Genomic DNA, 60948 nt, shown 5'->3' with positions numbered 1-60948 from the left:
TAATATGTTACTGATAAGAGGCTCACATAGCACCCTGCTACTTTCCTGACCGCAAAGGAAACATTTCCCCTAGGTGTATGATAGTGAATAAATACCATAAATATCAGAAAGGATCCAAAGTGAATCTAAACTCCCTTTTTAAATGCTTTGAAGAAGAATGAGGGAGGCATGTAGTTCTCTGTGAAGAGACTTAAAGTCTGAGTATGTTCTCTTTGCCTAAATTCACTTAGACATAAAAAGAGAGGATTGAATAACAGCTATTCTTCATGATTCTAAAATTGCAACTTTCCAATGGCTCTGTTTAACAAGGGTTGAATAATAAAAATAATATTAAAATAATAATATTAAAAATAATATTTAAAAAAACTTTTGTTTTTACCAGTGTTGCAAGACATGCATGCTAGTTCATTTGGTTTCTAATAATGGCTGTGCAAATACACTTAGTGATCCATTTCCACAATGGCCGTGTTTCTTTAAGAGACCATGGTTGTTAAGTTAGGAGATCATTGAACCATGTAAGGGTCAATAAAAGAATAAACTGGCTGGCTAGTGATTGGAGTACAAGGAACTTGGGCCTTGTTCAGTGTCTGTGTGTCCATCTGCTGCTCGCAATCACAGGAAGCCGTGGGCCCCCACAGCTTGCTGTTCCTTGATATGGCTTCTGGAAGGATCATTAAGCTGGTGGTTTTTGAGCTTCTGGAGCTTGCTGCTTTCTCCATTCCCACCCTGGTGATGATGGAACAGTTTGCCACTGCTTATCAAAAGACAAAGCAGAGTTCGGATAAAACACACTACTGGCTGGTTGTCTCCTGCTCCATTGCCTATGTGGCTTCAGTAACTCTATTAATTTGGGTTCCCATAAAAGTTCTCTTATACAAGAAGCAGCATCTGTACAAAAAAATTACAGGATGGTGAGTAAAATAATTCTTTCTTTGCCTGTTTTTATTGAGACAAGGCCTCTCACTTTGTAGTTCAGGCTGGCCTTGAACTTATATTCGTCCTGCCTCAGTGTCCAGGCAGTAGGTATTACAGGTGTGTACTTCCGTGCTTCAAATAAAAGAATTCATTAGTAGGTTATTTCTGGATTGCTGTCAGGTATTGTCATGTTCTATATGCAAGGATGTAAGCCTAACACAAGTGTATAGAAGGTGAGATTAGTGGTTAAGTTACAATCATGGTTTCTGTAAACATGTCGACAGTATCTCATTTTCAGTGTTTTTCACGAACATTTTTTTCTGAGTAGTAACAAATTTTGTGTGTTAATTATGTTATTAGTGTACACCCATGATATCCTATGTTGTACACATTGTACCTAATTTATCTGTACACTAAACTGCATAAAATTATCAGAATTCGCTTATACAAATCCTGAGAAGAGTGCAATGTAGAATTCTACTTTCTTATAAAATGACAATGTCTATTTGTACATGTTTACATTGCATCTTTCAGATCTGAACATAATTTGACCAGTAACTAATCAACATGTTCCAGATAAAGTGGTTCCTTTAATTACATTAGAAAAATGATAGTTTACTATGTTGATAAATTCTTTTATCCTTGTAGAGAGCAAATATTTCCATGATAAATACAGAAATACTTTAAGTAAATTGGTTCAACTAGCAGTTTTGCTAAAGATTGTACTAACCTGTGCATGGATAGTGGTTGAGAACAAGGAACCTGATACTGGCATGGTCTTCTTTTCAGATCTGATTCTTACAGATTCTTCTTCTTCTTGTTATTTTTTTTTTTTTTTTGCCAACTCTGGGCTCAAACTCAGGGCTTTCAGTTCTTGGTCTTCCTTGCTCAAAGTTGGTATTCTGCCAATTGAGCCACACATCCACCTTGGCTTTTTGCTAGATAATAGGAAACAAAGTCTTCCCGACATTTCTGTCTACCTGGCTTCAGACAGTGACCCTCCAGCACTCAGCCTCCTCAGTCCTAGGATTTCAGGTGTGAGCTGCTGGTGCCAGATACGTTTGAAAAACAAGAGGCTGGGAATTTTTATCATAGGCAAGGACTGGAATGTAAAAATAATGCAGCACTATGGCTAGCGGTATGTTCTGGAAGCAGCTGAAAAGGAGAGCTGAGTGTGGGTGGGGTCATGAAGTATTTTTGAGGTACTGATACTAGAAGTGCCTTCTGGAACCTTGTCAGGGCACTTTTGGTACTCTAAAGGCAGAGATCTTAGGAAATTTTCCAGGAAACAAGCTAATTTGTGTTTGGCTCTGCCTTCATCAATTGGCTCTAGGGTCTTTCTAACCTTGTCCAGAGTCCAGGATCTGTTTCTCTCACACTTCCTTGGAACTCCTTTGGCTGTCCAAAACTCTTCACTCAACCAGCCATTCTGAGGAAATTGTGGGAGGAAGGTCCAAATGACAGCAAGAGTAAACCAGGGGGAAAAGGCCCACAACAGCTCACAAAAGAGCTCTTTGGTCCTGTGTGTGTGTGTGTGTGTGTGTGTTTTCACACTCCTAAAACCTTATATTCAGAATGTAATTCAGGCAGCAAACTTTAAATTACTGTTATTAAATTGCATCTTTATAGACCACTTATTATGTGTTGAGAGCTTTCTATATAGGTTTCTGTTCATTTTTTACCATCTGACTTAAGTAGTTCCACTTGAGGAGTAGATTCTTGAATGAACTTATCCTGGTTAGTTCCAGGAGGTCAAGCAACTTTCCAAACTCATCCTCTTGGACCAAACTTTGGACCTTGGTCCATACAGCTCCACAATTGAAACCCAACCACTACCTTGAAGGACAAGGTCCCAGTTGCTTGTGGGCAATTGGAATTAAGAGGAAAACAGTCTTTTCTATCCTCTGCCAGGTGCCTGTGGTGTTGTAGTCACTTCTGGGGTCTGTTCAAATTTTATTTTGTATACCTGGCCCAAGTCTTCCCTGTGCTACAAAGTCCTGGTTTGTCACCATATTATGTATTCTTTTGGGAAATCCTCTTCTTATCTCTAGTTTCTGTTTGTGGGTGTGTCTGACCACAAGTGTTTTAAATAGTTTTAGATAGAGGACGATTGATCTATAATTTTAGTGAACTATGGGACTATTTCCTCATGGACTTATTCATGAACTGACAAAGTTATCTTCCAGCAGCATTAAAGAGAAGCAGCAGCTCCCAAACCTCTTCTGGAAGTTTTACAGGTTATATGCTATAAAATTTAAACATTACTATAGCAGGGTGAAATGCAGGTGTCAGCATTCTCATGTTATAAACGAATAAACAGAAACTTAAATGATTAACTTTGGCAAGTGATAAAGGTAGTGAGTGGGATTTGTAGTAGAGTAGGGATTTGTAGTAGAGTGAGGATTTGAGCTGGGATTTGTAATCCCAGAAATGGCTAAGTCCATGCAATTTTTTCATTCTCATATATTTTTTCCCCTTTATTCTTTATTACTTTAAATAACACGAAAAATTCAACTCTTGCCATTAGTGTTAGGTAAATTAAATTGGCAGCTGAGGAAAGAGATCAGCACATGGTATTCAGGCAAGGGAAAGGTTTATTTGCAGGCTGCCTCTAGTCAAGTTGGAAGGCCAGGAAGCAGGAATAGAAAAAAAGGGTCGAATCACAGCCAGGCCTGTCTTACCAAGGTCAGGGGTGGAAGAAGGTGTGGCCACATGGGATGCAGATGTGACCTGGGGAGGAGGGGGAGGTTACTGCCTCCAAGGGTGTTGGTTACCTAGGTGACACAGGTACTGGGCGGAGACTTAACCAAGAGGAGGGAGGAGTCTGCCTTCCCAGGGTGGACCTTACAATTAGGAGACCATATTTGTCAATGATGTGTATTTTGGTATTATTTATGGCTCTCAAAGATGTCTATTTGGTTATTATACAATATACAAGTATCATTTATACAATGTAATATACAAGTATCATTTATTCATTTCTAAATAAATAAAAGTAATTGCTATTGTACAGAGTAAGGCTTGAAAAGAATTATTTTTGAAGACTAATGAGATAAACATTTGTTCTATGTAAAATTCCAGTGAGTCTCCACATTCATAGACTTAATGTCAGTTGAGACTATTTCTGGGGGAGGGGGAGGGAGAGAAAGAAAGAGAAGAGAGAGAGAGACAGACAGACAGAGAGAGAGAGAGAGAGAGAGAGAGGAGCTAGATCTAAGAAAAGCATACTAACTTGGGAGCCTGTGGCTCACATTTGTAATGCTAGGTACTCAGGAGATGGAGATCAGGCAGATCACAGTTTGAAGCCTGCCTAGGTAGAAGAGTCTACAGCTCCAACATAACCAGCAAAAAGCTGGACTGGAGTCATGGTTCAAGTGCTTGAGTGCCACTAGAGCAAGGTGAGCAAAGGGTTGGCCCTTGTACTGCAAAAAGAAAAGAAAAGGAAAAGGAAAGAAAGAAAAAAATAGCAGACCTGGTTTCAAACTGCCAACTTTAAAACTATGAAAACTCGATTAACCTAAATTTTTGAGTTTTATTTTACTCCTGAGCAAAATAGAAATAAGATTCTTTCCTGGAGTAAAGTTTTAAGATTTTGGATATGAAGATTTTAGCACAATGCTGAGCAGATAGTAAGTACTCAACACATATTATTAATGTTATTGCCTTGGGATGAACATATTACTTTCAGTGAAAATAGGAGCTTGTCTAATTCTCTGAATGTTCCTGAGAGGTGTCAGAAACGGAATGGAAAAACTGGAGAAAAGCCTAGGCTATGAGTTATAGTCCTTGAATTTGGAGAAATTTTTAGTGTCTTTTTAATCCTTTGAGAATAATGAGAACCAATATAGGGCTATATTAATGCCTTTAAAAAGCAATTAGCATTTATACAATGCTTTCATATCTCATTTTCTCACTTGGCCTCTCTGAGGGTGTTATAAAATTGCAATGGACATAATTCTCGCTTGATAAAGTAGAAAATGATTTCACAAATCTTAGTCAACACTACAACATGAACTTGAATTGGTCATTGTTGAATACTTCCTTGTTATTTTAGCATTATGGTTCCTTTTCAGGGCTGTCTCATAATGGACTAGGAATAAAGAATAAAAAAATAGCTGGGCACTGGTGGCTCATGCCTATAATCCTAGCTAACCAAGGAGGCTGAGATCTGAGAAATGTAGTTCAAAGCCAGCCCAGGCAGGAAAGTTGGTAAGACTCTTATCTCTAATTAACTACCAGAAAACTGGAAGTGGTACTGTTGCTCAAGTGGTAGAGCGCCCAGGCTCGGAGTTCAAACTCCACAACAGCCAAATAGAAAAAAGAAAAAAAAAGAAAAGAGAATTAAGGAATAAAGTAAGAAATGCTGTATTGGGGCTTGAACTCAAGGCCTGGGCCCTGCCCCTTAACGTTTTTGCTCAAAGCTGGCACTCTACCACTTGAACTACACTTCTACTGCCAGTTTTTTGGTAATTAATTGGAGACAAGTCTCATAGACTGTCGTGCTTGGGCTGGTTTAGAACCTCGACCCTCAGATCTCAGCTTACTGAATAGCTAGGATTATCGGTGTGATCACCTTGCAAGAAAGGTAATTTCACACCTACCCCATTGTGCATTCCAACAAATAAGAGTCTCCTGAAGGATCAGTGAAAGTGTAACACCACTCAACTCTGGAGTCTAGTGTGAAACTGGAGTAGATCTGTACTGAGAAGGCCTCTGGGGCAGGGTGGGATTCATGGGGGAGTAATCCCAGACTGTCTTGGGCCCAGATCCTTTCAAACACTTCTTTGGATCTTTCACAGTACCATTTCTTGAGGCATGTCAAGAATCCCAGGACATACTATGTTTGAAAGGCCCCAATCTGTGATGTGCCATTCATTATAAGGCCTGAACATATTTGATGAGATCTATTAGGTAATAGGTGAAGTGATAGTAAAATAGGTGCAAATGTTGTTATTTGCAAAAGCAAATGTTTATTGAAAATGGCCTGTGTACCAAGTATAATTCTAAACACATTGTAGGATTTGAGCTAGTTCCCTGTTACATAAAAGAATAAGTGTAATTCTCATTTTTAAAGTGAGGAAATTGAGGTATTGGAGTAAACATGATCCAGGCAAGAATAGTTGAACCAAGATTGCCTCAGTGTTCTGTCTGCAGAGACTGGTCTTGGGAACATCTCAGTCTCCCACATTAGCATACATAGGTGTCTTCCAGCAGCAGGCACAAGCATCCTCCAACAGCACATAGCACGTGTCTGACCTGCAGGAACCAGAGCCCACTCTCCTCTCAGCACTTTTGAGGCCACTGGGAAGATTCTGTTAACTGCACACTGGTACAGTATGAGCAGATAGTAAGTACTCAATGGGTCTGTCACCTCCCTCTGTACTAAAGGACCAATGATTTTTTTTTTTATCATACTTGGCTATAGGATTTCTGTCCTTTTCTGTGCCTCTCACCCATACCCTATGCAAAGCAGCAAGTGGTCTGTTTTGCTTTTCTCTCCCTGCTACTGTATGTCGAATGTCACTCTCTTGCCCAACTCTCTGCTCTCTCTGTTTCCTCGCACCCTTATTAGGCACTCATTTTCAGAGCCACCTCTTGTAAAATTCTGGCACTGTCCTGCAAGTTTTTATCCTCATACCTCCTGTCAGTCCATTTGTCCTGATTGGTTTTGTTCAAGGGAACACAAAGAACCCATTGTAAATTAGTGTGAGCACTCTGGAAACCTTCACCAGTTGGCATCTGTGCATCTCTTCTCCCTGTCATTCCTGCTCAGTCCTGTGGATTTGACAGTAAGTACAGTCAGATGTGCTTAACAGTGGGACACACTCTTGAGAATTGTGCTTCTGTATCAGAGAGGCAGTAAAATGTGTGTGTGGAACTGCGACTGGTATATAAACACAATCTATTTGGATTGTAAACTTGTATATTTATTTGTAGTGCTAGCGCTTGAACCTCCCTCATGCTAGACAAGAGATCTATTACTAACCTATATCCCAAGTCCTTGAGACACAGGGTCTTACCCTGTAACCAAGGTTGGTCTTGAACTCATGATCCTCCTGGCTTACCATTTTGAGTTGGAATTGCATGCCCAGCTAAACTTGTTTTCTAGCAAACAATTATTTTTGAATTTATTTATTTTGAAGATAATTTTATTTATCTGAGTATATTTTTATTCTTAATTGACACATAGTAATTATACATATTTATGGGATACGGTATATTTTTACTACTTGTGGTGCATAATGATCAGATTGGGGCAATTGTCATTTTCTTTCACTTTTGACATTTGTCATGAGTTTGTTTTGGGACATTCCAAATCCTCTCTGCTAGCTGTTTTGAAATATTCAGCTAATTGGTGTTGACTATAGTTATCCTGCTATGCTATAGAACATTAGAAGATATTCCTTTTATCTAACTACAGTCTTGTAGTTATCAGTCCTCTCTGTCTCCTCTTACCCAACATCCCTCCCAGAAATGTTTTTTGTAAGTAAAGTAAGTAACAAGTAACTGTAAAAAATGTAGAATAATAAATACTATTAGCAACACTAGTAAACGATCATATGAGACATTATTTGCTGCGCATAACTGTGTGTAGTATACTTGAACATGACTGGCAACACAGCATATTTGCAATAATATCCTCCAAACATGTCTAATGCTCTGTACTGTGGTGACGTAATGGCCATGACATCACCGGGCCATAAAACTCCTTTATATGACAGTGGGAACCCTTGTCTTAATCTGTCATCTGTCCTTGTCTGAAATGGCTGGATTCTTCCTTTAGAAAGTTTCCTGCAGGGGCTGGGAAGGTGGCTCAGTGGTAGAACGCTTGCCTTGCATGCTCGAGGCCCTGGGTTTGATTCCTCAGCACCACATAAGCAAAAAGAAAAAAGCCGGAAGTGGCACTGTGGCTCAAGTGGTAGAACGCTAGCCTTGAGCTGAAGAGCTGAGGGACAGCGCCCAGGCCCAGAGTTCAGGCCCCACCACCGGACCCCAAAAAAAAAAAAAGAAAGTTTCCTGCATATTAGTTCTACCCTTAAAAAACCCTTTTCCATGTATATGTAGAACCAGAAGTTAACATTATTCTACAAAATACCAGAGCTGGAAGAAAGTTCCTTTTCTATATTCTCTCACACAATATAGGTGAACCAATCTTCCTTTGATTTTACAGGATACTCAGTATTTTCTATGGCTCCAGTTATAAGAACAGCCTTTCTTCCTTTGTGGAAATAAACTCTGCCTAATCCTCTTTGTAGACATGAAACAGTGAATGTGACTGTCATTGTGCTCATTGCTCCCTGATACCCTCTTTTTATTGACCCTTGCTTATCCATTTCAGAGGATAAACTGTCATTTATTTGGTGATGGCTCCCTAAAGTATGTCAAAGGGGTGACTTGTCTGAGATAACTGAATCAGCATTGAATTCTATCATTCTTTCCCACAACTTCTGAACCTTCTCCTCTTGGAATCTCCTTGAAAGGCTGGTTGGCATTTTAATGTCTAGATCTGATCTCAGTATTACCCTGATGATATAGCTACTTGCTCCAGCTATGGATATAATATTACTGACTTTGTCTTTTACTGTGTTACCTGTTTCATAGCTGAGAGGACCACTCTTAGTTTTCCTCTTAGAAAAACTTGCTCTCAAAACAAGGATCCTTCAACCTGCTCTTAAGCAACTCCCACAAACCTATAAATGCCTGTCTTTGTATTTCACACATCTGACACAGTTTATGTGAACTGGTAAGTGAATGAATAGTTGAAGTATGTTTTACACTGGAATTTAGTAATTTATGCTTATCCCTAGTAAATATCATTACATTAGCTTTAGCCATATTTAAAGTCAATTGAAATCTTTACAAATATGCTAGTGTCATTTTTGAAAGATGACTGTTGCCCTTGATTCTGTATCTTCTGCAAAGAAGTTGGCACAGCAGTGCCAACTCCTCTGTAATCACCACCCAATGTCCTAGCTGGAATGGTTGTATTTTCCAGTTCATGACAACTCTTTAGTCCACTCTAAGGGTTTAAGCAACTGTAAATTTACCTTTCTAATTCCTATTTCTCATTAATTCAATTTCTTTTAAGTAATCATTTTCTGAGTAGCCAATGATTTCCTGACAGACTTTTTCACAAGCTGAACTGGAGTATGCCACTCCCTATATTGGACTTGGCCTGGAATTCAAGGCTATCTACCCTTGCCCTCCTGTCCAAACTACCTCCCTCTACACATTCCTTATGCTACCGAGTGATACTCTCAGGCCATGGTAGGGTGATAGACAGGCATCTTAGGTATAGCCTTCTTCCTCAGGGATTTGCTAGTCTGCTCTGGAAACCTCATGGTTATACATGAAAAATTCAGAGAGTAATAAAAGGCCCTATATAAAAAAATTACCAACTTCCTCCACCCCACAGTCCTTCATTAGCTCAGAGTATAGACAACAAAATTTAATGCTGTGTACTGGTTGGTGTTTGCACTCTGAGACTCATACAAGTGCTCTAGCATTTTACCCACCCCCCCCTAGAACTTTTTGCCTTTAGTTTTTTTTCAGATAGGGTCTTGAACTTTTTGCTAGGGCTGGTATCAGATTGTAATCCTTTCTAGCTCTTCTCTCACTAGCTGGGATTACAAGGGTGTACCATCAAACACAACTTAGAGAGATTTTTTTCTTTTATCATTCTTTTCTTCCCTTTTCTCTACTGCACCCCATCAGCCTATATAGAGCTTTGCACTCAGTAGGTTTCCAATCCATGGACTGCGTGGACTCAGGTTTCCTAGAAGAACATTTTTTTTTATATCATCATTGCTCAGAGATTCTAAGGTTTGAGCTATATACATACCATATGTTCCCATAATATTTGGCACATAGTTTGAACTCATCAAATTATAGTTCAGTGAGGGAATATTCTTATATATCGGGAAGTTAAGACAAAACTGGAAAGACAGGAAGTTCCTGCACCTTTGACTTCATGAATTGCCAAAGAGAGTCTCTCTACAAGCTTCTGAGTAGCAAGTCATTTCCAAGTAATTATCTGCATTTCCCGCCACAATGCTTCCTCTGTGACTAATCTCAGGGCCAGATATTTTGCTACATAAATAGGCAGCGTTAGCTCACAGTGGCTGAGCTCAGTCTTTTCTTCATGGGCACCATTTCTGGGAATGTCCTTGTCAAAACCTATTTATTACAAATGCCCACCAAGGCCTTAATATTCCCAGAGTTTCATCCATCAATTACACCATGTTCCCTCAGTTCTTTTTTAGTCCATCCAAACTATAGATCTTCTAGTATGACTTTTACTACGAATAGACTTCCAAAGACACATCAATGAGATTTCTGGCAAAAACTCAATTAGTGTGATTGGTCTTATAGGATCGTGGTAACAAAGTGCCACAAACTTGCTGACTTACAGAATATCGTCATCTCAAGCTCTGGAGGTCAAGGTAAAAATGCTAACAAAGTTGGCTCCATCTGAAATATATAAGGAAGAATCCTTACTTTCCCCTTGCTTCTGGCTGTTTGACATTCTTTAGCTTATAGATACATCATCCTGGGCTCTGCCTTGATCTTTTTATTTTTTTATTTCAAGACATAAATTTTATTACAAGATTTTATAAAAGGCATAAATTGCCATTTTTAAGTTCTATGATATTGAAAAAAATCTGTCACCAATCATTTTAGCTATCACATTAAAATATTTAAAATTTGTCGTCTACTTACAGATTTAAAATACATCTCAATGTGTCCCCCCTGTAAATAAAATATTACTCTCAACTACTGGGACATTCTGAGCAGCCTTTCAAATTTTAATTGGGAAAAGCATAGTGAAGTGGTGTGACACGGTATTTAGAGTCATTGGCTCCAGGCTACTGTCTTTTACATTGGAGAGACAGTAATGAATGGTAAGTAATTGTTCTGAGGCTGGTTAGCCAGGCCACTGCCTGGGAAGCTGGGAGGGAAGGCAGCTCAGGAGAGTGCCAACAGTCCAGCCATACAGCTCCATTACCCTTATTCTCCCTCCTAGAATGATGCAGCTCTGGGTAAATTAGAACCTCTACAGGTTTCACTTTCCTCTGATGACTATTGTGTTTTCTTTGGAAATAAGACTTTTACTGGTGCGTATTTTACAGTTGTTTGTAAGGATGAAATATTCCTAAACACAGGAGGCACAAAATAAGTCTCCAGTCACTTCCTGGTCTCAGAAGCAGAGAGGATGTATTGAGATTCAGGTTTTAAAGGATGAAACCCTTGTTTAAGTCACTAGACTATTCAGGTTGGGGAGCACTGACTTGGGAGTGGTATAGCCACTTGTAGCCAGGAGTGCACACTGACAGTACCACTCAGCCCATTTTGTGTTGCATAATCATAGAGGCAAGGGCTGAAAGAATAGCAGTCTCATGCTATTTTTTCCTATAGCAGAGAGACAATAAAAGAAAATCAGCTTGTCTTGCAAGTTGCGCTAGAAATTGGCAGAAGAGGAGAATTTCCAGAAGTTAGATCCATAGTTTCATCTAAAAAGTATGAGCTGGGGGGCTGGGAAGTTGGCTCAGTGGTGGAGTGCTTGCCTCGCATGCATGAGGCCCTGGGTTCAATTCCTCAGCACCACATAAGCAGAAAAAAGCCGGAAATGGCACTGTGGCTCAAGTGGTAGAGTGCTAGCCTTGAGCTGAAGAGCTGAAGGACAGCGCCCAGGCCCCGAGTTCAGACCCCAAGACTGGACCCTTCCCCTCCAAACAAAGTATGAGCTGGTATGGATCAAGAGCTCTCCAGGCAGGTTGGGCCTTAAGTACTTCTAGTAGCCACAAGCAGTTTTCTCTCAGGTTCATTTGTTCGGCATGAGTGGCTGTTTTTTGTTTTGTTTTTTTTTGTTTGGTTTTTAGATTCCAAACAATTTAATGTTCTAAATATTTTAACACAACTATCAAGGTACTGGACAGAAACAATGGAAAAGATTTTTTGTTATTTAAGTAAGGAGAATTGCTTCCTGAGTATGCTATAAAGCTGAAGACCATAAAGGAAAATACTGACAGAAAGATTTTCATTCCTATAAGATTTTTTTTAAAAATTGTGATTAAGTGATTACATAATTTCCCAGATTTCACAGTATTGTGGAATAATGGTACTCATTTAAAGTCACAAGCTCATTCTAACTTTCCTGGAGCAAATTGTCTATCATGGTCTATAACATATAATGGTGTATACATATATATCATACATGTGATCAGCAGCATGGAGATATTTAGTAGTGGTTCGACCAGATGAGTGGAAGTTCTTTGTTTCTTAAGTCCTGTTAATTTTGTTGTATTACCTAACATTTTGGATTTAACATCCACTTATCAGGGAGACCATGTACCATTTGTCTCTTTGCTCTTGGCTTATCTCGCTCAACATGATTTCTTTTAGCTCCATCCATTTCCCTGCAAGTGCCATTATTTTGTCATTTCTAATGGTTGCATAATATTCCATTGTGTATAGATACCACAATTTTTGGATCCATTCATCTGTCGTGGGGCATCTGGGTTGTTTCCATATCCTAGCTATTGTGAACAGTGCTGCAATAAACATGGAGGTGCATGTGTCCTTGTATATTGGTTCCTGTTGTTCAGGGTAGATGCCTAGAAGTGGTATGACTAGGTTGTAAGGGAGGTCAATCTTTAGCTTTCTAAGGACCCTCCAGACTGCATTCCAAAGTGGTTGTATAAATGTACATTCCCACCAGCAGTGTAATAGGGTTCCTCTTTCTCCACATCCCCTCCAGCATTTGTCATTGGCTGATTTGTGGATGTGGGACATTCTGACTGGGGTAAGGTGGTATCTCAGGGTTGTCTTTATTTGCATTTCCTTCACAGCCAGGGATGGTGAACATTTCCTCATGTGTTTCTTTGCCATTTTTATTTCTTCATCTGAGAAGTCCCTCTTTAGTTCCCTTGCCCATTTAGTAATTGGTTTGTTAGGTTTGAGAGGGATTAGTTTCTTGAGTTCCCTGTATATACTGGATGTTAACCCCTTGTCTGATATATTGCTGGTAAATATTTTTTCCCAATTAGTTGGTTGTCTTTCTAGCTTGGTTGCGATAGATTTAGCTGTGCAGAAGCTTTTTATTTTAAGGTAGTCCCATTTGTCGAGTCTCTCTCCAATTTGTTCTGACCCTGGGACTCTGTTCAGGAAGTTCCTTCCTGTGCCTATTAGTTCAGGTGTTTCTCCTACTCTGTCCTGCAGTAGTTTCAGAGATTCAGGTTTAATGTTAAGGTCTTTAATCCATTTTGAGTTGATGTTGGTGCATGGTGATAGGCTGGGGTCCACTTTTAGTTTTCTGCATGTGGCCACCCAGTTTTCCCAGCACCAGTGGTTGAAGAGGCTGTGTTTCTTCCATTGTATATATTAGGCTCCTTTGTCGAATATCAGCTGTCTGTAGGCCTGTGGATTTATTTCTGGATCTTCTATTCTATTCCATTGGTCTTCAGGTCTGTTTTTGTTCTGCCTTGATCTTTAAATGACATTTTCCCTGTATTTCTTCACATTGGGCATCTTGTTTCCAAATGGTCTCTTCTTTGGAGAATATCAGTCACACTGAATTAAGATCCACCATAATATACCATCTTAACTTGATTACCTCTATTAAAACATTGTTTCTGAATAATTCATACTTGGAGGTACTGGGCATTGGGGCTTAAATATGACTATGGGAGACAAAATCCAACCCATAGCATCCTACCCTTGTCATGTTCTTTCCATGTGGAAAAGATATTCATACGTCCCAACATCATAATCATTCTAAAATTCTAAGTTCAAAATCCCACCTAAATATCCAAAGTGCCAAAACTCATCATCTAAATCATCCTTATTAGTTCTAAGTGAGATTGGGAGAATGTTTCATCTGGTAGCAAAATTATTTATAAGTCTGCCTCCAAAATACAATGTTGGGATCTGATATTTTACCAGTCCTTAAGTGAGAGAGTGAAAGGAATAAAGGATTCATGGGTCTCTGTTATGTTTGAAACCTAGGAGGGAAGATTCCCTTAGGTGTGTGGCTAGATACTCTGTTCTCTGGGCTCACCTTCCAATCCTTCCAGGGTGGTGGCCCTATCCTCTGAATTGAAAGAGGGGGGCACCAGCTTGAGATTGTAACACCAGGCTGTCCAGCTTCTGTACCAAGCAATCTTTCTTTCTTCCCTTCCTTTCCCTCCTTCCTCATCCCTCTTCTTCCTTTCCCTTCTCTACTCTTCCCCAGCCCTTCCTCCCTCCCTTTCCTTTTCCCATTCATTCTCCTTTGCCTACACTTTCCTTATCCCCTCCCCACTCTTCCTCTCTCTTCCTCCTCATTTATCTTTTTCTTAAAACACTTCTGCAGCCAACTAGTGCTGTGTACTGGCTCACTTCCTAGAGTCCTGGAAGCCCAACAGCCCTACCTTTAGTCCACCCATCTTTGTCCTCCACAGTCCAAGCTAACAGTGCATCTGTTCAGGTGGTTGAACACCACAATCTTGGTTTTCTCTCCATAGACATTTTTGTCTCTTTTTATTTTTATTTTTTGATGTAAGTATGGTGAGGCTGAGAATTTTTCAAATGTTCAAGGTTTCTTGTTGCTTAACAATTCTTTCTTCATTTTATCTCTCTTCTCTCACATGTTAGTATGCACAGCAAGGAGAAAACAAACGACCTTTAATACTTTGCTATATCCTCAGGTCAGTGTCTGAGTTCATTGCTTACAACACAATGGAACACATTTCAGCTAATCTTCCCTCCATATTTCCAATAGTTCATCCCTCATTTCCATCTTAAACACTGGAAGTATCTTGTATTTTTCATATTTCTAGTACCATTCTGTTTAGGACAGTATATTGCTTTTCAACAGTGATTGGAGCTTTCTTTACAGCTCTCCTCTTTTCCATGATTGGAGCTTTCTTTACAGCTCTCCTCTTTTCCATTTGGATCCCTTCCTCATCACAATTGCCTATTTCCACCAATAATCTCTTCAAAGCAATCTATACTTTTTCTAGTATATATCTCAAAACTCTTCTAATCACATCTATTATTCAATTCCAAAGCCACACCTTCATTTCCAGGCATCTGCAGCGGTGTCCCTTTTCTATTAGCAACATATGCATTAACTTCCTATACATACTGCAACAAATCGTCAAGTGAGAGACACAGGCAATATACCTTTCTTGTTTCACCTGCTGTGGGCTAAAAGTCTGAGAGCAACCTGATGTCTGAAGGTGATGAGATAGCATCAGTTCCTCACCTGTGACCTCTCCTTTTTGGCTCTCTGGAATTCCTTGGCTTAATCAGATATCACCTTGATTTCTGCCTTTATCATGACATGGCATTCTTGCTGTCCTTTCCTAGAGCAAGCAGGTCACTACATTTACATGCTTTTTTCTAAGGATACCCATCATATTGGATCAGGATCCACCTTAATGATCTTATTTAAATTATGTGTTCTCTGTAAAGATTCTGTCGCTAAGCCAGGTTACATTTGAAGGTACGAGGGTTCCTCTCAGTAATACATTCTAAGCAAGTCCTAGAAGTTGTCAAGAGCTTCAAACATAGGTTAGTTTTTTTTATGTTGTTAAATAAAACACAGTCTTAGGCTGGTGTTTATTAACTGTTTAGTTGATTAGCATTTATTGGGTTGCTAGGATGTGCCGGGCGTAATTTGTTTTAGCATCATCTGAATAAGAAACAATTTGCACATGTACGTTCCATACCCTTAAGTTCAAAGCTAACACTTTCCCCTAATAGGAATTTAGTAAACAGAACACAGCAGTATTAAGTAGGACCTGAAACTTTATTACATAAACTATTGACAAATAATAAAAATTGGTGGTCACCAATCTTTTATATGTGTCATATGACAGAAACTTCAGAATAAGTTTTATGAACTTCATTACTTTGATATTATAAGTGATTACAATTTCCTCCTTTGGAGTCTTAAATCCTCCCAATGGGGGACAATGGGTTCATGGGCGCACCTATTACTGCATAAAAAATTCACAAGAATTTACCTAAGTGTATATAATTCCATTTTTAAAAGTACTTTAAAAAGAATTTGGCTAGCTCACTCCTAAAACCTAACCACTTACGAGGCTGAGATCTGAGGATCACAGTTCAAAGACAGGAAAGTCCATGAGACTCTTATCTCCAATTAACCAGAAAAAAGAAAAGCCGAAAGTGGAGCTATGGGTCAAGGGATAGAGTGCTATTCTATTCTTGCTGTTCAAGTAAAAAAGTGCAAAAAAAAAAAAAAAAACCTTAGGAACAGTGCCTGGGCCCTGAGTTCTAGCCCCAGGACTGCCACACAAAAGAAAAAGAAGACAAAGAATTTGCACAATTTCAATATTGTTTGGTTAAGCCTGCACATTTTATTTTGCTCATTGAAGTTTTATCCTGCAAAGGGTCTAAAGATCCACTGGATTCCTAGTAGGTTCACATTAAAAAAAAAAGATACAAGAATAGCATTTTGGCTGCTGGAGATAAAGTGAAATGGAAATGCACTCTCTGCTTTTAGGGAATTTACAGTGAGGATGAAGAAGGAGGAAGGGGACAGGTAATACAAAAAGAAACCATGAGCAGAATTTTAGCAATAGTAAGAGCTCAATGCGGGAGAAGCAGATGCCAAAGAGGAGCCAGACGTAGGGCAGACCTGGTCAAGGATCCTTGCAGAGAGACCAGGCACTGGGAGATGGAGGTAGGGAAGCCTGGTTATTATCCCTGAGTAACCAGATGGCTGGTACAGCTGGAGTTAAATAAGGAGAACATTCCTGTTGTGTTCAATGAGAAAAGTTAGAGAAACAAGAGAAACCATTTCCCGAAGAACATGTAAGCAAGAGTAATAACTTTCAATTTTATGAAGTATATTGGCACATCCATTGGAGAGTTTCAAAAATTTATATTAAAATATAGATCCTTAACCACTTATGTATAGTTCTGGGGTATTAAGTACATTCTCATTATGTACTGCCATCACTACCATCTGTCCACAAAACAACTTCTGTAATGAAAACCCTGTGCTGATCATATGCCCTCTCCTGATATTTTCCAGTTCCCCAGCATCAAAGATGTCTATGCAGAGGAGTCCATGACACATGTATCACATTAAAAAAAACACTGGACTTCATTTATTAAAATGTGGAGAAAATGAAGCCAGGGAAAAACAGAGACACTACAGGAAACCAGTTAGCAAACACTGTTGATGAGAGCATTTGGAAGGTATAGTGTGAGGTTGACAATGGGATCAGGCAGTTTATCAGACACAGATGGCATAGCACAGGTATGAGGGAGGGAATGTTAAGTCTGAATCACCTCTTTGACATCCAGTAGAGATATCAAACAGTTGTGTGCAGAGTTCAGAGTTCAGGGAAAAGGCCAGTGTGGATATTTGACAGTTATGACAGATTTAAAGTCATAGGAATGGATGAGACCATCAAAGGAGTTAATGAAGATGAACTCTGGGAGCACTCAATCACCAGGAACCTTCCTCTTTCAGAAGTTAAGCTGAGAGGAAGAAGTTGCTGTGCATGCTTTAGCCAGTGCTACTTAGGGACCTTGTGGTGTAGGAATGTAGATCTGGGCTAGGAAAAAGAAGCAAAGTTACAGAGTATAAATACTATTGTAACGTGTTAGCCAGGTCATACTGGGTCTGGTTAAGAGAGAGTAGCAGTCTCCCCTGCTTTGAAAGCAGTCAGTACACATTATTAAACTTAATATAATACTCATTTAAGGAAAGTAGTAAATACTTCGTTTTAGAAAGACTTTGAGTTTCTTGTGTTCCCACATGTTAACCAAACTTCATTTTTTTAGCCATAAGATACAATTATATTTACATTATATCTCAATCACTAGTTGATGGATTGATCATTTAAACTTTAAGAAATGGTCTAAAATCAAGCTCAACAATTACATAGTTTTTGACTAGGCATGGTGCCACATGTCTGTAATCCCAGCACTCTGAGATTGAGGCAGGAAGAGCATGATTTCAGGCTAGCCTGGGTTGTTTAGTGAGATGCTACCTGAAAAAAAACTGAAAAAAAATAGAAAAACATTTAAAAATGATGTATCTGTTATACTTTTAGGTTCAAGTAAAAGTTTTCCAAATTTTTTAAGTGATCTTAACATTTTTTGCTTTAGGTGATTTGAGTGTTCAAGAGTTTTATTGTCTTTTAGTATGTTTTGTGAAATATATAGGATACTCTACAGCTTAAGAAAATTGTGCCTCTTCCTCATCCTCCTTCTCCTCCTCTCCTTCCTCCTCCTCTCTCCTCCTTTTCCTCCTCCTCTTCCTCTTCCTCCTCCTCCTTCTCCTCTTCTTCCTCCTTCACTTCTTCCTCTTCTATCTTATTGTTTCTCACCAGCATCCTATGCCTTCAGTAGTACTCTAGATAATGAGTGATGGAAATATTGAATGTGACTTGTCTTAGATTTCAGTGCTTTTAGCAGTTTTATAAGTTTCTAATTATTTGGATTATCTGGAAATCTTTGATTCCTTCATTGAAGAAAATAAATTGGAGAAAAAAGTAATTTTTGCACGTGCTTCTCCGAAATACTCAAATTTGGGAAATAGGAAAGGGGAAGCATCTAGAGATGAATAGAATAAGAATTTGCAGCATTAGCAAATGACACCGGAACTGTGAATGTGTGGTGCATTCTTGCTGTGGCTTATTTTTTTTTCTCCTCTGCTAGGAGACCCATTCTGATGATGTGTGTAATCCTCACCACACTCCCGAGCTTCAGCTTCTCTATAGCTGTGACGGAGGTATGGAGCTCTCCTTTCTTCTGCAAGATTTGGAGGTCTTAGAAGCGTGCTTGTTGGAATTTGTGGGAGGAACACACCCCCAATGCCCATGTTCAACTTTACTTCATCCCTTCTTCTTCCAAACTGTGAGAGAGGTGGTTGAAAGTATGAAGACCATGGTTATGTCTGTGATTGTACAGCATTCAGTTACACAAAGAATTACTTTCTTTTGGCTTTGTGTGTAAGAGGCAGGGACGCAATTTGGAAATAATTTTTTTTTAAAGTAAGGAATTTGAAAACTGATCTATGCTGCTTATTTTTTCTTAGTAATTTGATGCTTTCCATGATTTTTTTTCTTGTTTCTAAATGGAATATAACAATGCTCAAAGGAACAACCTCTTCCACACTAAGATTTTTGACAAGTGCTGTAGACATGGTGTTTACTTGGAAATAACCTAATGAAATATGGTTTCAATGGGACTCCACTCTAATACATTGAACTTTTAGGCTGTGGGAACTTGATTATCTGTGACAGTCAAAAAAGAATGCTATTTTTTTTTTTTACACATAGTCTTGGTATGTAGTTCCAGTTGGCCTAGAACTTGCTATGTAGCAAGCCTGACCTCAAACTCATAGCCTTCTCTCTTCTGCCTCCTAAGTGGTAGGCTCTGATTTTTTGGTAAAATGTTGGGAAATAGGAAGGCAAGTATCTTGGGAGGTTTCCAAACACTTCAGAAAGTCTGTTTGCCATCTCTCAATGTTTAGCATTTTGAAATGAGACCATATCTAAAGTTTTAACTTTTTGTTGTTGTTATTTTCTATGATTAGTCACCCATTACAGATTTTTCTTCCTTCTTTTCCTTAAATTGCCATTGAAATGAGACATACAAACAAAAGAATATAAAAGTATAAATATATAATATCAATGGAATATCACCAAGCAAGTTCCTGGACAAACATGACTGAGGTCAAGAAATACACCTTCGCTAGCTCCACGCACGCTTCTTATAGTAACTCCTACTCTCTTCCCCAAAGATAGTTTCTACTACTTCTCAATAGTTTGCCTGTTCTTGAATTTTGTGAAAGGGCAGATAAACTTTTAGATTTTATTTATCTGCGAAATGGTTTATAGCTGGCTTACTTAAAAAGCTAGCATGAGGATCATTCATGCTTTAATATGTAGTTGCAACCCATCCATTTTCATGGCTGTAGAGTATTTGAGTTTTTGAAGATATTACAATTCTTTTATGCATTTCTAAATTGCTGGGGATCAAATTCAGAGCTTCCTTCATGAAAAGCACGTGCTCTATCTTTAAGCTGGTATCACATGCTCTACCCTACTTGATGTCACAATTTATCTGTTCTTTCTTTTTTTTGGGTAGTCATAGGTTTCAAACTCAGGGCCTGACACTTGATAAGTAGGCACCCTGATACTTGGAAGCCATATACCCAGTCCCTTTTTTCTAGTGCCAGAACTAAAGCTTGAACTCAAACTCTTGCACTCTCATTTGTTTTTTTTTTTTTTCACTCATAGCTGGTGCTTTACTGCTTGAGCCTTGTCCCCAGTTCTGACCGTTTTTAGGTTTTATTTATTTATTTTAATGTATTTATTGCTATTGTAAAGTTGATATACAAAGGGGTTATGCCTATATAACTCAGATAAAGAAGACACTTCCTTTTGAATGATGAATTTTGACTTTTTGCTGGTTAATTGGGGATGAGAATCTCTCAGGTTTGTCTAACTAGGCTGTTTCTGAATTGTGATCCTCAGAGCTCAACTTCCTGAGTAACTAGGATTATAGCCATGAGACACCAGCACTTTGCTAATTCCATTCTTGATGTCCATTTTTGGCTGTTACAAATAACATTACTGGAAGCAGGATTGAACTGTCTTGTGTGCACATGTAAACATATTTCAGTTGGTTAAATACCTACACATAAAATCTGGAGACTATGCTATTTTCTGTTCTCCTTTAAATTCGTTCTCTATCCGGAACTGATTCTATTTGTCTGGTTATATTTGTCTGAGGTTTTACCTTTGCTGTGAGTTGGGTGTGCTTATCTGTAATTTGTATCTAGGCTTTCTGCTCTGTCTCGTTACCCAGTTTCACCTCCTTGTGCTAACCAGATGCTTCCCTATCTTGGTAATCATTGGGTTGTAACCAAATAGTCTTACTTCCTTCTAGCAGTTCTTGTCCTTTGTATTTCCATATAAATTTTAGAATCTGCCATAGAAGTATTGATTAAGGATGCATTGAATGATATCATATTTACAGAATCTTATTTTCTAATTATGTCATTGGTATTTTACAATAATTCATCTACTGGGGGGATTCTCTCCATAAACGATCATGTAGTCTACACATAATATTTCAATGTTCTTTCTTTCTCCCTTACAATGTTGCATAGACAAAAATTGGTGTCTTTGTCTTGTTCAGACTTCAGATGGATGCCTTCCAATATTTCACCATTAATGTGATGAACGCTGTATGGAAGTTCATCTACTTAGGTGAATCCTTATTACATCCTTACAAAAGACTCAGTATTGTGAAGTTGAGAACCAAAAAGCTACAAACCAAACTTTGATGTCTTTAATAAATGCACCTATAATTACATTAGAATTCTATGCAGATCATTAAGAGAAATTTTGAATGAACAAAGTATAATAATTTAATGAGTTTAAATGGTTCTCTACAAACAGGTTCAAAAGAATGTCAATGGCTCCACTGTGGACCTGCTGCCGGATTCCTTACCTGACCTGCCAGTTTCTCTGGTTATCTTATCCTTGATCCTTGTTGACATTATTGAAAAACTGAGGCTCTACCCTCTTAGAGGGAGCCAAAAGTGTAAGTATTCTTTTAAATATATTTTTAAAAGTTGCACATACCTTTCTACCTCTCTGTTGCCTGTTACCTGATGACAGATTTCCTGATACCTTTTCTTAGGGTGAACATTGCTGATGGATCAAACATGAAGCTGTGCAGATATAACTGTTTCAAGTGTACTCTCATAACTATTCTTAATTACCTTTTGGTAGTACTGATAAATTAAGAAAGCTAACAAATACTGCCAGTAAATTCATTGCTTACCAAGTTATTTATCAGGTTGTTATTTTGGAAACCTACAAAGCTGTTTGGGGCGCTGCTATTGAAGCTGCTATTGAAGGGGAGAGAAGGTCTTTTGAGTGGAAGGAGGTTGAATTGGTTTCTCTAGAGGCCCACCCCCTCAACCAGATCAACACGATTCTTGTTTAGTTAGCAGTTCTTTTATGTAAGATTTCATCTGGAGCAAAGAAGGTTCTATTTTGAAAACCATCAATCTAGGACTTCATTTAGAGCTATAGACTGTACCTGGTTCTAGGACACTGTTAATGTTATCATCTCAGGCCCGGCTCCCTGGGAATGTGATGGCGCCCCCTAGAGCAAGAGCCAGCCTCTGTCTGGTCCCTGGTGCTCTGGGCTAATTCAGTTTTTAATTGTGCTGATGGGGTTCCAAGAAGTTCAAGGCACAACACGGATGAAAAACACAACCTTTTCAAAATTCTGTCTTTTAAAACATTATTTTTTGGCAGTGCTTAGGTTTAAACTCAGGATCTCACACTTAAGTGCTCTGTCGCTTGAGCCAAGCCCCAGCTCTTTTTTTTGCTTTAATTTTCAGATAGGCTCTCATGATTTTTGCCTTGGATAGTCTCAGAAAATGGGATCCTCTTACTTTGTCTTCCAGTGGACTGGGATTACACATATGTATCAACTTTTTTTTAGTTGGTCATGGAGCTTGAACTCAGGGTCTGGGTGCTGTCCCCGAGCTTTTGTACTCAAGGCAACTGCACTTTGAGGCACAGTTCCACTTTCAGTTTTGGGATGGGTAATTGGAGATAAGAGCCTCACACTTTCCTGCCCAGCCTGGATTTGAAGCAGGATCCTCAAATCTCAGCTTCCTGAGTTACTAAGAGTACAGTTGTGAGCCACCAGCACTATTTATTTTGTGTGATAGGGACCAGGACCAACACACAAAAAAATCCTTTTTGTCTGGACTAGGTTCGAACTGCAGTGTTGCCAATCTGCACCTCCCAGATTAGCTAGGATTACAAGAATGCACTACCATGCATATCCCTCAATTCTACGTTTGAATTATTTTATTTCTGATGTTTTATTTTTCTAAAACAACACCGATACATTTTTTAAAAACCTTATAAAATTACAGATAAAAAAGAAAGGGAGATCAACTGTAATCTTTCAAATGAGAGAATTTACAAGTGACACCATCTTGTATATTATTTAGTCAATAAAACTGATTTTTAAGCCAGGCACCAGTGGCTCACATTTGTAATCTTAGTTACTCAGGAAATAGATCTGAGAGGTTCGTGGTTCAAAGCCAGTCAGGATAGGAAAGTCTGTGAGAATCTTATCTCCAATTAACCACCCAAAAAGCCAGCCTTGAGGGGGAAAAAAGGCTCAAGAACAGGGTGTTGGCCCTTCCAGGACCAACACACATACACACACACACACACACATACACACAAATAAATGAAAGCAAACTGGTTTTCAGGCTTTTTCTTAACCATATAGGATGGGAATCATTCTTGTTATCATACCATTTATGTTATTTTTATTGGTTGACTAGTATTTCATTATATCAATGAATCACATGATTTATTTGATTGAAATTTTGTTGTTGACCAACTTCATTTGTTCTGCTGTTAGAAAAGCCAAGGATGTGGTTGGAATAGGGGAGGCTCTGGGAGGGGAGAGAAGCCCTGAGTGGAGCATGCATGTTTTATGTGTGGGTGGACGTTATTTAAAGAGACCCTGTGTTGTTTTGGGGAAGCTAGAAACAACTCTGTGAAGCGATGGGTCAGACCATAGCTGGGGATGGAGAGAGTTAAGTGGTGCTGGATGAGAGCCGAATGATACCAGGATGGTGACTGCACGGTGTCCTCAGAAGACCCAGGGCATCTGCTGGTGCCAGACTTCTTAGCAACTGTGCTGCCAGAAGAAAGTAACTATTATGGGCTAGCTGCTCATGCAGAGAGATATAGAAGAGGGTCACCAGGGGATGGTAGAGATACTGCAAGATGGTAAGAGTAGGTTGACCGCCGGAGAGTTATGTGCAGTCAGAGCCCACTCTCGGGGATGAGGTCAACAGGCTATTTGAGTGGAACACCTCAGCGCTCCACACAGGAGGTGGTTTCTTCTGTCGCTTCAGTGAGTGTGCCAGGTGTAGGGCTGGCAGGGTGAGGCTTTCAACTAAATCTGCTCACCAGGGCCCTGGGCCAGTTCCTTCTGTGCAGTCTCTTTAATACCCAGACATGTGGGCCAAGCGCAGAGGGATCTCAGCAGTGTAGACCATTAGTTCCTCAGGCAGCATTGCTGACTTAGGGTCTGCAGAAGATGTTACGGTTTCTGATAGGTATATTCACATGGCTTTCTCCAAAGAATGTTCCCATTTCTCCTCCCAACACGAATGTAAGATAGGACCCACTTTTCTTCCACCTTGTGATTTATTCCATTTTATCTTTATCAATTTCATAGTCAAAGACAGTATCTTACTACTTTCCCAATATGCTTTTTTTTAAAAAGTAGTAGTTGCTTTAAATTTTTTCATAAATTTACCGGTGCTTTGTGCTTTTTGATTTTTTAAGTTTTGGAGTCAGGTCTCACTATGTCACATAGGCTGGCTTCAGGCTTGGGAACTGGATCATAGGCAGGTACCACCATGCCCGGCTTCCAGTATGTATTTCTTACAAAAATCAAATATTGTTTTTGATCCATTTTTCTATTGGTATATTTCTTCCCCTGCCTTAAAAAAAAACTAGGGCTTCATTAGCTTTATATACATTAACGACTCTGGGTTTTGCTATGTCATAGATAGAGTATATGCTGTGGAGTTTATCAATTGCCTTCCAATTTTACTGTGGATTTGATATGGAGAATTTCTAATTTTGACATCATCCTGTGCACTTGTCCCTTACCCATTCTCTTTTTTATTACTGTAAGTGAAAATTATTATTTATTCTCTCAAGAAAGTTTAATGAAGAAAAGTTTAATTCCCTATAGCACACAAATTGTTTAACTTATGAATATCCAATAAATTAAATATGATAGTCACCACACTAATTTACTTGAGCTGGCCAAATTTGTTGACTTTTGTCTCCATAGGATTTCTGTTCACTTTTTCTTGGAGTTATAATATATAGAAATCACTTACTAGATGGGGCTGGGAAGGTGGCTCAGTGGTAGAGCGCTTGCCTTGCATGCCTGAGGTCCTGCTATGGATTCCTCAGCACCACCTAAGCAAAAAGAAAAAAGCCGGAAGTGGCGCTGTGGCTCAAGTGGTAGAGTGCTAGCCTTGAGCTGAAGAGCTGAGAGATAGCGCCTAGGCCCAGAGTTCAGGCCCCACGACCAGACCCCCCCCCCCCCCCGCCAAAAAAAACCTGAAAAAAATCACTTACTAGAGTACTTTAAATCTATAAGTGTACCATCACCCAAATGAACTGAAGTAGCATTTCTGGGATGGGACTTAGATATGTGTAGATTATTTTAAAAAAGAAGATCTTGGTAAATGATTGTAATTTTATATCTGAAATGAAGAGCAATGGCTCCCACTCATTTTTTTGTTTGTTTGTTTGTTTTTGATCATGGGGCTTGAACTCTGGGCGTGGGCGCTGTCCCTCAGTTTTTCAGCTCAAGGCCAGCGCTCTACCACTTGAGCCACAGCACCACTTGCTCCCACTCCTGACTATACCTTTGTATCAACTAAGTTGTTTTTATAGTTTTTAAACATCTAGGTGGAACCCCCAGATCATCAAATCATGTTTGAAGAATGGGACTCAGGCACTGGTAACTTCAGGAGTGGGGAGAAAAGAAACGAGCAGTTGATACCCAATAATGCTCTGGTTTCATTGATAAATAGGAAGCACATATTTTGCTGGTTAGAGTGGAGAAGTTGGAAGAGAAGCGTGAAGAGGGTGGGGGAGGAATTGTGAGGACTGGGTATGACATGGGCTAGAGGCAGAGTGGTAGGCTTATGAGCAATGTTGAGGGTACAGCAAAGAGTAGAGCCAGGGATTGAGTGAATCCAAAAATCCTTGGTATTCTCCAGTGATCTGGAGACATCAGAGCATGGATGGCAGGAAAAGCAAAACTGTAGATGGATGCAAATTTAGAACCATGCAGCAGTTGAAAGGAGAACAGAGGGGGAGGGACTCTTTTTTTTTTCTCCAGAATAAAATGGATGGCATTTTGAGTTCCTCTTTGTTTCTTTTTAAGAAATAGCTTATTGTACAATACGAGCCCAGGGTGAATTGGGTTTCCATAATGTGTTGTTTTGCAATGTGCTCCAGGACAAATATGAGGAACACTGTGTTCACCACCAGGCCCAGAAGGGAGATTATTTCCTTCCTTTCCCTCCCTTTGCTATGTAGAAGAAGGAAGTTTTGGGACTTAAACTTAGGGGACTTGAACCCCCTTGATCCACAGCTTCACTTCTGGCTTTTTGGTGCAGCTTTTTGGTGATTAATTGCAGAGAAGAGTCTTGTGGACTTTATTGCTCAGGCTGGTTTCAAACTGCTATCCTCACCTATCAGCCTCCTGAATAGTTCATAGTTTTTAATAAAATACCAGTTGTCAGATGAGATGGGCTGTGTGCATTGGCCCAAGAACTACCCAGAGGTAGTTCTATGCCAGTGGACAAAGAGCAGAAGATGCTACCAAATATAAAAGTCTTCAGTTATGGCTCCACTTGATCTGGACAGCGATTTTCACCCCGTGTTATCAGATTATTCCTTTTCTCCTAAGCAGGCAAGAAAAAAAAATGTGAATAGCTGAGCATGTGAAATGAGACAGGAGAATTATGGGATTACTTTTGAAATGCATATTTTAGAGAGACTGAATAAGGGAAATACAAACAATGGGACCTGCATTTGTTTAGCACACCAAGCCTCACTTTGTACAGGATCATTCAGCACACAAAGCTTTCCTCCACCCCAGTTTGAATGACAGGAGGAGATCACTAGCCTCTCAAGAGCAAAGTTATTCTTGTTTTAGATGGACAGGAGTTGGTTGCCAGCATAATGTGCAAATACTCTTGGTCATTTTGTTTCTGTTGATCTGTGGGAACATTGTTCTGCTCAAGCTTTGCTTGCACTGCTCTTTTAGGACACCAGTCCCCCTATTTCCGGGCATATGCATGGGCTCTTGGTGAGGTGGGGTAAGAGTTGCTTCCTATGAACTCACCATTTCTTGGAATCACACATCAGCCCTTTTCTCTCCTTGCCGGGTGACCCCAGTGGTGTTTGAGAGGCTTCCACAATCTTTGATCCATGGCCACTGGGGCTGGTGCCATCTCTCTGCCTGGGTCTGCTGGCTATGCAGGTGCCAGGCCAGGCTGGCACACTCTGATGGGCTTACTGCCATGTCACATCTCCTCTTACTCTTGAGCTATGCAGGCCCCTAAGCTGCGCTGCCAGGTTTTCCAGGGCTTGTTCATAGGATCGGTGCTATGGCCCAGGACTGGGGCCATGTGCAATCTGAGTGTTTGTCCCTATGCAGGACACCAAAGTCCTTCTGCCTGTTGAATCTCAGGGGTGATGTTTGGCCAAGCTTGAATGCTTTGGTACCCTTGCCAGAGTGTCCTGAAAGACCCCAGGAAAGAAATTCCTCCTGTCTTTTTTCCTCCCTCCCCAGTAAATTTTCATGGTGAGTCTGTTCTGTACCAATAGCAGGTACCCTACTAGATGTCGGGGTAGTAATCATGAGTAAAGCCCAGCATAGGCCCCCTTTCATGGAGCTCTAAGGTTCAGGGGGAAAGATGTTCCTACCCTAGTGATTATGTGAGAGCAAAGCCAAGCGAGGGGGCTGAGGCAGTGGATTCGGTTCCCTCCCATTTGTGCCAACTCAACACCAAGTTAGGGCTCAGACTGTGATTCTGAGATGTAGCCTGTGTCTGAGCACTTAAGCCCATAAGCATTTATCTAAATAGAAGTATGTCTACAGAACATATTTTGATTAAGAATTTCTGTAATTTGTAAATACTTAGCATTTGAGAACATTTGAGAGTGTAGGCTGGGGATGATGGCTCATGCTGATAATCCAGGTTATTTGAGGGATAGTTTGGTAGTGTGAGGCCAGCAAAAAAATTATCAAGACCTCACCCCAACCAATAGATGGGCATGATAGTGTACACTTGCTATCTCAGCTATGCAAGACACAGGAATAGGAAGATTGTGGTCGCAGCCAGGCCAGGCATAAATATAAGACCTTATCCCTCAAAAATAACTGAAACAAAAAGGGCTGGAGGCAAAGTTCAAGTGGTAGAGCTACCACCTAGCAAACAGAAGTCCCACAGTTCTACAGTATGTAGCAATGATAATATTTTTTCATATTTTTCTGTTTACATTTTACTGGAATACATTCTGTTTGTCTGTCTGTCTGAAGTACTGGGGTTTGAACAATAAGGTCCCAAGCTTCCTAGCAGGTGCAGGTGCTTAACACTTGAGCCACATCCCCAACCTTTTCTGCTCTGTATGATCTTGTGGCTCTGTCCATGCTAGCTTTAGACTGTGATCCTTCTTCCTATTGCCTCCTGAGTACCTGTTGTGTGTGTGTGTGTGTGTGTGTGTGTGTGTGTGTGTGTGTGTGAAATGGATAGCAGTGGGGCTGGGAAGGTGGCTCAGTGGTAGAGCGCTTGCCTTGCATGCATGAGTCCCTGGGTTCGATTCCTCAGCACCACATAAGCAAAAAGAAAAAAGCCGGAAGTGGCGCTGTGGCTCAAGTGGTAGAGTGCTAGCCTTGAGCTGAAGAGCTGAGGGACAGTGCCCAGGCCCAGAGTTCAAGCCCCACGACCAGACCCCCCCCCAAAAAAAAGAAAGAAATGGATAGCAGTAAGGGAACTTGAAGAATTTAGCATTCATTATTTTGTATTTGATATGCTTCTGGTTGAACCTGCCTAGGAAGAGACATCATAACTAACAGAAATGTGTAATATCATGATTTCCACTTCTACATATAGTAAATTAAATCATACTCTCTAGTTAACACATATATCCACTGTGGAGAAACAGCAAAACATTCCCAATAGAAAGCTGAAATTAGGTTAGAACATTTTGTCAGTCTTTGAAAGTAGAATAGTTTAAAATTCATGAGCAAGTTCTAGTGCTTCTTGCATTAGATGAGTCTCTAAATTAATGGTTGTGGGAAACCCTTCTTTAACCCTCTCCCCCTCCCGCTGTATGTTCAGACAAATAAGTTCTCCTTAAATCTTTAGATTGCATACAATCCAGAAATGACACATTTACTTGTTTTCAGATTCATGCAATGCATGGCATGAAACTGAAACTGAGTTCTAGAGTTTTTATATTTTTTGATGTCAGTAGAGTATCTTTGGTATAACAAACTCCCAAGAATGTATGCCTATGTGTACTTTTCCATGTCTATGTGTACTTATCTTGGATGCATCAACATCATCATCATCGTTGTTGTCATTGTCATCATCATTTGATGAAACAGTCTTGAGACTCAGTACTACTATGGAGAGGTCAGTGTTTAACCACTGCTTCTCGGGGCAATAATATGAATGGGGGAAAGTGATTTGTAGTGTTGCCAGTTTCATTGGTGAAAATTCTCCCACTGTGACCAATCCCAAGCCATCAAGGTAATGCAACTTAATGCGAGGATCTCTTTATTAACTGGAGGTAAGTTGTCTCCACATCTACAAATATTACTTCTGTGGGCTGGCACTATTCTTGTGGTGCGGACAGGGAAATAGGAAAAACCAACTCATGATCTTGTTAAGACACTAGTGTGACACTGTTTCTCAAACTTTTGGACATTTTCCCCTCCCCCAATATGTGCTGTGCTTGTGCAACAATGTAACCTTAGCCAATACCTAGCCATTTGTAATCACTCACTACTATCTATACTCAGTCATTTTAAAGCAGGCAATTATATTGCTACTTTGTATTTGTTTAACATATATATGACTCTTCGGGGTCAAGATAAATGTGTTAGGTGCTTTCTAGATACTCATTCCTTCTGCACAGCACCCATGTACAGCAAGCAGCCATTCTCTTTCATGGCATTTATGGCTCTATTACTTGTCTTCCTTACCTCTGTAAGTATGTAGTATCAAAACAACACCATCAGAACATTCCCCTGCATATTGTATTCTAATTTATTGCCCCATTCCTTCTTATTCTCTACTAAAAGAATCATGATCAACAGTGTTTTGTATCTTTCATTTGCTGTCTTAAATATTATTCTAAAAGGATCATTAATTTGCTTCTCTCAGATTCTTCCCTTCCCCCTCCACTGCCCCCTCCCGCCCCCCCCAGTGTCATGTGTCATGAATTAATCATCATCTTAGTTTTCTTTAGAACATTTTATGTTCAGGAAAAATAGAATTTGGTCACTGCTATTCAAGAGTAGTCAGGCATCTGACTTTCTGAGAAATTTAGGAGTTGTCTTTAGTTCTTTAGAATGAAGTGAGCATCAGCTGCCCCCTCTGACCTTACTATGTCCTCATTGTCTTCTCTTTTCCTCTTTCTCTTCCTCAGACCTCTGAAAAGGCTTTCCATCATACATAAATGAAATCTAAAATGTTTATCTGGTCCCCAAAGGCTCTAGTTAATCTATCTCCAACAGATACATTGTTGAAGGCTTTGGGAGTCAAGTTCTGTTTTTTCTACTTACTAGCACTGTGACCTTGGCAACAGTTCTTAATCTTCTGTTCCTCAGTTTACTGATTATCAGAATGGGAACATATGTTACAGGCACCCTAGTATTTCTAGAAATTTTATATATGTGAAAGTTTTAGAACAGGAACTGATACATAGAAACAACATAGTAAATGTCAATTCCTTTCTCCTCACCTCCTTAACTGCTCCTCAGAGTCTCTCGACTCTAAGCTAGCTAGGAGTGCAAGTCCCTTTCCATTGGTCACTTAATTAATTCCTACGTGTGCTTAATTACCACACCTCAGATGTGACTCCTAAGACTCCCTGGGTTAATTTGGATTTCCTGAGACAGTGAAATAAGTTACTGAACTTACTGACCACCCAGCACACCACTCTGCACCTCTGAATCCAACCAAGTGTGGAGCAAAGATATTTGAAAAAAAAGCAAGAAACAACATTGCATCTGAACTGAATACATACAGACTTTTCTTGTTATTCTGACAATCCAGCATAATATGCTATGCATAACATTTCCAATGCACTAAGCATTTTGAGTAACCTGGAGATGATATGCAGGACAAAAGAAGATGGGTATACTTTACATGCAAATACTACATCGCTTCTTATAAGGGACTTGAGTATCCCTGGATTTGGGTTCCCTTGGGCATTGCAGATACTAATCCCAAGAGAGCTGATGGTGCTTTGCCTTTGAAGTCCTACCACCATTTATTATTCTAGCCACACTAGTGTGAATATAGGAGACCAAGAGTCACCAAGGTGGGGCCTGTTTTCATTCTATTTGCTACATTCTATTTGGCTGAAGTCTAGCTTAGGTAAGTGATGTGTAGTACTACACTTGTCTGCTTCTAACAGACAGTGGTATGTGTGTGTATGGGGGGGGGTAACTTACTTTATTCTTGGTATGTTTTTACATGCCTTTTCTTGTAGCTCCCCTTTCTTTCTTCATTTTATTTAGATAATGTACTTTCTTGGTAAGAGGAGCGCATGTTGCCTATAAAGTGCTTCGGTACTGACTTGTTGTGTTATATTTTCTCCAGGAAAGCTATAAAAAACTTCGGGGGAACTAATTATAGGTGGAAATAAATGAACAGAACTATAGAAAATGGGTAGAAGTTACCTACTTAGCCATTTGTTATCAAAGTAAGGTTTTATTTCCCTCCCTCTCCTCTCTTTCTTCCTTTTCTTTTATCCTTTCTTTCCTCTCTTTCCTTCCTTTATTTTTTTCTTGTACTTGGGACTGAACTGAAGGCCTCCCCTGTTCTACCACTTGACCCATATTTCTAGCTCCTTTCACTATAATTATATATAATATGAATAACATATATAATGTATTATATCATATTTTAGTATCAAATCACATTATATTATATAATATACAATTATATTATGTAATATATAATCTTACAATATTTATAATTATATAATATGTTGTATATTATATTCCACATATATTTAAGTATATATATATTATATTTTTTTTCAGAGGCTGGGGACTGCATTTCATTCAATGTCATGTCATCAGCACCTGGCATGATATCTGCACACAGGTCTTGATAAACATTGATTGACATAGTTAATAGAATATAAAAGTCTGTCACTGATAAATACAAATGTTAATTTTCTCCAAACAAGTGTTCTTCTATTTCTCTAACTGAGAAGGGAGTTTGTCATCTCCTGGCATTCTCGTATATTCCAGGAGGAACTGTGCTTCCTGCTGTCAGGTGAGAATTGGTGTCAGGGGAATTGAGTAATAGAGGTAACCCCTCCCCAGGGGATACTGGAATGGAATATTGGGGCTATGGAAGAGGTGTTGTAAAGCCACAATCAGTACTACCATTTTTGCAGAACAAGCTTTCAAACTGTGAAGCAACAGGATTAACAGCAGACTATTAATCTTCTTGCTCACTAGTGAATCACTTATAGAATATTGGTGCTATGGAAGAGGTGTTGTAAAGCCACAATCAGTACTACCATTTTTGCAGAACAAGCTTTCAAACTGTGAAGCAACAGGATTAACAGCAGACTATTAATCTTTTTGCTCACTAGTGAATCACTTATAGACAAGAGCCACAAATGGTAACAATCTGCAATCCTTAAAGAAGCACCAAGGAAACACCTGCATGTTAATTCTCAGTCTTGAATTTAGGTACAACATGTCATATTTCATTTCATATTCAGTTTTTAAACACAATTTGAATTCATTATTCTTAGGTAGAGTCTTTCTGACTTTGCCCAGGCCATCCTTGGACTTTGATTCTCCTACTTCTATATCCTGAGAATCTGGGATTACAAAGTGAGACACTCAAGCCTAGTCCCAATGTTTTCTTAATTACTTAATTTGCACAGTTAACAAGAAAGACATTTCATCCAGTAGCACAGATCTTGGAATGACACAGAATGCTGCTATTTTTTTTTTGTATCAGAGCATGACCAATCCTGCTAAACTGGGGAGACATACAAAATTCCCAGCCAAATCAACCAAAGGCACATGGATTGAGAACTCATATCTCATCAAAATAATCTCTGGCCATAAAATAAATGCAAATTAAAACAACATTGAGATTCCACTTAACCCTAGTTAGAATGGCCATTGTCAAGAAAAAGATGCTCGTGGGGATGTGGGCCAAAACGGAAGGCTAGCTATTACAGTGTTGGTGGAAATGTAAACTGGTTCAACCTCTTTGGAAAGCAGTATGGAGGTTCCTCAAAAGTCTAAACATAGAGCTTTCCTATGACCCAGCAATTCCACTCCTGGGCCTTTATTCAATAGGCCACAAAAAAAGGCTACACTAACGTTATACCAGCACAACCATGTTCACTGCAGCATCGTTTACTATAGTCAAGATATAGAATCAACTCAAATGCCCCTCAATGGATGAATGGATCAAGAAAATATGGTATATATGCATCATGGAGTTCTATGCTTCCATCAGAAAGAATGACATTGCCCATTCATAAGAAAATGGAAAGGCTTGGAAAAAATTATATTAAGCAAAGTCAGACCCAAAGAAACATAGGTTGCATTATCTCTCTCATTTGTGGTAACTAGACTGTACCTATAAATCTACAAGTAAACACACTGGATGGTAAAAGACAAAAAAATACACTTGGATATGATAAATTGTGGAAAAAATAACTGTATTGTCAAAGCTCATAGAACTAATAAATGTTAGAATGTGTGACTTTAACTAAGCATCACTATCCCACAATACTGTGAAATTTGGGAAATTATGTAATCACTTAATCACTGTCTCTAGACAGTCACACAGTGAGACTAAAGGAGGATATTCTTAGGAGAGGATCATAAAGGCTCAATAACTATATTCATATGATCATATAGAATGATATTTATTGAAATGAACTCCAAAAAATGAGAACAAGAGGTTTTTTTCTTTATTGTTGTTTCTGTTTTGTTTATCTCTAGTCTTGTTTGTTAGTTTGTCTGTCTTTGGGAGGGTAAGAAAGGGCACAGAAATGGTGGGACAAAGGGTAGACAAATGCAGCAGTGATACTAGACATTATGCTGAAAATGAACTATACAACTTGTGGATGGGGCTGGGAGGTAAAAAGTGGAAGAAAGTGAAGGAAAAGGTGACATTGTCCAAAAAGAAATGTGCTCATTACCTAACGTATGTAACTGTCATCTCCCTGTACATCACCTTGGAATAACAATTTTAAAACATCAAACTTGAGATAATAATTCATTGCTCAGATAATATAACTCTCACTGACTGTGTAGAAAATGTCAATGAATCACTTCTTAGATGGCCACTTCCTGGCCTTGAAACTGTGCTGATTTTGCAGTCATCTTTCAGGAACTGCCTGATACGCTGTGTTCTCATAGTTGGCAAAGGGAGTTTGATTTTCATTCACATAGCTTTTTCTACTAAGAGAGGGAAAGTTCTGTAGACCATAGCATACTTTTTATTTTTTTTATTGTGAACATACTGTACAGAGGGGTTACAATTACATGGGCAAGATAATGAGTACATTTCTTATCAAGCATTGTAGCCTCCTCCCTTGTTTCCCCTTCCCATCCCTTCCCATCCTCCCCCCACCCCTCCAATCTTCCCCCACCCCCACACCAAAGTTGTAAAGTTAGTTTTTCGACATAACGACTTGTACATCTCATTGTTGCAATGGGTCCTCCTGTAATGATTTGTTTTTTTCCCTTCCCCTCCACATATACCAACATCATATATAGTGAAAGCAGGGGTTATACCATGGGGGAGGGACATGCAAAGCAACAAAGACATAATCTTATAAATATGTTAAAAACAATCGCATGAAAGATCTCTCTCTCTCTCTCTCTCTCTCTCTCTCTCTCTCTCTCTCTCTTGTCATCATGGGGCTTGAGCTCTAGACCTGGGAGCTGTCCCTGAGCAATTCAGCTCAAGCATAGCATACTTTTAAAAGAGATTTCTTCCTCCTCCTTTTAATAACTGTCAGTATATATTTTTCTGTCTTCTTTGACTATTGCATTAGAATAAGACCCACACAAATTACCATGACTTCTAAAGTAAAGATGTTTCTAAGGGTTAGGAGCCATAGTATTTTCTTATGAATGATTCAAACCAGAAGTAATGTCTCATTAAGTCAGAACTTAATTCTTTTTTCGTTTATAAAGGTACTCAGTTCAAGTTTATTTATTTATTTACTTATTTTGACTGAACTCAGGGCACAGCACCTCCTAAGTAGGTTCTCTTACAGTTTCATGCCTGCAGCCCTGCCATTTGTTGGTTATTTTCATATGCAATCTTGTTTCCTGTTGAGGGAGTGTCTGGGAAATGTCCACCAATGTTATACTTCTGGATAGCCAAGATAACAGAAATGCCACCATATCTAGCTTTTTGTTGAGAAAAGGGGGTCTCATGAAGTATTTTTCTGTCTGCACTGTCCTGAAATCTCTGATACAATATTACTGCTCTTCAAGTACCTAGGATTACAGGTGTGAACTACTAGGACCTGGCTAAGCTTAATTTTTTAAAAATAGCTAATGATAGGTAAAACAACATAGGCTTATTGTATAACCGAGCATTTGATCGATTAGTCATTAAGCAAAATATATTTTAAATATTTTCACTTTCAGCTCAATATAGTTCAACACATTTTTATTGACTCTGCCATTTTGACCTTTAGAACTATTCTGTCCGATGACTCTCTAAGTTCTGTCTTATCAGGTAATATGGAGGCTCAGCATGTTTGCTGAGTAAACTTAGTCAAGGTCAATGAATTCTTAGCAACAGAAATGGTGTACGAGGGCAAATGTTTGAAAAAGAAAGCTGTTACTTTCATGTATAAAAATAATGCCCCTGTAGCTCAATGTGGCACTTTCCTGACCTGTGCAAGGCCCCAATGTCCATCTCTAGCAAGAAACCCACCAGCCCCACTAACAAAAAGTGATATTAATACTATGCATTTGTGAGTCCCTTCATAATCCCCAATCTCAGCATACTCAAAGACACACACACACACACACACACACACACACACACACACACACACGTTGTATAAACACAACAATGCCTTACATCAAATGCCCCCCATGGTCGGATGATTTGTGTGTTGCCAATGTAGTCTGATGGCTGGGTACAGGTGCTTTATACTAATCGGTCCTACTGATCAGCTTTACAAATCTTGAATTCAGCCTGTTGCTCCTCCCTGTGAAACCTCGAAAGGTCAAATAGGCTCCCTGCCCTTCAACACCAAACTCTCCACCCAGAGAAGTGGTGTGTGGTGATCCCCATGACAAAAATGATGATGTTGGACTAGTGAACTGTTAGACTCATTTAATTTTATGATACTCCTATGCTTTATAATTAGCTCATGATATCTTCTTGCCTTTAGGTAATAGCAGCTATAAAATCAAGGGTTTGTCAGCTGGAGTCAACCAGATCTAGGTGTGAGTTCCCCCTCTATCCATTCCTAACTCTGTATTCAATCCAAGCATCATTAATTCCATGGGCCTCAGGTTGCTTGATATGTCTGGAGGATAAACAAAATAATGCCTGAAGTAGTGCTTAGCTCAGTACCCCGTAGTGGCTTTTATGATGAAATGGTAAACATGACTCAGGATCCATATCTATGAAATACCTAGGTACTGAGAACCTTCTCCACACACAGCAACTTTAGCAAGGCTGCCCTGAGAAGGAGGAGTATGGTACAGAGAGGGTAATGATCAAGAAGCATGGTGCACACAAATAGAATTTCTGAAAGGAAAAGGAAGGACCTCCTCCACTTCTGCATTTTTTTTCAGTGTTTGGTTATTTTTCCATGTGCCTCCAATAGAAAACAGGTACAGTTTTATTTTGATTTCAAGTTTGGATTTTATGTTGTAACAGTATGTATGTATGTGTGTGCCTACCTACCATCTATTCTCTGTCATCTATCTATGTATCTGTCTATCTAGTTTCTTTGTTTTTAATACAGGGTCTCACTGTGCAGCCCATGCTTGTCTCAAACTCACACTCTTCCTGCCTCAGTTGTTTGAGTGCTGCCATTACAGGTGTATGGTACTGCATCTGGCTTAATAACATTTAAATGAAGGAATATTGCATTTTACACATTAAAACACGAATAAATCGATTTATTGCAGGTTCCGAAGATGCATACATCCATACGAGTTCTTTGCAACAGATAAAGACTGTGACGGATCAAGTGAGGCAAAATGAAGAGAACCTAGCACCTTCCCAGGCAGCCAAGACCACCCCTGAGGTGCAGCCACAGAGGCGGGCTCATGTACTAACAGGACCCCGGGAGCCCTACTTTCACTCTGGAGTTCTGAGGACGATGTCACGGAGAGATGTCCGTGCAGATATATTCCTGTGGAGCTTTCTGCTGTGGTCTGACACTATAGAAATGGTGCGCGTGGCTGGTCACCCTGCCGTGTACAAGTCAGGCTGGCTGTACCCAGTCTACATATTCAGTTTTATTTCTCTCCTTCGAATAATATTCACGCCCCAGAACCCCCTTCTGAGCACTTCAGGCATACTCCTGCAGGATTTGCCCTTTGTGTTTGTTAGGCTTAGTTTAATCATCGTCCTGGGGACAATCACACCTATTTTAGGACTTTGTAAAAATGTGCTAGTGACATTCTCATATATTTACTTCAATTATCTAACCAAACTCAGGCCTTTCTCTTCCTTTGAAATATCTCCATAATAAGAGGAAAACTTTCAAGATTAGAAGACCTCTTTGCTATGCCTATATGCACATTTGTAATCTTTTTACTGAGACATGAATATTTGCATTATATAAAGAATGAAAAATAGATGGAAGAGAAAAAATATTTTTTTAAGCTAGCTTCTCTGTTTATCTGTTTTTATATAGACAAATGGTGCTAGATTTCAGTAAAGTTGTATTTTTACCAATTGGCCTCCATGGGCTGCTAGAACATGTTAGAAGTTGCATCTTAATTAATTGATTTTAATGAGTTACATTACTGAATTTTTTCTACAACATTGTTTAAGTCTTTTTAAAAAATGGGAGCATGGTTTTATTTCCACGTTAGCTAAAAAGTAAGATTTTATACATGACTTATGTAAATATGAGCATAGGATGAACTGATTAAAATTGGTTTTAAGATAGATCCCATAAAGTGAATGAGTAAATGTTAGATTATACTTGTTTAAAAATCTGGAGGCTGAGCTGGGGTTTAGGGGGTCACACTGTAATCCTAGCAACTCAGGAGGCTCACAGCAGCGGAGGATCACGATTTGAAGGAAGCCCAGGCAGGAAAGTCTATGAGATTTATCTCCAGTTAATTACCAAAATGTAGAAGGAGAGCTATGGCTCAAGTGGAAGAGCATCAGCCTTTGAGCAAAATGCTCAGGGACAGTGTTTAGGCCCTGAGTTCAAACCCCAGTACTGACACACATGTGCACACACACACACACACACACACACACACACACATCTGAAAGGTGTAGATTTAGGGTTTACTTCACATTGGAACCATATATTTTTTTTCCATGTGTAGGCTTTGCTTTGAATTCAGACTGCTTTAGACATGAAAAGCAATTTAGTGTTACAGATACCTGATTCACTTTAAGGCTGAATTGTTGTGCTGATATTGAACTACAAACTTGAGTGTTATTTGGTATAATGAAGTCAAAGTACAACCATAAGACCGAGATAAAATTATATAGTAAGAACCATAAATCAATGATGTAGATGTCACAGTACAAGAACAATTTATTGGTGGAATTTGATACATTATATACACTACACTACTCGTAAACTGACATGTTTGAATTAAAAGTCCTTTAAGGGGCTGGGAAGGTAGCTCAGTGGTAGAATGCTTGCCTTGCAAACATGAGGCCCTGGATTTGATTCTTCAGCACCACATAAGCAGAAAAATCCAGAAGTGGTGCTGTGGCTCAAGTGGTAGAGCGCTAGCCTTGAGCTGAAGAACTGAGGGACAGCGTCCAGGCCCAGAGTTCAGGTCCCATGACCGACAAAACAAAAACAAAAACAAAAAAACTCCTTTGAATCACCACCTAAAAATAACAAAAAGAGATAAAATAGATATAAATATAAAAGGGAAAATAAAAAGTATAAAGCTTATTTAAAGTGGTAAGTTTGACCTATATGTATGACAAAAGTGTTGTATGTGGTCCATACAATGGCATGGATATCTTAATATTCTAAGCCAGTTCTAAACATAATGATGTAATTTGCCTTACATCTGTGGTGACACTCTTCCATTCACACCTGTGCTGTTCATGGGATGAAGGACCTTTCCTGCAAGAGGCTTAGTGGGCAGTGCTGATTTCTATGTCCATGCCCCTCCATGACCTGTGGGAACAAACAGCTTAAGCATGGGTCATTGGCCTTCTGTATTCCTGGACCCTCCACCAAATCCCCCAAGACTCGTTTTCAGTCTGTTCTATGGTTTTTTTCTCATAGTGGAAGAGACGGCCCATTCCCACTTTTGTTAAAAGCATGTCTGGTAACTTTGTTATTTGGGCCAAGTTCCTTAACCACCATTGTCTGAGTTCCTACACACAAACATAAACCTAGTACTATGCTAGTAGGGTGGAAAGGATTATAGGGTAAGGAGTGCTCTTATGACAATAATACTAATATTAAGGATGTTAATAGTATCTCATACCCCAGAAACAAGTAACTATATGCATTTAAATTTTTCTGTTTTCTTTTTTTTTCTCTCCCTGCTCACCCTGAGAGATTCATAATTTGAACCGTGTACTTGTAGAAAGTAACATGTAAGATCTTAAGGTTGTCCCAGACTTCTCATTATGTGTCACCGTGTTAAAGGTGAGTATATCACATGCCTGAAAGAGAGAAGTGAACTGAGTGGCACCCAGGCATTTTAGCAACCTTCTATGGATGGCTACTTGTCCAAGCTCAACTAGAGCATTTAAAAAAAGAAAAGATACGATAACCTGGGCTTCAGTGGCTCATACCTGTAACCCTAGCTACTGAGGATCTGAGAATCACAATTCAAAGCCAGCCTGAGCAGGAAAATCACAAGACTCTTAACCACCAAAAAGCCAGAAGTGGAGCTTTGGCTTAAATGATAGGCTGCTCTCCTTGAGCAAAAATTGCTCAGGAACAGAAACCAAGCCCTGAAGTCACCCCTAAGATCAGTACACACACAAATTTATTTCAATAGTCTAATTTCTAGGTGACTGAACATTTTAAAATTATCTTTAAATAGCTGTGGGAAGAGGTTTCAATTCAATATGTCAAATTATGAATACAGTGTTTCTTGATTCATTGTCACCCCTTGTATCATTCTCCTTAGAGCTTTTCTAATGGCTAATGTGTTCACAAGTCTTGGGTTCCTTTTTGGTGTAAAAATTTCTCAAAAGAAGGCATAAAAGGATCTTGTTAAGCATCTTTATCTTAACCTGACAATTTTACAGGTATTCACAATACTTATAACAAATATTTTCTAATTGTCTTCCAGGTTAACTTTTTAAGAAAAAATCAAGCAAAGTCTACAGCCAAGTGATTAATTCATAATATCTCTGAGTATGAAATGTTTTACATAAATATATATTTTATCTTTATATATGAGTGCATTTATGTACCTAATATTTGAGTATGGATGTGCCTGATATTTGGGGAAGTGGTTAGTACTTGATACAAATAATGAAGGCATATACAAAATGTTATGTATAGGAGGAAATATAGTGAGAACCTAATATAATTTAATGAATGTATATATGTTCTTAAAGTTCAAAGTTTACAGTCCTTAATAAACATCACTGCAAGTTATACTGATATTGATCATTTTCACTGTGTGATTAAGAACTAAAATCACATTGCAATTCTTAAAGTTTCTAATGGTTTCCTGTTTTAGTAAAAAGTTTATTTTATGTTGTATAAAAGTATACATGCAAAATGAGGACCAGATATATAATAGGCTAGTCATACAAAAATAATATTTTTTTATTCCAACTAAAATTTGAAGCCCAGAAGTAAATATGTATCAAGTTAGATATTGAAGAATACACCTAAAATTATCTCTGATCAGGCTAAAATGGTATTGTGCAATAAGTATTTTATAAAAATTGGCTAATAAACTTTCGTGTGTTTTATTTTGAAAAGTTGGTGCATGAAATTTCAGTGTGGGAATGTTATAGTTTAGTTTTTGCTCAGAGTACCTTTTGCACTGAATGGCAATTACGATTAAGCACAGAAAAAGAAGAAATGAAGGAGTTTGGTGAAGGACTGCTAAGAGTTCAACACTGTGCTGCTTGCCTAATGAATTATTACATTGTGCATAATGCATCATATAATAATGAATTCTTATGCACAATGTAATAATTCATCTTGTTGCAGGACTTGACTGAGTAAATATATCATAGCTTTGCATATTCATAAACTTTCAAATACACTGAATTAGAATTTCAAATAAAGAAGAGTTCATTTCCTTATAAATTCTGGTGCCTAAAAATAGTTACATACCTCATAGAAGATATTTTAAAAAGGCAATTAAAAAAACTATTCACTTACTTTATAAAGCTGGAATCATTTCATTTCCCAGCATGGTTATTTGCATCATTTAATTAAAATGAAGAGACTAAGCAGATCTTTCGTGACAATGCTTGTTTATTAATCCTGCCTGCCTCTGTCTCTTATCCTGCTGCAGAACTCTTTACTGATCAGATCTAAATACACAAAAAGTAGCCAAATTGCACATGTGAGTGACAGATCCTAGGAAGAAGCATGCCCTCAAGGTGGGCAGTAAATCCATGGGAAATGAAGCCAGAGCACCTGTGTCCATCACTTTCTGAACACTAAAGACTTATAGAAACAACTGGTTATTTACAAGAACTTGTACAGGTGTTATCATAATTATTCTGAAGATTTTCCTAACTCACTTTTACTAGCTCATCAGTCCTCCAAATTTGAGTACCTGTTATATATTTGAGGATTTTTTTTCTTTTCACTACTGTGATTTTAACTCAAGGCCTTGCACTTGCTAGGCAGATACTATACCTTCTAAGCCTTGTTTTGGGTTGGTTAGTTTTTGAGCTAAAGGCTCAGGCCATCCTTGACTAGAATCCTTCTATTTGTGCTTCCCTGTGTCCCTGGGTGATGACAGGTGTGAACCATTCACCCAGCCTCTGGTGCATCCTTTGTACTTTGGATCTTGTTTTTTTTTTGCCAGTCGTGGGGCTTGAACTCTGGGCCCGGGCACTGTCTCTCAGCTCTTTAGCTTAAAGCTAGCATTTTACCTCTTGAGCCATAGTACCACCTCTGGCTTTCTCTACTTATGTGGTTCTGAGGAATCGAACCCAGGGCCTCATGCATGCAAGGCAAGCACTCTACCACTGAGCCAACCTCCCAGTCATCCTTTGTACTTTGGGATGGCTGGCATGTGTGATAGCACCCAACCATTGGTCCTGGGTTGAACTCAGGGCCTGAGCACTGTCCCTGAGCCACAGCGCCACTTCTGACCTTTTCTGTTTATGTAGTGCTGAGGAATCAAACCCAGGACTTCATGCATGCTAGGCAAGCATTCTACCATTAAGCCACATTCCCAGACCTGGTACTTTGTTGAACATGCTTATTGGATCTAATGTTTCTCTATTTTTGGTGTAGTCTTCAGGATCTTTTAAGTTTGGATCATATCATCTGTAAATACAGATAAGTTGATTTCTTCTCTATTTGTATATGTTCTCTTGCCTTATTGCTTTAGAATAAAGAATTCAAGCACTGTTTTGAAAAAGGATGGAGAGAGTAGACAAACAACACACAGTCACCTAAGTAGATGCAGAAACATTCTTCAATAAAATTCAACTTCCCTCCATGATAATTGCTCTGAAGAAACAGGGAATAGAAAATACATAACAAGGAGTAATGATGACTGTACATGAAAACATGTAGCAGGTCATACCAAATGAAGAAAAATTGAAATCATTTTCTATAAAGGCAGGAAAGAGGAGGGTGTCCACTCTCTCCCCTCTTTTTCAAAGATAGTGTTAGAATCCCGTATTTCAGAGTAATAAGGCAAGCATTTGAACTTAGGGCTTCATACCTTCCCTCAGATTTCTTGCTCATTCATGGCTGGGTGCACTACCACTTGAGCCATGCCTCCACCCTTGCTTTTTTGCTGGTTATTTTCTTTAAGGGCTGGGTTTGAACATAGATCTGTCAGATCTCAGCTTCTTAAACAGCTAAGATCACAGTTGTGAGCCATTGGTGCCTGGCCATAATAGTATTGTCTTTCCAGGGCCACCACGGACTTCAGCACCTACCACTCTGATCCATTCACAGCTACCAGCACCAGACAAGACTTTCTACGGTGTTAAGGTTATGATTTTCCAAAGACTGTGATCATCCTTAGTATTTTCAGGAATGCAACATTTTAAAATGAAGGTGTTAATGTTTTTGGAGACCTAATACTGTTACACATCATTGTGTAACTCACTTTATTGGGCCACTCACTATTGCAATGTCTGGAAAAATGCCCATTAACATCTCCATGGTTTGTCTGCAATAGGTTGCCAAAAAATTGGTTGGGCTAATTTTCTGAGAACTAAAGGTCAGCACGAAGCAGACAGTTTGTGTTACATAGAATGGAGTGGGTGTGAGGGAGCTGGTGTTTGAGGAGGCCTAGCAGGAAATAAATAGCTCGGCAATTGTCCTGCCTGGGTAAAAAAACGACGATTTCCTTTTAGTTTAACTTAAAGGAAGAACTGGTAGAAAAACAACCACCATAATTAATAATCTACCAAAAACAAGAACCAAAACTTAGTAGAAGAGCATGGCAGAGTTGGATTTTGAAAACTTGTGGTAAAATGTAACATGAAATTTATCACTGTCTCCTTTATACAATTCAGTGGTTTTATTGTGATCCTCAGATCTTAGCCTCTTGAGTAGCTAAAATTACAGGTGTGAGCTACTTGGCACCCAGCTTATAAATTTCTTTTTATGGCTGAATTTTCCACTGTAAATATCATGTTTAATTTATACATTCATTTCCTAATATACACCCAAGTCTCTTCTACTTTTGGCTTCTGAATTTAATACTGCTGTGAACATTGTGTACACATACTTATTTTCAATTCTTCAGGTAGAAGTGTAATTACTGGCTCAAATGGTAGTTTTATGCTTAACTTTGTGTGGAAGAACCAAAGCATTTTGCACAGGGACTATGACATTTATCATTCCCAGTGCTCCAAGGACCCAGATTTCTTCACATCTTCACCAACACTTGTTATTTTCTTTTTTTCTAGATTGTAGATTCCTTTTTTTATGCGCAATGGTATCTTGTTATAGTTTTGAATGTCCCTAATGAGTGATCATGTTAAACATAGTTACATGTGTTTACTATAACATTTTGTTGTTTTTATTGTGTGGATATATATGTATTTGTTTTTTTATTATCTTTAAGTAGTTGTACAAAAGGGTTTTAACTCAACATGTCAGTTTGTGACAAGAATATTCAGCCCTTATTAGATAGATGCTTTGCCAATAGTATCTCCTAATCTGTGAGTTCTCTCATTTTGTCTCTGTTTTTCTCTCCATGCCTCTCTTGAAGGTTAGACTTGAATTCACTATCCTCCTGCTTCAGCTTTCCCAGATTATAGTTGTGTACCACCACATCCATCTCACTGTCTCCACAGTGTCTTTTGATGCATCAACATTTTGAGTTTGGTAAAGTACAATTTATTTACTTTCTCTTGTTATCACCCATGCTTTTGATGTCATAGCCAAGAAATCATTATCAAATTTAGTGTCCTGAGGAATTTGTCAACCCCCTCCCCCCCAAGTTTTTATGGCCTTATCTCTTATAGTTAGCTCTTAGATCCATTTGGGATTTTTTTTTATATATACGATGTCAAGAACCACACTTTTTCAGTTTGGCATGTGGATGTCCATTTTCTGTAGCCGCATTTGGTAGACAATGTATCTTCTCATTAAATCTTTTCATTAAAGTCTTGGTACCTTGTCAAGGTTAGGGTTTGTTTACTTCTAGGCTTTCTACTCTATACCATTGATTTGATTTTGATTACTGTCTTGTAACTCACAGTAAGCTTTGAAATCAGGACATATAAGTCCTTTGGGGAAAAAAATTAAGATTGACCCTTCCACTGGCCCATGGACTTCCTTTGTATAAAGTCATACCATCTATAAATGGAGAAAACTTTTCTTCTTCCACTCCAGTCTGGATGTGTGAGAACCAGAGGGGTGGGAAGTCCGGCTGAAGTCCCACCCTAAGCTGATGTCATGCCCATGTATGGTGGGCCGCTTGGGGGGTGTGGAATCAAAGAACGACTTGGGGAGCAGGGAACCTGAAATATACAGGCTGGGTGTTCTGGGGAGAGGGTGGAGATAAAGAAATGGGCCACTTGAGATTTGCCTTCTGGAGCAGAGCAGAGAGGCCTGAGGAGAGGCTTGAGGAGACCTGGGCTGGTAGAGAGGCCTGCACAGAGCAGAGAGGCCTGCAGAAATGCCTGAGCAGGGCCGAGGTGCCCGTGGAGAGCCGAGAGGTCTTCAGAGAGGCCTGTGGAGAGTGGGGAGGCCCATGGAGAGGCAGGAGAGGCTTGTGGAAAGGCCTGTGGAGAATGCAGAGGCCCGTGGAGAGCTCAGAGGCCTGTGGAGAGCACAGAGGCCCATGGAGAGGTGGGAGAGGCTTGCACAGAGGCTTTTGGAGAGCACAGAGGCCTGTAGAAAGACCTGTGGAGAGCACAGAGGCTGTGGAGAGCATAATGAGGAGGCCCATGGAAAGGTGGGAGAGGCCTGTGGAGAGTGGAGAGGCCTGTGGGGAGGCAAGACAGGAACGAGGAAGGAGGGAAAACAAAAAGAAAAAAAATGCCCCCTTGTTGGTTGCAGCTGCTCCTAGTTCTAAAGTAATCCAGCACAAGGCAGTTCCAGATCAACTAGTAAAGCTCCTTTGTCACCTTTAACTGTGCCTCTGTGGATTTTCTCTCTCCCAGGTCATTACAGATGGCTTGAAATTTCTTTCTCTTTCTTACTTGCTCCAGCTGGAACTTCCAGTATTTGGTTTAATGGAAGTAGGGAAAGCAAGTCAAAACACTAAATCCTCCTTTGGCACAGGCAACGCTGGTGTTTAGAAGGGGTTGTACATTTTGTTTACCTTGGTTCTGGCCAGCTTTACTTGGAATGTGGTTATATCTGTACAGCTATGTGAAGGATGATGGATGGAGAGTGGGAGATAGAAGAAAGGGGTTGGAGCATGACAGCCCTAACCACTGAAAAGTTGAAATCTAACCTTCTTTGGAAAAAAAAGTTGAAATTAAGCTCTTCCTTGGGGTTCCAAGTATCTGACTAGTCTCTAGAGTTCCAACATAGCTCCTTCAGACAGTTCCTGCTGGTTTGGTAGTGGTTTAGGTGGAGGCTGGGATACCCAGACAAGTCCTACTCCACCTTCATCAAAGAGGTTGCCATCCCCCAACTCAAAGAGTTGGATTTCTTTCTCTTATTTGATCACTCTTTTAGCCCAACAGATCTGTTTCAATAAGGTAAAGTCCTTGAAGAAAAATCCTTTGAGTACAGTCATCTTCAAGTAGCTCTGAAACCACAGATCTTACCACTCATTCTTATTTCTAATTACACACGTGCAAAATGACATATTTGTATAATACAAGAAAGAAAAATAAGCCCTGAATGTGAGTATAGACAATTCAGTTAATTTCTACTTCCTTTTGAAATCACTGGGGTCACTGTGCTGAGATGTAGCTCAAGGGTTGATCTCATCTCTAGAATTTGCAAGTCCTATACACTGCAGAATGAAAGATCAAATAAAATCATTATGAATATACATTGGGTGAAACTCTTTGAATAGTATATGATTGATTTAATAGCCACAAATAAGTCTTATTCTCATTCTCCTCCTCCTTCCTCATCCTCTCTTCTTCCTCCCTCCTCCCTCCTCCGTTTTCCCTCTCCCTCCTTCATTTTGAGTCTGGCATTTTAGTACATGCCTATTACACCAGCATTTAGAACTGAGGAGGGAAGATCATGAGTTTGAGGCCAGCCTGGGCTGTGAACTAAGATCCTGTCTTTTTTTAATGATAAATCATTGAAACAATGTTTTAGAATGAAATTTTTTTGTTTCCTGTTTTGCTGATTAGAGTAAAAGAAACAATTCTTTTGTCCTATGTTTCTTGGTTTTCTCTTCCTGTCAGAATAATCTTAAATTTCAACTGTTTAAAAAAATTGGAACTAGATATTGTTAAAATATAAAATGTACAGTAAACTTTTGACATAAAAAAATGAGGGTAATGTATTACAATTTTTATTAGAAAGTAAACTATATAACACAAAACTCTTGATTTGAAGGAAAATTAAAATGTCAAAAAATACATTTCCAGGGACTGGGAAGGTGGCTCAGTGGTAGAGCTCTTGCCTTGCATGCATGAGGCCCTGGGTTCCATTCCTCAGCACCACATAAGCAAAAAGAAAAAAGCCGGAAGTGGCTCTGTGGCTCAAGTGGTAGAGCGCTAGCCTTGAGCTGAAGAGCTGAGGGACAGCGCCCAGGCCCAGAGTTCAGGCCCTACGACCGAACCCCCCAAAAAATACATTTCCAGAAGCTTTCTTTTGAATGACCACTATTTCTCACTCTTCCTAATCATCAAGGTCTGTTTCAAAATGTTCTTCATTCATTTCTTAAAAATAAAGCATATGGTAGGTAAATTATTGTCTTCAGTGAAAAATCTAGTAACCTGTCACAAAAACAGAAGACCAGATTTTCTTTTCCAAGCAAGAGGATGCTTCCAATCTTGAAGAGGAGCCCTCTGGTTGAGCCTGGACTACAAGGCTTTCCTGCATATCCTTTGTCTCAGTTTCCTGTGGCTTTGGAGAGAAAGGCTTCTAGAACTTTCCTTACTGAGATTTCATCTTAGATTTAGCTGCTTTGGGGCTGGAGGAGCAAAACTCTAGGGTGAAATGTGTAGTTTTTCAGCTTTCAAAGGAGAGAAAGAATCAAATACAGACACATCCATTAGTATTAACCCTTCACTGTCTGCTTTTGTCTGCAGAAAGACCTTTGACTTTGCAGGAGGACCCCTGTTTTTGTTTCCTGCCCAGGTAGTAAGTAGCCTGGGGAGGAGCTTGTCCCATCCAGCCTCAACCTCAACGCAACAGGCCCAGCAGGCAAGAGGCCCTGGTGTGTCCCCTCCACCCTCCCACGGGCCTGGCTGGCCTCCTCTGGCAGGCTCTGGCCTCTCCTCCCCCGTCCTCAGCCCTCTCCCACACATGTGCCTCTCTCCCCTTCCCCTGTGCTGCTCTTCTCAGAAGTTAGCTTACAAAGCAAAGTTTGTAACTTTGAATTCCTGTTTTGCTAACCACTGTCATGTGACAGGATATCTTCTTATTGGAGGGTTTTCCTAAATCCTGGAGCCCTTTAAAAGGGAGAGATTCCCTGGCACTGCTTTTCAGCAGGGTATCTCTGAGAACCTGAATTAAGCAAAGGGGCACCTGGGACTCTGGCTGGTTTGTGTCTCTTCTCCCTTTGTCTCCATCAGCAGAAGATAAGGAGACACGCTGGGTCATGAGGCTGTACCTGTTCCTAGCTTTTGTTGCTGCCATGCCGCTTGCTGTTCAACTATTGGGTAAGTCTACTCTGGGAGGTCTGGGGGGGTGTGCTTTTGCTTCGGGTGCTGTGGCACCTTTTTTCTTTGGTTGATGCTTATTAGAGTCCTGCCAATATCCAGGAGAGGAGAGGTAGGTCTTGGTCTCCAGGGTGGGAGCCAGGAGCTGGAGAGGGGTTTGGCTTTTCAGTCATTATGTACTGCCAGGGTCCAAGCCATACACAGGATGTCTGCTCTGTGTTTTGCCTTTCTAGTATTCAATTCACACGATTCCCCATCTCCCAACAAATACCTTCTGTGTGTCTCTGGCTGAGAGGAGGAGGGTGTCTCTCTTTATCTTGCTCTTAAGGATGGACTCAACCTATCATCTTCTCAAACACAATTTCTATGCTCATTTGTTTCCCTGAGATGTTTCAGTCATTCATAATTTGTATTGTTAGCGAGTTCATCCTAATCTGTAGCCCAAAGAGTTCAGGCTGTCTCAACAGTTGGATTTAACCTGGTTTTAAATGAGTATTCGTTGTCTGAAGAGTGATGACTCATGAGGATCAGATTCAGAACGTACCAAATTTGCAAAGACACTCTTAGAAGTTGTCTCCTATTTCTCTGGACTCAGCCTGCTTAAGCTTTTTCACCCTCAAGAGTTCTGGGAGAGATCCTCCATTCCCAGTTCAATTTCAAGATGATGGGCAAGGGATATTTGACTTTACTTAATTTGGTTTCTCATCTCTCTTCTTTTCCATCCACCTATTCATATTCATGAGGCACAGTGTGTGTTGCTGGTCCTACTGTGTGTCTAGAAAGCAAGTTTCCTAGGGGAGAGTATTTGACCATAGAAAAAGCTAAATCTTCAATCAGCATTAAGTACCAGTTACCAAAACAAAAGCAAAGGCAGCATCATTTGTTCCAGCCTCTGTCACTTGCTAGTTGTGTGACCTTGGACAAGGGGTTTCTGTCTTTGTGCTTTAGTTTCCGGGTCTATAGAATGGGGAGAGTGATATTTCCTGTTCCAACAGCGAGAGGATTCAGTGAGTTATACTGTGTATGAGTGTGGAGAACAGAGTATAGTGATTCAAAACAGGCATCTGCCCCTGCAGTATATTAAGCATTTTAAAAAAAGATTTTTTTTCAAGAGTGAGAATGTTGAAGCATTCTGGGAGTTGTTTTTATCATGGTCCTGTCTCCAAAAGCATTTCTCTCAGGAGGAACTTCCTAATCTGGGCATCTGAGATCACAAATGGAGGGAGACATTGTCTGGGTTGCCACCCTTTTTCCAGATGTTAGTTGTAGGCAAGAGAATCTGCTTATTCTTCAGGTCCCCAAAGGTTAACAATTCAGACTGGATAATCTAAGTGTTGTGCTTTCTCAAATAGAGTAGTGTGAACATCCAGGGCTGTTTACAAGGTCTACATGCTCACAACCAGTATAGCCCCAAAGAAAGAATTAGTTGCATAATGTAGTCATGTTAAAAACAACTAAAAAGAGGAAGGAAGATCTAATTGGATGATACTGCATTGGCCTAGCACATGCAAGGCCTGGGGTCTGATTCCCAGCACTGAATTTCTTTCTTCTCGCTCTCTCTCTCTCTCTCTCCCTCATCTCCATATCTATATATTATACATATACTCAATATCCATATTCAATATGTTTCTCTATATATTCATATCTATATTTAACATTCATATACATGTATATAGGGGTGATTTGATTTTTATTAATGTAGCTTATTTCACCCAATACATTCAAAGTATTTTTCCTTAATGTTTTGCCATTCTTAAATTTAGCGGGTTATTTTTTTCCTATTAGTTCTCCAGACTACCTCTTTGAGTTGGGTGTGTATTGTGCACCGACGCCATGTCTCAGATCACACTGGTCTCCTTTTCACTCCTCAGAGGTCACATGTGGCCGTTGGCTCCCATCTTAGGTCATGCAGAGATCTCAGTTTTCTTTAAACTGGCTTAGGCTCTTGAGCAAAAAGTCCTCATCCATTTTCTTAGAAATATTTCCCTTGTAGAGACAGCAGGATGCCTCATGATGACTAATGACTTCCTCTTTTTGAGTGCTGCCATTGGGAGAGAGAAGGAGGATCTGAAGATCTGCCCATAATTTAGGAAATACAGAGCAAGAAAACAGAAAAAAAAATTGGGAATAAGGGGTTGTCTTCCAGAAATTTCTGTTTTACCCAAGAGCCTGTAATTTTATTCTATCTTTGCTTGGCCCAAGTAGAAGAGTAGTGTAGGTAAAAGCAGGACACTTGCTTCTTAGCAGTGGACTGAATAAATGTAGATTCTTAGGGACTCTTTCCTGGCTTTGTACCCATGATGGAGCCTGCAGGACAGTTTCCCTCCTTCTTGGTGACTTATCTCTGCAGATCTGAGCCTTATCATCTGTCTCCAAGTAGCATTCTGCCCAGGTAGAACTGGGAGTATCTGTGGACTGATGCCAGTTGTACCTGAAGACACCAGGCTGTTAACATAGATGCCCTTTGCTCTTCTTGCCCTATTCTTCAGCCACATTGCCTATATTTAGGCCTTAGTTTAGCTTGAACCACAGTATAGATGTAGTAGAAGTTGCGTGGACAGTGAACTTGGACCATAACAGAAGAAGGTTGGGAAGTACACAGGTTTGGCTTGCTTTTTGCTAACAAATTGGTATGTAGAAGAAAAAGAAAACACCACTGATTTGATCTTGTAGCACTTAATGATTTTCTAGGGTATGAACATTCATACCATGATTCATCTTCACCAACAGCATGTTGCCACGTAAGGCAGAGTCAGGACAAGGTGCCAGCAATTAGCTCTTGCTGGCTGTTTCTACAGCACAACTTGGAGCCCTTCAAGACTCTCAGGATGGAGCTAAATCAGGAGACCAAGAGACAGAAAGAAACCTAGAACAAGGACTGATTACAAAGTTGAGGCAGTCTGGGCTTGGGACAGAAGCCTTCATATCATGAGTTATTAAAGCAAGAGGGAACTTGGCCCTGATTCATTGTGGTGTCATCATTCTGGAAAGGAGAGACAATATTGTCAGGAACAGCCAGGTCCAGTAGTTCACTATTTAGCAGGTAGAGGCAAACCCAGGGGGAACTTCTCTGCTCTTACTTTCCCATCCTCTCTTGGAGTCCTTGCTGTAAGAACAAATGCAAAAAGAAAAAGAAAAAAAAGAAGAAGAAAAAAGAACAAATGCATCTGGGTGTGGTAGTGCATTTCTATAATCCCAAAGTTTGGGAGGCAGAGGCAGGAAGAGCATGGGTTTCAGGACAGCTTGAAGTACGTAGTGAGACTCTGACTCTAAAGACCTAAAAACAACAACAACAACAACAAAGGCTGATTGACTGAGAGTGAGAACATATCAGATATAGCATATGGGGAGCAAGGGCTGTTTCCTCCTGTTTGTTTCCCATGAAACTTGTTTTTTATTAATTGGTCATAAGGCTTGAACTCAGAGCCTGGGTACTGTCTCTGAGCTTTTGTTCTCAAGGCTAGCACTCTTAATACTTGAATCACAGTGTCACTTCTGGTTTTTTCTGAGTAGTGTAGTGGATACAAGTTTCATGGACTTCCCTGCCCAGGCTCGCTTGGAACTGCCACCCTCAGATCTCAGCCTCCTGAGTAGCTGGGATTACAGACCTGAGCCACCAGCACACAGCCTCCTCTCTGCTTTTTACTACATAAGAAACCAGGCTGTGAGAGTAGGTGGGTTGCAGAAGTGAATGAGCCAGGAGGCTCAGAAGTAGAAATAATCTACCAGCTCGAGTGTATTGATCAGGAAAAATGTAATTGTGGTTCAAAACAGCAGTACATTAAAGTCTTTTTAATTTTTAGATTTTTTTTCAATGGAGAGTCAGAGGGCATTACTTATCAAGTATTTACCAGGTATAAAATTATATAAGTGTTTTATATATATATATATATATATATATATATATATATATAAGCTCATTCAGAAGCATTAGAAAATAAATACTATTTTCCCTGATTTACAAATGAGGAAATTGAGACTAGAATGATTAGTTTAAGGCAATCAATGGGGAATCAATGGGGAACAAGAATTTGATTGCAAGCCAGCTGATCTCTCCCTCCCCTCCAAGCATCTCCATCTACTACTAAGTCTCCTGCCTTCATGAATGGACACCGTGTCCCTATATCTAGTGTCCTGTCTTTCTGTCCCTCTTCCTAAGCTGCCACATCCGCTCTTTCTTGTCTCTAATTTTATCCTGTTCTGAATCATTTCACACTGTGTTCAAGCCTGGTTTCCCCAAACTCATGATAAGGATAACAAACATGTATCAAATGGTTTTTGAATCAGGAACAGTTCAACGCATTTTGTTGAGATCATTTCATTGAATTTCCTATGGCAATGTATGAGTAGGGCTGACTACCTTCTCTTTGTGAACCAGAAGGGAAAATGGAAATACAGAGTAGTGTTGAAAATTGACCAAGATCCTACAGTTGGTGTACAACGGAACCTGAGCACGCCCAGGTTGACAGGGCACAGATGAGTTTGCTCAAGTATTTGCATGGATCTGCATGGAAGAAAGAGCATCACAGAGTCATCTTCCTACCTGAGGGTTTTCGTTGGTCCTCAGATTTCAGTCTCCTAGCTAAGATTATAGGCATGAGCCACTGGCTTCTGGCAGAGATTCCTATTTTTAGGGAGGTTGGAGAGATAACAGAAAGAATTCCCTGTTGTGTCCTTTCTCCACCATGTCAGAATCCATATGGATTCATATATGTGATTTCCTAAATGGGCCAGCTAGTGGCATAAATCACTAGGCTCTCTGGAAAATGGATGAATGAAAGAATGAAAGGTGAACACCATTTTTTTTATTGTTCCATTGCTCTTTTACTCAATGTTGCTAAACCAAATTCTAGGTTCATTCTTTATGTCCACCAAGACATCGTTTTCTTCTTTGTTTGTTTGGACATATATGAGGTGACTGATAAACATTCTTCACTTAATTTTTTGATGGGTTGGGCATTGTGGATACTACACTTATTTACTGAGGCTCATGGCTGCACAGTATTTCTCAGTGTGGATTCTTCCAGAAGGTGACATCTGACTCCGGTTTGAGTGCACGTAGTTTGACTGGAAGGCAGTCTCGGAAAGCACTGCAGGAGGAATGGCAAAATGAGACAGGAAGGGCAAGCGAGTTAAGAAACCAGTAACCACTGTGGTAAGAGCTCAGCTCTGCTGAGGAGCGGTCGGGCCAGCGTGGGATGGAGCCTCAGTATCATCCCACCCAAGGGCAAGGCACTGGGAGTGTGTCAATTCCCACAAGCCACTGGGCGAAGAGCAATCCTAGGGGTGGCCATTTATTATTCTTGGCCCTTCTGGTCGGCCCTGTGTGCAGGCAGAGGGCTCTAATGGTCAGAAAACATCCCCATGATGAGATGTACTGTGGCATTTTGGAAGTGAAGCTTGTATGTGTGGGTCTGGCAAGGGCCAATGAGAAATAAGAGGGCCTCTGGCAACTCCCACTACTAAGTATTTGCTTATCTTCCTCTTGTTCAGTGGCTCTGTCTTCCATGAGTTATTTGTGTATGTGTGTACATTTTAGTGATAGTATTTTATCTATCCGTAGTGGAGTAAATCTGAAAGTATACTAGAAAATATAGCACATCATCTTTATAGCCCTATATACTTAGCTTTTATAATTTCATTTTTTTCTTTTCTGGTAGGTATAAAAATGTGACTGGTTGTTAATAGATAATAGAATAACTTTAACTGCTAAGACACAATTAAAAGAAAATCAGTGTCACTATTAGGATATTTAGACTTCAGTTATTTGTGTGTGTGTGTGTGTGTGTGTGTGTGTGTGTGCACTTGTGTGTGCAAGATCATGTGTGTGCTAGTCCTAAGGCTTGAACTCAGAGCCCGGGCACTGTCCCTGAGCTTTTATGCTTAAGATTAAAGGTCTATAACTTTGAGCCACAGTGTCATTTCTGGCTTTTTGGCAGTAAGTTGGAGATAAGAGTTGGACGGACTTCTTCTTTTTTTTTTAAGCCTGGGCTGGCTTCAAACTGTAATCCTTTACTCTCAGTCTCTTGAATAGCTAGGATTACATACATGAGCTACAGGCACCTGGTTTAGACCTCTGTTATTTTTAACCTGAAATACTAGGTTGAAAATTACCTGCTCTTTCCCAAGTGTATTTTGGTCCTTAACATTTCTGTCTTGAAATAATCACAATAGACTGTTTGTCTCATTAGTTTGACACATTGTCACAAACACGGTGCCCATGTTTGCCAAATACTTGCTGAAATATAAAAATGGGATCCTAAAGGTGAAATTAAAGTGGGAGGCTATCCCCAGTGTTGGAAATGTGCAGTGTATAAGAATGAAAAAGAAGCCCATACATGAGATTTTAGAGAAGTTAATCTAGCTATCCTGCTGACCTCATTGTTCAGGGTTGCCGTATTTCTGTTACAAAACCATAATTATAAACCAGGGGTGTGGCTCAAATGAGAGAACACCTGCCTCACAAGAGCAAGACCCTGAGTTCAAACCCCAGTATTACTAAATTAAAAAGTAAGAGTGCTTAGTTGTGACACACACACACAAAGAAAATGCCATGTGCTGTCCTCAGTCCAAGGTCTTCAATACAGTTCCAGGGACAAGGATACTACATACTGACCATTTGGGGAAGGGAGTCATGTATAAATGTATCACCCCAATGTGATAATGGTCCATTTCCTTGCATTGTTTGGCAAAGGGAATGTAAAACCTGCACTGCTTCCTAATATCAAAAGATAAGTAAAGGAAACAAGAATAGATATGTGTGTATAAAATAGAAACTTTCAGGTACTCTTTTCATAAGTAGAAATGCATTATTTTCTTGAATAATGGATTTATAATTTAAACTTAAATTGACCCATTTTTTGGGGGGGGTCTGGTCGTGGGGCCTGAACTCTGGGCCTGGGCGCTGTCCCTCAGTTCTTCAGCTCAAGGCTAGCGCTCTACCACTTGAGCCACAGCGCCACTTCCGGCTTTTTTTTCTGCTTATGTGGTGCTGAGGAATCGAACCCAGGGCCTCCTGCATGCGAGGCAAGCACTCTACCACTGAGCCAACTTCCCAGCCGGACTCATATTTTTGAATCTATTATTCAAGAAAATTTATCTGAGTGACTAGTTAGGATGCTTCTGATTTAATAAATAATCTTTTATTCATCTTGCTAATATCTATGAAGAGATAAATATTAATTATATTAATATTTGTAAATATTAATAAAAGTACAATTAGGTTATAAATATATGAATATTGACATAAACATTAATATTGATGAAGAGATAAATAATATTTTCTGTTGTGTGTGTACCAGTCCTATGGCTTGAACTCAGAGCCTGGGTGCTGTTACTGAGCTTTTGTGCAAAGCTAGTGCTCTTCCGCTTGAGCCACACCTTCACTTCTGGCTTTTATGGTTAATTGGAAATAAGAGTCTCACACACTGTCCAGTCCAGGATCTCAGCCGCCTGAGTAGCTAGGGTTACAGGCATGACCCACAGACACCCAGCCTAACAGATTATTTATGCTTCCCAAAGAGAAATAACAGTACCAAAAAACCCTTCAAGTTTTCTTCTCATGGATTTTACATTTGTAACAGATGTAAGCAAATGACAGGAAAAGAATATATCTGGTGATGGTTATAAATGTTCTCTAGAAAAGAGAGGACTAGAGTGAGTCAGGATGGTCATCTTGCTAAGGAGTTGACAACCAAGCAGGGACTCTGATGAGTTTCTTCAGAAGGAGGAAGTCCAAATCTGAAGTTGCTAAAGTGGGATTGACTTAGAATGTTTGAGGAACAGAAAGGCAGCCTGGTTGGAAAGCGGCAGGTGTGAACAGAAATGAGCGCTGAGGGGTTGCAGGGCTGGGTTATGCCCCCTGTCCAGTAAGCTGAAATGCAGAATCTGGGTATATCTTATGGGTGCATTGGTGCTAGTCTCTAAGGGTTTCTATTGTTGGGGAATAAACTTTAGTCAGAAACAAAGTCTTCTCTCAAACCCAAATACCACAAAGGCAGAAGACAAAGCGATTTTATTATCCAGTCAGCATTCAGTCAGAATGTGCTACAAATCAGGCAAGCCAGTAATGAGACTGAAAATAGTAAGAAACATGTCTTCTGTGTGGTTCAGTGGCTACAACTCATTACATAGGGCTCATTCTTCAATAAGGAGTCAGGTGATAAGTCAGATTCTCAAAGGACATTGGGAAATTGGGAAAGTAAGTCTAATCATCAGTGATGATTCTATTCCAAGGAGAGAGGAGAGTGAAGATTGAAGAACAACACCCTGTTAGATTGGGGGCATATGTAATAGTTTGCAATGAAATGAAATGTGGGGGTGGGGAGGAGAAAGGGGAGAGAGAGAACAAATATAAATTACAAACAGGGCAAACTGGAAACTCAGATTTCATATTCCAATTCAAGCCTGTTTTAGCTCTGTCACCATAACAGAATACTTGAGGCAATCAACTTATGAAGAGGAGAGGTTTATTAGGCTTACAGTTTTGGAGGTTTCAGCCTATGATTGGTTAGAATTGTAGTGAGACAGCAAAGCATGGTAGGAGTGAGAAGAGAGAGAGGATCAGGAGTCTCCTCATCCTCTTTGAGCTCAAGCCCAGAGAGATCTAAGGACCTGTCCTAGAAGACCCACCACCTCCCCAGACCACCATGCTTAAGACAAGCTTAACAGAGTCTCTGGGGAGACATTGAGGATCACACTGGAGCAGGGTCCCAAGGCAGCCTGGAGGCAGCATTCCTGCTACAGGGAATTCTCTTTTCCCACAGCTTTTTTGTTTTTTTCTTAAGGACTCTGTCTGATTGGATAAAGCTTACTCCCACTAAAGGAAAGCTTGAACTCAGAACCTGGGTGCTTTTCCTAATGCTCTACCACTTGAGCCACAGCTCCACATTGGGTTTTTTTTGGTGATTAATTGGAAATAAAAGGCTCACAGACTTTGCCATCTAGGCTAGCTTTGAACTGTGATGCTGAGACTTCAGCCTACTGAGTACTTTTTAGGATTTCAAGCATGAGCCACCTGTGTCTGCCAACAAGCTCATCTATACAGATTGGCATTTGATACCACAATGATGGCACCCAGTTGACATGTAAAATTGACCTTTGGCATAGTTTTGGCCGACATCAATAGATTCTGGTATTGCCCTAGCAAATGAAGGGAAATGAGAATCCAGGATGACACATTTTAGTTTTGAATCTGGGTGGGTAGTGATGCCATTGGGAAAAAGATTTGATAGCTGTTTATTAAACATCATATTTTAAGTAGAATTAACATGAGATTATACCGAATGACACAATTCTCAAAGTGTGTTAGTTTTTCAGACTGGAAGAGACTAAGGTGGCACTTGGGTATAATAAGTGATCACAGTAATAAAAGAAAAAAAAACATTTCCTTTTCCTATCCCATGTGCTTTATTGTGAGCCAAGTGTCCTATTATTAGAATTTTAATAATATTGGCAAGACAGAAAGCAACTTGTTTTGTCACAGGAAGCCAGAGGTGATAACAAAACAAAGTAAAGTGAGGGAAGTTGAGCTAGAATGGAAGGAAATCTGCTAAGTTGTGGCATGTCCAGGTAATAGTTGTCAATTCCACAGGGCTCTGGATCCAAGCTTGATGGAATCTCAATCCCAAGAAAGCAGAAGTAGAAGCTGAAGATCCCAGACAATAATCTGAAGCAGCACAGAGTTAAAAAATCTAGGTGAAACAGAGGTAGGACATGTCAATGAAGTGTAGACTAGACCAGATAGAGACTTGAGTTAGGAGAAAATCTTTCAGGCCAATATCAATTTTAAGCTTTAAATGGAAGGTTCTAGATCTGCTGTCAAAGTGCAGATAATGCTAACCTTACTGGAAAATTAAGAACAGCGAACAGAGCCTGGCTTGAGTTAAGTCGTTTGTAATTAGGGATGATTCTCCTAGTGATAATCTTATAAACTTTTTATTCTTAGTTTATTGCAATGGGTGGTTTGATTAGAAAGAGAATCTGCAATCTTTCCCTTTGGAAAGAACTAATCAAAGCAGGAGACACTTAGAAAGAAAAGGTTTGTACTTTATTCTCATGTCACAACTTTAAAAGCTCTCAGGTCATTTTTCATTTGTGTGTTTGTTAGAAATAAACAGAAAACAAAAACCTTGGTATGAATTTTGATTTAAGGGTAAAAAAAATCTGCTTACTGGATCCATTTTTCTTTCCTTTTTATTTTTTTATTTTTTGCAAGAGGAAGTCCCATTTTGCCAGCAAGCAACTTTGGACTGTAAGCAAAAGCAATCCACACATATTTGCTTATATCGCCAGTTCCAAACTGTAAGCCTAAAATCATGGTTCTTTTTAAAGCCATTCTTATAAGATGCCATCTCCAATAATTCCATACTTACAATTATTATTCCTTTTTAAACATTTCACAAATCATTATGAAATACACTTTTGTATCTGTAATACAAGGGTCAAGTACACCAATAAAACGAAAGGTGACGTATTATTCTAGACATGCTAGGTACTAAACCTTTCAGTTCTTTATTATTAGAACACAAAAAACAAAGCAAAACTAAGGCTAGTTTGGTTAACTGGGGATACTGAGAAAGTACTTCCAAAACTTTATAGTTCACAAAATGAAGGTAAATTTTTTATTTGATCTAAAGTAAAAAATTTTTAATTAAAAGTATCATACATAGGTGAAACCCGTAAGTAATTACTGTGGTTACATAAGCAGGATAACTATATACAGGTTTTATCAATCTTCCTCAAAAAGGGGTAGGGATGTGTTGGTCTCCAGAACCTTACTCTAAGGCATATGTGTATTTAATTTTATGTCTTGTGTATTCAATTATCCATTCTTTCCCCTCATAATGACATTGTTTTGACCTCTTTTTTCAGTGGTGCTAGGGGTCACACTGAGGGTCTTGTGCACATGAGGTAATTGCTCTGCCATTTGAACCACAGCCCCATTCCTTTTTGCTTTCATTACTTTTCAGATCGTATCTCATATGTACCCACTGATTGGCCAGGAGTGGATTCTGCCTATTTGCACTTTCTGCCGCTGTACTTTGGTCATTCCCTTCTTTTCTCTGCATTCTTGTATTCACTTTCTTGTAATTTGGGAGCATTTAAATTGGGCTCTTACTTGAAGGCTCTTCAAGACGAGGCTGTTTTTTGGAGAACTTGCCTCTGAGCACAGCACCCACAGATGTTAGCTATGACAGACTCTCTGTTTACCCACGTCTTCATTCTCTCCCTCCATTATCCAGAACCACCAGGAGGTACATGCGGCCTCCCCAGGCATCATTGCCTTCCTCTCTTTTCCTGTGATCACAAATCTTTAGGGACATGGAAAGTTGGGCACTTTTGACCTACAATATTGCCATTATCACGTGGACACACTTAAGCCCGTTTTCTTGTCTTCTCTCTTTTAAACAGATACCAGGCAATTTTTGATCTACAATGAAGATCACAAGCGCTGTGTGGAAGCCCTAAGTCCAACTTCTGTCCAAACTGCAGTTTGCAACCCGGATTCTGAATCTCAAAAATTCCGATGGGTGTCTGATTCCCAGGTTATGAGTGTTGCTTTTAAGTTATGCCTGGGGGTGCCATCAAAAACTGATTGGGTTGCTGTCACTTTATATGCCTGTGACTCAAAGAGCCAATATCAGAAGTGGGAGTGCAAAAATGACACGCTTTTTGGGATCAAGGGTGAAGATTTATTTTTTAACTATGGCAACAGGCAAGAGAAGAATATTATGCTGTACAAGGGATCTGGTTTATGGAGCAGGTGGAAGATTTACGGAACCACTGATGACTTATGCTCTAGAGGTTATGAAGGTAAACTTTCATGTCAAATTTCTCCCAGCTTAGCTGCCCTGTGCTAGAAATACTGATTCCATTCTTTATGCTTAGCCCCATTCTGTGCTCTAGAAAAGCATCATAGGGAATGAATGCAATAGAAAGTCCTGAATAATACTGAGCTAGTTGTAATAGCGAAGGAGGACATAGCATGAAACTTCTCCAAGGTATGGATTTGTTAAGCAAAGGGCTGCAGCCGTCATCACAATGGTTTGACCCCTTGCCTCTTACTTAACATTATAAAGTTGTAATATTAAACAAATCAAACTAAACTTCTCTTTTTATTTGGCTTAAATTATACTGGGAGAAGGAATGACAAGAACAATATTCTTTACTAACTCAGATCAGCTAAGATGACATTGTGGCAAACGGTGTTTCAGGATTTTTCTGACTTATTTTGTCACCCTTCGGGTATGTAGAGTCTGTGGTAGAAAAGCTGAGGAAATAGTTTGTTAGTTGATATTGTAGCATATTTAGTTATCTCTCTTATATAATGACAGTACTTTGAGAAACAATTTTGTCCACAGTTGGTTCCATGAGCTCTTGAAGGTCAAACAAAATAAAGAGGATTTAGTCTTCCCTTATCATGGCCAAATTTCATTCTCTGTTGGCTGCCCAGAAACAGAGCAAAAAACCAAAGGAAATTAAAAAGGACTTGAAGCATTTCACAAAGGCCACTCTCTTGAATGAGATGATGCTATCACCCATTTCGAGTTTGG

The 60948-nt window shown here is 39.6% G+C and overlaps 2 protein-coding genes across 2 annotated transcripts in view; both read left to right on the top strand.

The window, feature by feature from the left end:
- The first annotated feature begins 635 nt into the window (after positions 1–635).
- Positions 636–37918, top strand: Tmem236 (transmembrane protein 236). The gene is made up of 4 exons (XM_013014646.1): positions 636–911; positions 18598–18670; positions 21351–21495; positions 36937–37918. Exons 1-4 carry the CDS (start codon positions 655–657, stop codon positions 37500–37502), a joined length of 1041 nt encoding a protein of 346 aa, XP_012870100.1. The 5' UTR covers positions 636–654; the 3' UTR covers positions 37503–37918.
- Positions 37919–48255: 10337 nt separating this feature from the next.
- Positions 48256–60948, top strand: part of Mrc1 (mannose receptor, C type 1) — an 80388-nt gene continuing 67695 nt past the window's right edge. Inside the window, exons 1-2 of the mRNA XM_013014757.1 lie at positions 48256–48394; positions 59807–60208. Of these exons, the coding sequence (XP_012870211.1) occupies positions 48334–48394; positions 59807–60208 (463 nt within the window). The 5' untranslated portion in view covers positions 48256–48333. The remainder of the gene's footprint in view (positions 48395–59806; positions 60209–60948) is intronic.

The sequence above is a fragment of the Dipodomys ordii genome, unplaced genomic scaffold (genome assembly GCF_000151885.1).
Source record: "Dipodomys ordii isolate 6190 unplaced genomic scaffold, Dord_2.0 Scaffold24, whole genome shotgun sequence".
In the NCBI taxonomy this organism is placed as follows: domain Eukaryota; kingdom Metazoa; phylum Chordata; class Mammalia; order Rodentia; family Heteromyidae; genus Dipodomys; species Dipodomys ordii.
Note: the sequence above shows the minus strand (reverse complement) of the source record. Positions and strands in the feature narration are given on the sequence as shown.

Coding starts and splice junctions, on each gene's coding strand:
- Tmem236 (XM_013014646.1), top strand. CDS start 655: ATGGCTTCTGGAAGGATCATTAAGCTGGTGGTTTTTGAGCTTCTGGAG. Junction 912..18,597: donor TACAAAAAAATTACAGGATG/GTGAGTAAAATA, acceptor CTCCTCTGCTAG/GAGACCCATTCTGATGATGT. Junction 21,496..36,936: donor TCTTAGAGGGAGCCAAAAGT/GTAAGTATTCTT, acceptor GATTTATTGCAG/GTTCCGAAGATGCATACATC.